Source organism: Nelumbo nucifera, chromosome 4 (genome assembly GCF_055504915.1).
Source record: "Nelumbo nucifera cultivar China Antique chromosome 4, China Antique-T2T, whole genome shotgun sequence".
Classification (NCBI taxonomy): Eukaryota; Viridiplantae; Streptophyta; class Magnoliopsida; order Proteales; family Nelumbonaceae; genus Nelumbo; species Nelumbo nucifera.
In genome coordinates, this window is record NC_142652.1 from 49077073 (window position 1) to 49149161 (window position 72089).

A 72089-nucleotide genomic window follows, 5' to 3' on the forward strand; every position below is an offset into this window, starting at 1 on the left:
TATAGCTTCTGTATTGTATTTGTATGTATGTTGGATGCGGATTCAGAATCACACAAACAACATTGCACTACTTTGATCTCTTCCATTCAATATATCTAAATTTTATATGGCTGTAGTGTTTTCTGCTAGAGAATCTCGATTCCGAAATCTGAACTGGACTATAGAAAAAATAAAATGTCAAATTTAACCTCTATTATTTCTCAAAATTTCAGTCGGAATATCTGGTGTTTTTCTCCGGTGATTCGATCGTTTTACTTCTAAGTTTTGTAGCGATTTGAAATCTAAATCGATTTATTTTTTCGCTGCAATCAGGGAGCTCACATTGGTCACAGCAACAGAGACGAGGGTATCTATGTCTATCCCACATGGTTTCTGTTTGGATAAAAAAACTTGGCATCCATGGAGGTGTTGAATTCAACAACCAGAACTCTAGCACCCAACTTCCCCAATCCCAGGGAGAGCCCAAACGAGGTTCCGTCTAAGAATTGGGAGATGGAGAAAGAGAAACAAGTAGAGAAAGACAACAAGCTTAATGGATTGCTTGTACATGTTTACGGAAGAACCACCATTAACAACCTCGACATCACCGAAGAGAGTTGACAGATGAGGTTTGCCATAAGATGGCAATGTTCTCTTTTGTATTCGACGTTAGACCATCACCAAAACCTCCGAAATCTGTTATCGACTTCACAACATTTCTCGGTGGTCCTTCTCGGAAAAACCCAGAACAGCTCCATGGGTCCTCCCAAAAACCGATTTTCTCCGAACCCAAAATCATCCGTATTGGTAAGACAGATTTTGTGGTTATCTGAAGCCAAAAAACCACTTTAACTGTCGTTACCAATAGCAAATCTGGCCATGAAGGCCTCCTAAAACCACCCTAATTGTTCAGAAACGAGGGTTTTTTCTACATTCATCATTGTGGGTGTACATGCCAAAATTTGGGAAGATGGGGACGTGAATGGAGGCATGAGTGGGTTCTTTCTCTACAAGAAAAAGAGAACATTGTTATTTTCTTCAATGGCCTTTATCAGCCCGTAAGTAGATTGACAGAAGAAGCTCAACAGAGTAAGCCGGGAAATTTTCTCCATACACGGAAATTTTCTCCATTAACAGCTAGTGCGGGAGCTTAGCCTGCTTGTCTGTTATGGTGGGGGCTAATGTCTTCTAGCTAGGATTCTTGAGAGATGGAATAGAGGGTTTTTTCTTTTATTCTTTGCCGGGAAATTTTCTCCATTAACAGCTAGTGCGGGAGCTTAGCCTGCTTGTCTGTTATGGTGGGGGCTAATGTCTTCTAGCTAGGGTTCTTGAGAGATGGAATAGAGGGGTTTTTCTTTTATTCTTTTAGGGTTGCGAGGTGGGAGAAGAGGGAAAAAAATAAAGAAACAGAAGGTTGAGGCTGGAGGTGGTATTAGCTTGAAGGACGTGAAAAATTGGCAACGTTTTGAAAGGATGCAAATGGAGTGTAAATCCTAGGGTAAATTTGCACTCTGGTTCACTTTTGCCTGTCTGTGTTTGGCAACATTGCATTTTTTTTTCTCTCTAAAATAGGTTCATTGAAAACATCAAGGGAACATTTGGGTCCCTTTTCTACAATTGTCCAAAAAACCTTGAGCTAGGTTCATCGAGCTGTAAGTACTATTCACAAAAGAGTTTCTATGTCTAGCTCGATTTGCCAGATCATGGACTGTCTTTACCAAGTCCCCGTTTACATACAAAATTTTAATATTATCAAAAAGTAAGAGAAGTTCAGATATGTGATGATATAAATCCTGCAAATCCCACGTAATGTTCTTGTTTGTTCCTTTCAGCTTCATTAGAACCTCCTTGGCATTCGATAGCAAAAAACTTGCTTTAACACCCATACAAAAAAACTTGCGTAAGCCTCTAATTACTGCCTACAGCTCAGCTGCTGCTGGTGATCTTGCCAAGCATGGTTGTCCTTCTGCAATGATAAGAAACCTGTGAGAGAACATATATATGCCAGTGAATGCAGTTTGTGTGGTGGCACACCATGAACTGTCCACTAAGATGATTAGGAGGTTTGTGAGAAGAGCCTGATGTAAGTCCCAATTTGATTGCAGATGTGGTGAATTTGAGATTTTGAGCTCGGTTTCTTTATAGTTGCAGTAACTTTCAGCCTTTCGCAGAATTTGAAGAGGGTCTGGTTTCACTTTGTTAAAAATTTGATAGTTTCTTGCATCCCATATACTCCTGAAGATGGCACATATCTTTGCAATATAGTTATACTTTAAAACTTTGTTCTACAAGTGAGAGTTATGTTGCTACCACCATTGAATCAGATCCTCTTGTCCAGAGATTAGAAATGTCTCTGGAACAAGACCAACCGGAGCGTGCATCCAAACAACCCTTGAGAGAGGGCATTCCAAGAAGAGGTGCTCTTGGGTCTCTAAAGATTCCTTACAGAAGGTACACCAAGTGTCTTCTCTTTTTCTGCAGATCCATATTTCTTTTTTTGTTCGAACAACTTTATAAAGGAACTTCCACATGAAGATTTGACATCTATGGGAGCATGGGCTTTTCCAGATTTTGGGCCAACTCACTATACTTGATCGAGTTTGAAATGGGGTTTCTAGGAGTGAGTGGTAGGCTGAATTCACTATGAATTCCCCATTGCTCGTGTCTTTCCAGAGGAGCCTATGAGTCTGCTGCAGAGTCCTTAAGGGAATACTTAGAATTGCTTCAACACTTCTATCTTCAAAAAAATTGTTGAGAAGATCAACATTCCAAGTCTGATGATCTGTGATTAAATCACACACTTTTAAGTGTAGAGGTTCTGGACTCTCGGTTATTTTAGTCGGGATGTTGCTTTCTAGCTGGGGCACCCATGGGTCCATGAATGTTAATATAGATCTACCATCTCCAAGCTTCCAGAAAAAAAAGAGCTTTTAGTTCATTTTTTAATTTAATAATACATTTCCACCAAGTCGAGTTTGTGGCTTTTGCTTTCAAGTCAAAGAAACACTGCCTTTTGATATATTTTGCTTCTAGTTGCTGGGCCCACAAGCTGTTCCTGAGGTTTATGAGTCTCCAAATTGATTTTAGCATTAGAGCTTTGTTCATCAAAGAGAACCTTCTTATCCCCAGTCCCCCCAAGGATTTTGGAGAATAGATTGCAATCCATTTCATGTTGCAATTTTTTGCTGTGTTAGATTTCCTAACCCACCAAAAGTTTTTTTGCAACCTATCTAGGTTTCTACATTGAAGGAGACTTGTTTGCATGGTGTACACAGGGATGCTTTGGGTGACTGCTTTGATGAGAGTAGTACGGCCTGCTTGGGAGAGAGTTTTTGCTTGCTAGTGCTCTATCTTCTGAAAGATACAGTTAGCAAGATTTTTTTGGTGTGATTGGACCCATTTTCTCCTTCTGCTAATCAAGTTCCAAGGTATTTAGAACTGTACATTTATGCATTGACAAATGACATACAAATGCATATTTACGTTGATAATAAGATGTAAAAGTGCATCAATAAAAAAATAAGTAAATTTGCATTCAAGTGGGCTTTTGATAAAAAAAAAAGCATATGCTTTATTGAAAATCATGTTTGCATCCATTACAGCTAAAAGTCTGTTTGGTAAGAAAGTAAATTTTTCCGTGCAAAACTAACCCAATTTTGCAATTTATATAAACTATTTTATACTCTACATATTTTCATTTACACTTATTTGCATAATTTCCAAACGCAATCCAAGGGAAAATTCACTATTAATACCTTGTACTTTGGGCCTAGTGCCACTTTGGTCCGCAAACTTTAAAATGCGACAATTCAGTATCCAAACTTTCAAAACATGACAATCAGTACCTATTGTTAACTAGTTGTTAACCAGGCATTAAGTAGCATTTAAAAAAGACATAAATGCCCTTTGGGTGTCATCTAATTTTCTTTATCAACCATCCAAACATTGACAAAAAATTAATAGTCTCAAATCCTTGCCTCTTCTATTCAAGAAAGTTGGGTCATCAGAATGCCCACTCAAACGTGACTTCAACTTTCTTGAATGGAAAAGACAGATTTACCATGATTAAATTTTTGTCAACGTTTAGATGGTTGATAAAGAAAATTAAATAACACTTGAAGGGCATTTGTGTCTTTTTCAAATGCCACTTAACAGTTGGTCAATAACTAGTTAACGACAAGTACTAGATTGTCATATTTTAAAATTCTAGGTATTAAATTGTCGCATTTTAAAGTTCGGAGACCAAAGTGGCACTAAGCCCAAAGTACAGGGTACTAATCGCAAATTTTCATAATCGATTAAACTTGAATTTCTCAAACGAACCAAGTATTTGCCTACTTTGCAAATCCATGAACAACACACTACATTGAAATATTGAAATAATGAAATAATTTAAAAAGAATAGAGAAACTTCTCACCTTTTTTTGCTCTAGTGCTTTGTATGTTGTGTAAAAATCCCTCTTCAAGAAATGCTATTTGTAGAAGTCGTGTGTAAAACTTTTAATTACAGAAGATATTTATTAGGTGCATCACGTTCTTAGAGATGAACTGTACGTAGAAGGCAGCAAATACATGCACACTCAGAGAAAAAATATTAATCCAACGTTTCCACACCATCGTGGTTTGGTTATGAAGATTGATAGACAGAGGAGGACCATCGTGGTTTGGTTATGAACACGAAACAACACACGAGATTACTCTAGTAGACTGAGAAGAGCAAAAAAATAAGAAACATTTGAACAATAAATTCACTTGGATTCAAAATTTAATTTTTGGGGGGAAGTAACCCAAACTTCTACTTGCTCCAAGGTTCAAAGTATTGACACGTATTGGCCCGTATCAGGCAATACGTATCATTCTGGGAACTCCCCGATATGCCCCTATAGTGGGTGTATTGGCGTTCTGACCAGTTTAGGGGGTGGAGGAGCCTTAAACCGGCCCCCCTAAATCAATTTGAAAAAAAATACAAAAAAAGTATAAAAAGTAGTATCAATATCGCCTGATACACCCTTACCAGCGTATCGGACATATCGATGTTTTGAACCTTGACTTGCTCTTCCCCTTCCCCTCCAGGAGTTATTACTGAGCGACAGTGTTATCATTAGAAGACATATTTAATTGATTCTTTACAGGTACTTTAATTTCAGTAATCTGATTGAAAATCTTTTACTTGGTTTGATTGAGATGGAATCCTCTTCCCATTCTTAGGATGCTTCAATTTCAGTTACAACACAATCAACATAATCTGATTGAAAATCGTTTTACTTGATTTGATTGAGATGGAATGCTAGAATAAGTGACAACTAAAATGCTTGGTTTCCAGGGCATTTACTAATGAAAACTTCAGTCTTGCAGAGCATTTTCAGATACAACACGTATCCTGAACTAAATAGTTGTTCACAGGCGATTTAATTTCAATTGCATCTCGTACTGAAACTTAATAGTTGTTATTAATCAATTAGTTAAAACCAATCATACATGACCTTTTTGCCCCCATACACCATTCACAAAGAAATTAAATAGAGGGTCATAGTTTTCTGAAAAACACATCTTTTAAGCTCAATTAAGGAAATCATACATGACTTTTTTTCCCTCAATTTTATATCAATTAATTTAAACATGGAGAGTAAATTTTGTCCTCAGAAAATTCCAGAAATATTCTTTTTGTGCTTTTTTAAGTGTACTAGTGATTAAGTACGTGCGTGTACATATGGATATTTTTTCATATTAATTATTTTAATTTTAGATATATCATAGTTAGAATAGAAATTAAAAATTTATAAAAGTAACAATATGGTTAAAAATAAATTTAAATACTTGTATTAAATGTTCACCTACTAAAATTTTAAATTACAATAACAATTATTATTATTACTACTATTACTACTACTAGATTTTGTATTCCATTATATAACATTAGAAATGTTTCGAAATGTCTTTGACAACCTTTGTACCATTTAATAAGAAAATAGCTTTGCTTTCGGATCAGTTTTAAATTATATATTTCATCTACATAATATACATAATTTTTACTTATTATACTTAGTTTTTGTTTGACATAATTAATATATAATTTTTATATATTCTTTTGATTATTTGTACTTTTTCGTTATTTTTAAATATTTATTATTTAACTATTATATCATCGATTAATCCATTTGACCCAAACCACTAACCCACAACCCAAAAAGAAAAATAGTTTGACTTCTAGGTTGACATTAAATTTTGTATTACATTTTCATTGTTGATAAAATTATATCTTATGTATAATATTTATTTTTGTGATTCTTTGTATTTTCTATTTTTAAAAATTTTATTATTTGATAATGACATCATTTCATTTGTAGGCTGACTTTAATTTTGGCATTCCATTTTCATCATTTACAAAAATCCTTCTTATGTTTCATACTTGTTTTTGTTCAGTATAATGAATATACAATATTAATGACAAGCCCAGTTATTTTTTTTGTATTATATATTTTATTTATTTTAAATTTTATTATTTAATTATGGCATTATTTATTAACGGATTTGACCCCAAATGGTTGAATTGCTTAGCCACCACCGAGATGGAAGAAAATGGTTTTGTTTTCAAATTATTTTTCAAAATATTTATTTTTATATTATTAAAATTAATGTTGTGGATTTAATTAGTAGAATTTAATGATGAAAAAAATATATCTTAAATATAAAATTTAATAAGAGAATATACCTTAGATATGAGATTTAATGAGAGATAATGGGAAAATAGTTTTACTTCCAATTGGTTTTAAATTTTACATTTCATTTCCATCATTAATAAAAACATTTCTTATTTATAATTAATGTTTTCAACTTGTTGTTGACCTGCCCTATTGAACTGTTCGAACCATCACTTGGCCTTGATTCTAGGTTTGGTTTTGTTGAAACCCCCCTTTTGGTTAAAAACTGTCTAACTTGGGCAATTCATCCATTGACCTATTCGACCCAGTAATCAAGTTGCAGGTTACACACTTAATTATGTGCAAACTTTTGGAAGCCATAACTTTGCATTTCGATGTCTGATTGGGGTTATCATTTTTTATTTTGAGTAACTTTTCAAGATCTATATGTCCCAAGGGCATTATGCGCCTTGCCTTGCTATTTTTGCGAAAAAAAACTTTTTTGGCCCCAAATTGTAATTTTTAATATTTCTTATAAATAAAAATTTAAAACAAAATTAAAAAACATAAATAATTATAACATAATACATATATTATATGTAATATATGTAAAACATAACTATGATATATGTAAAACATAATTATACTATTTATTGATAAAATATGTATTTTTACACACACACACAGTGTTGACGTAGAGCAGTTTGACTCGTTTGACCTTGACAATCGAACTAGTGACATGTGACCCGAAGACAAAAGCGGGTCGGTTTTTAAAACATTGTTTACCATACTTATTATTGTTTAATATGTCAAATATATGATGTTAAAAACGTTCCCATTTTTTTAGTTTCTATATTATTTTTTTTTCATTTTATTATTTGATTGTGGCAACATGGATTGGTCCATTTGACCCAAATGGTTTAATTTCTTACCACTACCTAGATGAAAACACTATTTTTTTCTAGGTAGATTTTAAAAGTATAAGTTTTTATAATTGAAATTGTTAATTTATTATGTATGTATTTAACTATAGAATTTAATGATGAGAAGAAATAAAGAAGCCTTAAATATATGATTTAATGAAGGAGAATGCAAATTAATACTTAAATGTTGGATTTAATGAGAGATAATTGAATGCATTGAATATCTTAAAATTGATTCTTTTCAACTCATTTAATATTAATTAACTAATTACCCTATTTTCCCTCATTTTTTATCAATAAATTTAAATATAGAGGGACAAGTTTTGTCATTACAAAATTCCAGAAATATTCTTGAGGTTATTCATACTTTTTAAAGTAATATATATAATTATCTATGTATAATATATAATAGATTATATGTTATATATTTATTTATAAATATATATTATAAATATAAAAAACCAAGGAACCAGACTGGTAACCAAAACCGGTCAACTAGTTAACCAATTGGTTTGGTTCGTTTCAGTTCAGGGATTTTCAAAAACTGATACTCTGATAGTACTGATTTGGTTTCAATAAATACCCGAGTTTGGTTAACCGTGACAACCCCTACCTGTCGGGCTTGTCATACTAATGAAGAGATATGACCATCTCTTCTTTCGCTGTTCAGTGGTTCAGTCCATATGGATTTCATCTTTCATGGGCCTCTTTTGGTTGGATAATCAAAATGATGTTGATCTTGGTGGGTGGTTACATGGATGGCACCACATGGATACATCTCGTTCTTGTAACACGGGCATGCCAAATTTGCTATAACTCAATCTCTCCATGACCTGGTCTCACTCTCCTTAAGTCAAGGTTTTTGCCCTGTGACCCAACAGGTGTGGTTTGGCACAGAATTCTCAATCTGAATGTTGGTGATTACCCAATGGAATCAGCCATGGAGGATAGAGGATTTCTTTGCCTTCAAGTGCGCAAGTATCTGTTGGCACATCTGGAAAGAACGGAATAGATGCTCATTCGACCACACTCCCTTCAATCACCAAAGAGTGCTGTTCATTTCAAGTAGCTTGTGCCACTCCGATCTGCAGCAAGCATCACCTACAGCTACTACAGTTCTGATTCTCACCTTGCTTACCAGCTATCATGGTGCAGATCCCCCTAGGGTTTTCTTAAAATGTAGATGCCAACTTCATGGACAGAGGAGCAAGGTTCAAAATATCGATATGCCTGATACACCAGTAGAGGCATATTGGGCAGTATCGATAAATTTTTATTTTTTTAATTTTTTTTAGTTTTTCAAATCTTGTTCAGAGAGGCCGGTTAAGGTCCATCCACTCCCTGAACCGGTCAAAACCTCGATACGCCCTTACATGTCAGCCAATACGGCCCAATACATATCAATACTTTGAACCTTGCAGGGGAGGGGGTACCTCTTACTTGGACTGTACATCTTCTTTTCATCTTTTACACTAAGCTCCAAACAGGGGAGGGGCTTCAAAAAACATGTGAAGATAAAGAAACAAACCTCTTATTTTTACGTATTACAAGGAGCAAGTCTTCATACACCACATCTATAAAAGGAAAAAAAGCCTTCATACACCACCAAACCCCAAATGGTAATCTTGCCAAAGTGGCAGCTTTAAGAGAATGTTGTTAAAAATAAATTACGGAATTATATAAAAGAGAGACAAAAAAAACGGAATCATAAGACATTCCATGCAGTGCTAATTACACAAAGAATCAAGCCAGCACTAGAAAGATTCACAAATCCTCACGTTTACTAACGTACTGTTGCACAATACCAAGCTAAGAAAAAAAAGGAAAAGAAAACAAGAAAAGGCAAAACACTTTTTCCCCTACATTAATTACTTACAACACACATTCCTACTCGCCTCTAAAAGAAATGTTGAGAGAATGCACCCCGGAAAGGGGTAGTACAAGATTTATACCTCAAGGAAGCAATTTAAATCAATTTCCAGGGGCTCCTGAATGGTTTTCTGATCTACGGATAGCTCACCAACCATGACATGAATGAAGCCCTCAATGTCAACATAAAGAACATGGAGTATTCAGTTAATGTGGCATCGTGATACTTGCACAGATCACATGGAATCAAATAAGCAATGCCTTAATGTTGTTCCTTCTTTGTGCCAAAGCTTCTGCTTTCGTTGACCCCAGAGTTCATTGCCAGAATATCAGGTGAGATCTCCCAGCTTCCACTCCTCCTACCCCAACTGGAGTGGCGTGCCTCTGGTCGAGCAGCTGGCACTTGTGAATCCGAACCCAAAACAAAGTCAGCCTCTGAGGAATCATGGTGTTCATTACTACCTCTACTGTGTATGTCTTCAACTTCTTCAAAGTTACGCCGCTGGGAGATCTTTAACAGATCTCCACCAATCTCTAAATCATCTTCCACCTTTGCACGTTGGTCTCCACTTGATTCATCTACTTCTGGTTCTCGAGCACGGACCATGGGAGGCCTAGGTACCTCCTCTTGTACAAAAGCACGGAAATTGTTCCTTGATGGTTTTGTTTTTGTGCAAAATACTTCTAGGAAGTTACTTAAACAACCCCGGTTGTACACATTGGGCCTGCTGTCAGCTCTGTAACGGAAATTTTCGTATGTGGTCTGCAAAAATTAGAGAAACAACTAAGAAGATGCTTGCAAGGAAAAAAAATCATGGTTTTTTGACAAGTACTAAGAAGAGAGGATGGTACACACTTGACCAAAACTAGGGTTTCCAGCCAGTAACTGAGATAGTAACTATAGTTTGATGAAGAATTTACTCTTTTAACCAATCAAAAAAGAAATTATGCCTTCAAGATTAGGATGTGATTTTCTCTAAACAGTACATACACAGTAATGATACCCAGATACCTGTACAAGGGTGCCATACCATGTTGGATACCTTGAATTTTTAATGTAAGTTTTATATCTTGATACCATATCCAGCCATGTCATCGTGGTATCCAGGTAACATAGGTGCATAGAAGAAATAGCCATCAATGCATCTCTATTAGGGTATCATGAGATGAGCCTCAGCCCACATCATGATAAATTTCTCACGTCAAGCTAGGCAATGCATCAGAATTATTTTTTAAACCAGTCCATATTCTGTTTGGGTATCATGAGCTGGGCCTCAGCCCACACCCTGATGACTCTCATGTCAAGCTAGGCAATGTGCCACAATTCGTTTTTAAACCAGTCCATATTCTGCCCCTAAAACCTTACAAAAGCATGATGGTCCATTCCCTCCAAAATCCGTACCATGTTAACAAAAAAACCTGTGTCGAAAAAGAGAAACCATTTCATAAATCTCAAAGAAAAACTTCCTTTCTTACTGCCCCATAGTTTTCAAACATGAATATTCCTTGGTGAAGTTGAGGATGCAAGCAGAAATGAAATAAAATGAATAAGCTCAAAAGGAAGAATACACGATGATAAACCAAACGGATGATAGAACCATCAAGGCAGTAAATTTTCTCATCTTAAGATTCAGTTCACCATGTAAGGCGTGAAAATAACTCTGTTCCTTTTAGTTATACATTTTCTTCTAAGTCAATCTTCAGTGAGAACTATGACGTTTATGACAGGAGGACATGGTATCTGACATGGTTTGCGTTCCTTACAGTCAGTAGACGATGCTAAGAACCATGAGGTTAAAAAGCGCAGGAAAATAATAAAGGGATTGTCAGGAAAGATAGAAGAGCAGGATTCTAGTCTCAATCCCAATAATAAAGGAACAGATTAAAAATACAAAAAAATCATGAAAAGTCTGGAAAATAAAAACAAGCTTGTGATATTGGAATTTTTTATTGGTATTGCCAATTTTGGACTTCTGAAAAAAATCAATAAAATTGGAGAAGACACAACTGTCCAAATCAAAGGGATAAGAAAAATAAAAGAAAGCAAACATAGCAGAGAAAGCTGGATAAGAAAAAACGATAAACTCAGATTGCTGGTAAAAGACTGGGAAAACAATGCTGACAAATAGACAGTAATGATAAAAGCCAAGGACAAAAATATTCAAAATAGAAGGAACTGACAAAACGTAATGAGGATGAAATCATGCAAGCAGGCAACTACCATGCTGCCATTACACCATCAATTAATCAGGAGAATTGCTCAATCATGTCTTGGTTTCTCACTATCACGCCACCATCGATTAAGCAAAACTTTATGTGGGCAGGTACAGCCCATGAGATTTGGGAACGAGCAAACTCCACGTATTCTGAATAAAGGCATTACCAGTTGCAAGCAAAATCCTCTACATTCAAGCAGAGAGAAACTGAGAAAGTAATCTGTTTACTTACTACTCTGCCCTCTCATCCATCTGGAAGGAACTAGACCACTCTCAGAGCATTGAATGGGACAGCAATAAGGACGATAAAGCCTATAAAAGGCCCTAGCCTCTCAACATGTTGTTTCCTTTTTACTTGGGCTGAATCCAATGTATGAGCCTATCTGAGTCCAAATCTTTGGTAGCAAGGACCTTCTATCAATGAAGTGTATGCTTTGATCTAATATGAGGAAGTAGAAATGCAATGAATACTTCTGAGTGGGAGCAAATAGATTTGGTTGCAAGGGCTGTTGTGAATGCTACTAAGAAAGGTGATTTCCAAAAGAAAAGAGATGAGAAAGATAAGTTGCGGTAAACTCATTGTTAGTGTCCTAGACATACACATGAAAGTTGTTGGGACCTACTTGGCAAACCAAAGTGGGCTCAAGATTTGAATAGGAAATCAACATCAGAATAGAACAAAAAACCAGGCCCCCAGTATTAGGATCGTTCTTTAGGTTGGAAGAAGTATACCTCTACCAAATATTCCCCTTGAGACTGAGCCTGAGCTTGCCATTTCTTCTAATGATAATGTTCCTATACCTAACACTATTGTTGCAGCTGATTTCATTGACCTTGATCTTCCCATTGCTCTTCGCAAAGGAAAGAGAAAGTATACAACCCATTGCATTTCACACCATCTTTCCTATAGTGCCTTATCACCCTCCTACCGAGCTTTCCTTTCTTCCCTGGATTCTGTGTCTATATCAAGGAATGTTATTGAAGCTCTTTCTAAACCTGAGTGGAAAATAACAATGCAAGAAGAAATGGAAGCCTTGGTTAAGAACCGAACTTGGGAAATAGTTGATCTTCCTCCAGACAAGGAAATAGTTGGATGTAGATGGGTGTTCACTGTGAAGTATAGGGCTGATGGCAGGATAGAGAGGTACAAGGCAAGGTTGGTAGCAAAAGGGTATACTTAGACATATGGCATTGATTATCTGGAAACTTTTGCACTAATAGCCAACATGAGTTCAGTTCGTATTCTATTGTCTCTAGCAGCAACCAATTCATGGCCTCTGTTTCAGCTTGATGTTAAAAATGCATTCCTCAACGGTGATTTACAGGAGGTATATATGGACATTCTAGTAGGTTTTTATGAAAATATTGGTAGAGGAAAGGTGTGCAAACTTAGAAAATCATTGTACGGCTTGAAACAATAACCTAGGGCTTGGTTTGACAGGTTCAGAGGGGCCCTTATCCGTTTTGGGTACACAAACCCAGTCTGATCACACCCTCTTTGTGAAGAGGAGAGACACTCTTGTGTCAATTCTGATTGTATATGTGGATGATATAGTGGTTACAGGAAATGATATGGAGGAGATTGATGCTTTCAAAAGGTTATTGCAACAAGAATTTGAGATCAAAGACCTTGGTGAGCTCAAATACTTCCTGGGGATTGAGGTTGCAAGATCCAAGCATGGGATTTTCATTTCTTAGAGAAAGTATGTTCTTGACCTACTAAAGGAGATTAGGAAGTTGGGAACCAAACCAGCTGATACTCCTATTGATCCAAACCATAGAATTAATGTTGTAGATGGTGAGTTGGTAAAAGATGTGGGGAGAAATCAGAGAATGGTTGGCCGACTGCTGTATTTGTGTATGACACGACCGAATATTTCCTATGTCGTTAGTGGTGTGAGTCAGTACATGCATGCACCTCGGGTTCAGCATTGGGAAGCTATTGGAGAATACTTGCATACTTGAAGAAGCACCCTGGCAGAGGCATTCTTTTCTCAAACCATGGAAATCTAAAATTGGAATCCTGCATAGATGCAGACTGGGCAGGGTGTTTAGATGACAAGAGATCTACATCAGGAGTATGCACCTTCGTAGGTGGAAACTTGATCTCATGGAAAAGTAAGAAGCAATCAGTTGTGGCTAGGTCAAGTGCAGTATAGATCCATGGTCCATGGTGTCTCAAAACTACTTTGGGTTAGATCCTTATTGAGTGAGATTGGGGTGAAAGCAAAGGAGCCTATGATGTTGTACTATGACAATCAGGCTGCAATCAACATTGCCCATAATCCAATCCAGCATGACAGAGCAAAACACGTTGAAGTTGATAGGCACTTCATAAGGGAGAGGGTAACCACCGGAGAAGTTTGCTTACCTTATGTCTCTTCATAGTTGTAGTTGGCTAATGTTCTCACTAAAGGGGTTGCAAAGAACAAACTCGAACATGATCTACGCAAGTTGGGAATGTGTGACATCTACTCCCAACTTGAGGGGGAGTGTTGAAGTTTGGTCGATTTTTTGTGATTGTTTTAGAATAGTTGTGTTATGTTAGAAATTAGATAGGTAGTGGGGACCACAACAGTTATGTGAGTCCAAATTTTATTATGATTTTGAGTCCTATACATACTATTTTATGCTTTGCTGCCCTATAAGGGCATAGTAGTCTTTGTATTCTTATATTTTTATTATAATAACAAGTGAAAGGGGTGGCCAGAATACAACTCTCCTACTTCTCAAGATTTCTTCTTCTCTTTCTCTCTCTTCCCTCTTCAAGAAAACACCTTTTCCTTTTATATTTTTTATATTTTTTAATTCCAACAGATTTCTACTGAATACAAGGCCCCCTTTGTTGCAACTTCTTCCTCTTGAAAAAGCATGTCTATGTTCAGGAGATTCTCTTGTCCATCATACAAATCCTCCTCTCCATCACTGTCACCAATTGTAGCATCCTCTATATCAGATTCTTGATCCTCCATCTCTCTGCAATCCTCCCATCCAGTATCATCAACTTCTGTACCCTCTAGATGATGTCGAGCGATCAATAGTATTTTTACTTCAAAGCTACATTTTCACCTCCTACCTTTGCACCCATTGCATTGTAGACCTTGATTTCAAACTCGAGTTTGAGCTTCCATGGTCTTCAACTTGGGATGATGATAGATTATTCTTACGGTCCCAAGTCTATTGCTTCTTAGATAAACTCACATGACTATTAAGCTTATCACATGAGCCGCTAGTATCCAACTCGCAAAAATTCTTTAGCGAGTTACCAATGCCAAGTTCAGTTATAGTCTTACATTTACCCCACCCCAAATGAACCTTAGATGGGCCCCACAAAGGCTCAGCCTTTGTCTCTCTTTAAACTGCTTCAACATAAGTGGTATCACCCACCCCCTTCAAATTGATAACAAATTTATTTGAAAAACTTTCCATCCCTATGCTTCCCTCAACTCACACCCCATTGGCCGGTTGTTCACCTTAAGTCCACAAAATATTTTCTCCATCCTCATTTCGCCATGTAATCCACCCTGCACCAGCTTAGCATCATCTTCATCAACCTCTCGACTCTCTCCCCAATGTGACGCTTCATGTTCAATTGCAATCCACACCTCTGTCCAAACCCAATCCAAAAAAAACATCAACAGATCTACAAACTTCCCCCCGGTTTCACTCTGGTGATAGCCGTTGCAGCTTGAAGATTGGAGATAACAAAAGAAATGAGGACACCTCCAATCACCATCACTATATTCTCCAGGGAGGATTTCTTCCAGAGGTTGAATGGAAGTACAACCAATTTAATAACAAAGGCCCCATAGCTCCTTACTGTTGCAGGAGACTGTCCAACTTTGGACTAGTATTATGCCCTGCTCTGTTTTCACACTATAGAAATCCACCACTGTCTTCTTTTTTTTATCAGCAAAAGATAATTTTATTTGAAATTAGGGTTAAAATAAGGTTTTACAGCTTTGTGTATGGGATTAAAGCTCCCACACTATTACAAATTTCTGTCCCACTTTACATTGCAGCCCAAAACAATTGTTGCCTCAAAGCCCCTTGTTTAGCAAGATAATCAGCTAGCCCATTTGCACTCCTTCTAACCCATTTGAATTCAGCCTCTACCTCCCTTGCAACCTTTTCCATTTCCTTTATCACTTGTTTGAAGGTTCACGGAATACTTCTATTGTTTTTAGCTCAAGAAATGATCACCTTGGAATCCCCTTTAACCTCAATGTTCCTCATTCCCAGTTGCTTAGCTATCTTCAGCCCTTGTAGCAATGCCATTAACTCAGCTTTTAGAGAGTTGCCCATGCCAATCGGTTTAGAGAACAAAGCTAATATTCTCCTTTCAGAATTTCTGATTACTTCCCCAAAACCTGACAGTCCCGGATTTCCAAAAGAGCTTCCGTCAAAATTCAGTTTAAACCTGTTACCATCTGGAGGTTTCCATTCCATCCTTACTTTCTCTTTTACTCTTGAGGATTGTGCTACTTCTGTCCAAGATCTTATAATGTCTATGATTGAGAAATCTTGAAAGATATGTATAGATCTTACCCAGTGAGCTACTTTAACTTTGGTGGTGTCGATTACCTCCTCCATTGTTCTACTTCTATCCAAAAATATTCTGTTATTCCTTTCTTCTCAAATCACCCAACAAATAACTGTTTTTGTAGCTTTCCACATAACCTTCCCTCTTTTCTTTAGTTGACTCAAAAAGTCTCGGTTGAAGAGAGTCCTGCCACATCTTGAGGGGAACCCACTTGCAACCAAAGAGAGTACAAAAAAATTCCCAAATGTGATGCACAAAGGAGCAAGATAATAATAGGTGTGCTAGGAACTCACCACTATCCATACAAAGGGAGCATACGAGGAGAAAGGCATACATAAGGCCTTCTTCTCTGCAGCATATCACAAGTATTTACCTTGCCAAGGAAGATTTCCCAATAGAAAGCTTGAATTTTTGGGGGAATAGGTTTACTCAATATTTCTTTCACAGGGAAATCCCCAACTGGGATGCTAGGTGAAGCAAGAACACTAAAGAAGGAAGAACAAGAGAAGAGGCCATCGAGGAGCCTTTCCATATTCTGGAGTTTTCCAAGGATGGGTCCAAATGAACTTGTCCTATTAGGTCCAACAATTTAACTAAAGAGTCGCATTCATTTTCCCCGAGGCCCCTTCTGAAACCCAGATTCCAATTAACCCATTTGGACTAGGATTTCCAAAATTTCTTATTGTTTCCCCTTTGAAATTTGACAAAGTGTAGTGGTTAGGAAAAAGGTCCTTAAGTGGACTATCTCCCATCCAAAGGTCTTCCCATAAATGAATTTTATTACCCTGGCCCAAATCAAATCGAATGTAATTAAGGAATGTCAGGTAAATTTCATAAATTGCTTTACAAGGAGAAGATGAAGAAACATGAGGGGCAATTTTTGCATCCTAACCATTTCCATCCAAACCATGAATACTCTCAATGACTTCGTGTCATAGCCTGTCTTTCTCAAAAGGGAATCTCCACAACCATTTTCCTAACAGAGTTGAGTTCTTGAGTGAAATATTTCCTATTCCCAGACCCCCTTGATCCTTGGGCTTTCTAACTTGGTCCCAATTAATCAAGTGAACTTTCCTCTCCTCTCCTGGGTCCCACAAGAAATCTCTCATGTATTTCTCTAAAATCCTTGCTACTCTACAGGGTATTCTAAAGTTTGAAAGGAAATAAATAGGAAGGTTTGTCAAAGTGGCTCTAATCAAGGTTATCCTTCCACCTAGAGAGATATAATTCCTCTTCCATAGAGCTAGCTTCCTAGCAAATCTTTCAATGACTGACTTCTAGAAACCTTCTGACCTAGGATTGCCTCCTAAAGGTAACCCCAAGTAGCTCATTGGCCAACTTCTAATCTCGCACCCCAAAATCTCTGCAAATCTATGGAGTTCCCCTTCCTCCAGATTAACCCCTACAATGCATGTTTTAGTCCAATTTATCCTTAAACTTGTCACCCCCACAAAGTTATCCAATAGTAATTTTAGGCTTACCACTCCTTCCTCATTCCCACCCTCACAAAAGAATATTGTGTCATCTGCAGATTGGAGGTGGGTAACAACCACTTGATTTCTACCTATCCTCCACCCTCTGAATAGTCATTGGGAATCAACTTTCACCACCATTCTGCTTAACACCTCAGCAACTATAGTGAAGAGAAAAGGGGATAAAGGGTCTCCTTGCCTAAGTCCTCTCTCAGCCGGAAAGAAATCCTTCGCTACACCATTAATAAGAATTGAGTAATGAACAGAACTTAGGCATCCTCTAATCCAAGATCTCCATTTGGTTCCAAAGCCCAACCTTTCTAACATTTGAAGAAGAACTTCCCAGTTAACCATATCATAGGTTTTCTCTAGGTCCACTTTACACACCAACCCTTTTCCTCTACCCTTTCTTTTTTCTGCAACACACTCATTGGCCACGAGAATTTGATCCACAATCTACCTTTCCTTCCACAAAGGCACCTTGGAAAGGTGAGATGATTGATGGTAGCACTTTCTTGATTCTTTCTAAGAGAACCTTTGCAATAATTTTATATAAACTCCCAATAAGACTAATTGGCCTATAATCTTTATGGGTTTTGGCCTCTCTCTTCTTCTGGATTAAAGTGATAAAAGTGGCATTCACCCCTCGAGGCACCTCTCCTTTGAGAAAGAATTCATTGAACACTTCCAGAATATTAGTTTTCATCCAGTCCCAGTATTCTTGATAGAAGGCCATTGAAAATCCATCCAGTCCAGGGGCTTTTGATCTTTCCATGGAGAAGATTGCATCCTTGATTTCTTCCAAAGTAAAATTCCTTTCCAAAAACAAGGATTGCTCTTCTGAGATCCTATCCCCTTCCATTTGTGGTAGCTCTATTGTCACCTTGCTTGAACTTGTGAAAATTTCTTTGAAATGGTTTACAAAGATCCTTGTGATCTCCTGGCTTTCTCTTGCTTCCTGACCCCCTCCTCCACACTAAAGATTAAGTTTTTCTTTCTTCTTTCGTTTGCAATTGCATGGAAAAACTTAGTGTTACCATCTCCTTCAAAAATCCAATGATACCTTGACTTCTGTCTCCAACATATTTCCTCCTTTCTTTAATATCTCTTCCAATTCTTGCTTGATTTTCCATCGATCCTCTCTCTCTCTTCTTCTGATAACATTCTGATAGCCTCTTTCTTGTCTAGCTCCTCAATCTTCCTCACTATGTTATCTTTTATTTCCTCTACCCTCCCAAAATGCTCTTTATTCCACTCTTTTATTTTCCCTTTTATCCTCTTTAATTTCCATGCAAAGCTTAACATTTTCATACTCCCCAAAGGTCTAAGTTCCTGCCACCATTCCTTCAATCTGGTTTTAAATGAGTGATCCTCAAACCACATATTTTCAAACCTGAATGGAGTAGGGCCCCCTCCTGGACTTTCCTTCTCAATGGAAATGGGGCAATGGTCTAAAGTAACCCTAGGTAGCCCTTTCACTACTATTGAGCCCCACAATTCTTCCTAGTCCGGAATAATGAGAAACCTATCCAATTTGGAACAGGTTGGGGGGATTGAAAATTTGACCAAGTATAGTCCACCCTTAGCATCGGAGGTTCACTCAATTCAAAGGAATCAATTAAGTTATTAAACTTCCTCATGTTGATAGTGATTCCTTGGTTCGGATTGTTTGTTTCTCCCAAAAATTTGATGACATTGAAATCACCTCCCACACACCATGGTCCCTCCCAGATTCCCCTAATAGCACATAATTCCTCTCAAAAAGCCTCCCTGTCTCTATAGGAGTTAGCACCATATACATTTGTTACCACCCATTCCCTCTCATCCGATAGTCTTCTAATTTTTAAGGAGGCTGAATATCTACCAATCAATTCCTCCACACATTCCATTTCCTCATTTCTCCAAATGGTCAAAATCCCTCCTGAGGCTCCCCACGATGGGCATACGACCAGCTTAGACCCCTACTCCCCAAATGCTTCTTATCCACCTTCTATTTGGCTATGAAATTTTGGTTTCTTGAATCAATATCATATCTGGTCTTTCTTTTCTGAAAGTATTCCTGATTATCCTCCTCTTTTTGGCACTTCCTAGGCCTCTTACATTCCAGCTAACTATCTTCATTTCGACCTGTTTATAACCCCTTATCAATGGCTGCCTAATATTCCCCTCTTTTCCTTTTCAGGCTCCCCTCTTCCTTCTTCTCATAATTTATTCCACACTTAAGCTTCTCTAACTCGCTTCGCTTTCTTCTTCTTTGCTTTCCTTTTATCCTCAAGTATACCTTACTTCATTCTTCCTTCCCACTCTTCTCTTACCTTCTGACTCTTCTTTCTCCTCCTAATTCAGCATCCAAGCACCCACAAGGTGGTTTACTCTATTTTCATTATTCTCCAAAACTAGGGTCGGGTCAATTAGGTTTTCCAGGATTAAGGACCAAATTCTAGCTCTCTCTTGTTCTAGGCTATTGTCCGGTAGGTTCTCAGAATCTTGGGCTGTAGCACTTTTCATTGAGAGATTCCTAGGAGGAATGGCATTGGTTGTACTTGTGCAAACACATGAAAATAATTTAGAGGGGTCTAAACAAAGACTCACAGGCTGAAAAGGTAAACACGAAAAAGAGGGGTTAGGGACTCCCTGTGCCAGCATTCCTGATTCCTTCCCTTTATCCATACCCACTAATTCGAAAACCTTGACAGGAAACTCTGATATAATATCGATGTTATGTTCCTCTTGTGCTTCTTTGTTTGGGTTAGTACCAAGATCCGACACTCCTTTATTAATATCTTGACGTCATGCCTCCCCTAGGAGTTCTCCATCTTCCCTTCTGATTGAAATTGAGTTCACCACTAAGACTGGGGCAGGACCATCATCGAATTCTTCTCTTGGAGCCACGCTGGCATATGTAGAAGGGTCTTCGAACAACAACTCTGTTCCCAGCATTTCATCGTCCCACAAGATGCACGTTTTAGCAGCGTTGACACTTCCAATACTATCTTCTAGCTCCGATTGATACACCTTCTCTTGCCTTAGGTCTTCCCAATCGCTTTGTCTTCAACCATCTTACATCCCCTACCCCTTTTCCCTTCTGGAAAATAGACTAGTTGTTTCTTGTTAGAACCAAAGAACTTTGAGACTGCCATGAACCATCCCTTGTGATTTTCTCCCAATTCGCCCTGATATTTCCTTCTTTGCAATTCCAAGGAGCTTTTACAACCCACCTTCTTGACAGAATATAGAGCCCCATCGATGAATCCTTTCAGCCATTGCATCGCTCCACCAATCAAGAAAACTGTAGATTTTCATTCTTCTCTAACTTTCAAAGAGATTTGTCCTCTACCTTTTCCATCTTCCATCAGCATCTTCTTTGCTTCAATCACTAGTTCTTTCCATCTTGTGGCGGGAAAGAAGAACCCTTTGTCCCTTCACTCTTCTCTCTTCTCTTCTCTTCTCTCCATTCCATATCAATGATTGTGTGTGATTAATTGCATACCCAACTCAATGTGACCTTTTTCAGTACCTTGGTTCAATAATTCATAACAAGGAAGGGATAACAAGGAAGGGAGAGACTGGGGAGGATGTCACCACAGAATTAGAACAAGATTGGAAAAATGGAGGGTGCACTTGGAGTTTTATATGATAGGCAAATACCACTTCGATTAAAAGAAAATTTCTACAAAACAGTTGTAAGGCCAGCTAGAAGCTATGTTGTATGGAGTGGAGTGTTGGGCAGTCAAGAAACATGTCCGAAAAATGAGTGTCAGAAATGTGTATGCTGACGTGTTATGTTTATGTGTTTGATTTTATTTTTTAAATATGTTTTGCATGTTATGTTTATGTGTTTTAATTTTTTTGATCAATAACTGCATAATTTATTAAAGAAAGGTAGAAAGGATTTACATAGTATAGAAATACAAACTGTAAAAAGTAAAATAAGTCATTGAGAGACAAATTCTCTTATCTCTCCCCACAACAAATCCCCTTACAACTGTGCCCAAAACAAAGTCTCCCTTCCCACCCCTTGTTTGGCTAAAGCATTGGCTAAGAAATTAGTACATCGCTTAATCCAACTGAAAGACACTTCCATATCTCTTGTCAACCATCTGAATTTCTTCTTTTCATTGATGTAGATCCATAGCTTCAATTCTTCACTTTGTCTTCAGCTCACTACCATTTTCAAATCACCCTCAATAATCAATTTCCTAATGCTTAATTCTTTATCCCTCTGTACACTTTCTACCAAAGCCAATACTTCTGCTCTAAGAATCTCCCTCCCCAACTGGTCCTGAGTATAGGGTGATTATCATGCCCTCCTCATCTCCAAACACTCCACTAATACCTGAGATTCCTAGGTTTCCCATACTACTACTGTCAAAGTTAAGTTTGATTAACCCTCTTTCCAGTGGAGATCATCGGTAACTAGAGAGTCTTAGTTGAGAAAGATTCAGCCACTTCCTTCCACTTTCTGAGTATATCATCCATTGATACATTTGAAAAAAGTTTCCATGGATTTCAGCCAATGTGCCACTCTAATATTTATTATTTCCATTATATCTTGTTTCTATCCTCTAGAAAAATTCTAGAATTTCTTTCTTCCCAAATTGTCCAAATTGTTGCCACTATTAAACATCTCCACATGAGTCTTCCCCTTTTCTTTGGCCATGAAAAGGTAGTCGGAGTAAAAAGGCATGAAAACCCGCCAGATGATTCCACCTACAACCAAACAAGAAGAAAAACCATTCCCAAATAGAAGCAATGAAAGAATGAGATAAGTGATAGCAACTCTCACCATTAGCCTTACACGAGGTACACCAATGAGGGGATAAGCACCACTTTGGTCGTTTTCTTTGAAGTAAATCAAAAGTACTAAATCTTTTAATGGACAACTTCCTAACAAAAAGAACCAATTCTAGGAGGAATAGGCTTATACCATACCTCCTTAATTGGAAAAGAAGGCAAAGAGCTAAAGAAGGGTTGTGATATGGCTTTGAAAAAAGAAGCACAAGAAAAAGAACTAGGAGTACATGTCCAAATGCAGTTATCAGACTTAAAAGGATCAAGAAAAACTTCTTCCAACAGTTTAAGTAGTGCAAATACATTCTAGAGTTTGAAGTCTCTTATACCCCTCCAAAAGCCCAAATCCCAATTAAAGCCATTACTTGAATTTGAAGGAACCAGAAATTTAGAAACATGCTCATTTTTAAAACTAGTGAGTGCAAAAAGTGAGGGAAATTGTTCCTTCAAAGGGGAAGACCCCAACCAAACATGTTCCCAAAATTTAATACAATTACCACTACAAAGATTGTGTCTTGTAAAAGGAATGAAAAAGCGGTAGTACTGTATTGATGACATTCCAAGGAGAAGCTCGATTTGTCCTAGCCAATGCTCCAGCATCCCAACCGTTGTCTGAAAGTCCATGAAAACTCACTATCACCTTTGCCCATTATTTGTCCTCATTTTGTGGCGTTCTCCATAGCTATTTCCCCAACCCCTCTATATTTTTATCTCTACTGACCACCTCCCAGCCAATCCTATGATCCCTCTTTCCTTCCCTTGGGTCCCAAAGAAAATCTCTCATCATCTTCTCTAACTTCCTGCTCACACCTACCACCTTGAAGCTCATTAAGTCTCTAAAATTCTGGCTAAACTGCATAATCCCTTTCCAGACACTTACTCCATAAGAATTTGAGACCTCCCTCGTCACCCACCCAAACCTCACCACCCTTCTCTAATGCTATGTTTGGTTTGAAGGAAAAAGTAGGGAAAGGAAGGGAAAGGTAGGGAAACCTATAGAAACCTTGTATAGGTTTCCCTACCTTTCCCTACTTTTTCCTTCAAACCATCCTTCTCAGACGCAAACCTCCACAACCCAGTCCACCTATTTCTCAGACCCAAGAGATCCTTGTTAAATATTCTTGTTTTCCTAAAACCCAGTCCTGGGACCCCCCACCCCTCCCCATAGAAAATTTTATTTGATCGATCTTCCCATAGAAAATCCCTCTACAATTTCTCAATTTTCTCAGACACCCTTAGCTGGAATTTTCAATAATGATAGGTAGTACGTCGGCAAACTCGAGAAAACAATTCTAATGAGGGTAATCCTGCCCCCAAAAGAAGATATTTCTCCTTTCACCACTGCAGCCTCTTTTCCACCCTTTCCACAATTGGCCTCCAACTTTCAGCTGCAAGAACCTTGCTCCCACCAGTAAACCCAAGTAAAGGAAAGGTAAATGCCCAATCTTGCAATCAAAAACAGTAGCCAAATGCTCCAACTCTTCCTTTCCTACTTCCTCCACACCAATCAGCTGACTTTTTTTTTCAGATTAACTTCAAGCCTGTCAACATTTCAAAGCTAGTTGGTAAGGCCCTTAAACTCAGCACCTGTTCCACCGAAGCATCAAAGAATACGAGGGTATCATCCACATACTGGAGATGTGTGATACAGGAACCTTCAGCACCCACTTTAAAACCTTCAATCCAACCCAACCGTGCACCCTTCCCCATGAGCAAATTCAGCACTTCCATGACTAAATCAAATAACAAAGAGGAAATTGGATCCCCTTCCCGCAAACCCTAGAGGCTTGGAAAAACTCTGTAGAGACTCCATTGAGGACTAAAGAGAATGAAACGGATGAAGCACATTAAAACATCTGGCTCCTCCACTTTTCCCCAAAACCCATCAATCTTTTCACCTCCTCCAAAAAGCCCCACTCCACATGATCATATGCTTTTTCAACCAGTCTCCCACTCCTCAACCTCAAGTTAATACACTTGTTAACCACCAGCACCCCATCCAAAATCTGCCTCCCCTCCACAAAGGCCATTTGAGTTTCTCCCACCACCTCCTGAAACACTCCCTTTAACCTCCTGGACAGCACCTTAGCCAGTAGCTTATATGGGCTGCCGATTAGACTTATGGGTCTAAAACCTTTAATGTTCACTGCCCCATCCTTCATTTTCGAATCGAAAAGGTTTAGCCTCATTCACAGCGACAAAGTTCCTTAAAAATACAGGTTGTTTATGGTCCGACATGCTCACTGTCAATGCCTCTTGTACTAATTCTTCCACATACTCCGCCAAGTCCCCTGTGAAAAGAAATCTGTCTAGTCTTCTGACAACTGCCGGTACCTGACCATTTGTCCAGGTAGAGCTTGAATTTAAGATTCTCTTAGAACAAGGAAGATTGTGAGAACTATGACATTGTGGCCTGTTTATATTTAAGGATGTAACTTTGGGCTACACCATTCATAGGAGCCTCAGTACCATACATCATTAGATGGGCTACAGACCTACAGTTGCCAGATCCATAAACAAACTTGTTTCTTTTTTGTGTTTTTTGTCTTTTACTTAAGTGGGGGTATATCTGTAATTTGTCTTTTTTATTTATAACAAAGAGTGGACGGATGTTAGAGAATGAACACACAGAAGAACTCTAACAACCGAACCCCTTTTCTCTCTTCTCTTCTATTCTCTTCTCCTATTCCATCCTTTTTTTCTTAGTTTTCCATTGTTTTTCGTGGTTGATCACACTCATTATTTTGGGCCAAGGGGCCTCTATTGACTTTCTATGTTTACTCATAAATGAATACCCTTTTACCTGTTACTGAATAAACAAAAATGGGAAAATCTCTTATCCAAGTTGAAAAGCAATTAAAGAGGGGGAAATATTGGAAAGGAAAAGAAACCAAGGTTACTGTGCAAATATGAGAAAAACAAACCTGATTTGTGCCTATAAGGTATAAATGAAAACCAGTGAGACCACCAACAAACCATAGAGAAATGAAACAATAGGCCATGAGCACCACTGATGCAGGTGATTCTTTCATTGCCTTCCAAACTGTTCCATGATAATCACCCATGAGGATCTTAATGTACAAAGCTGACATGGCAAACACATAGATGCAAAGAATAGTTGAAGAAGAAACAAACAGGAAGAAGTAACGGTAATTGCGCTGCACATAAACAAAAGTAGTTAGATTTCTATCATGGTGATCGTAATACAAGTGAAGGAGACAGCCCAGAGCACTAGACATTGTGGCAGATCAGAAAAGTTTCAATGTATACATTTAACAGCTTACCATTCCAATGCATTGGCCCACCCAAGGGCAATGGTGATCAAACCGCTCCACACAGTTATTACAAATGGAGCAATGGGAGCAACGGGGCGGCCGATAAAGCATACATGTATCACAATATTTCACCTTCACAGGCATGCCATTAACCATAACTTCTTTGGTCCGAGGGAATTGTAAGCTTGGTGTCTGCCTTCCACCAGCTTCAACTGAAGCAGAAGATTCATAACAGAACTCTTCCTCAGGTGGATGTGAAGCACGTGGAATAATACCTGGGTCCCGGGCTGATGTAATAAAAAGTAGCCCCAATACCTGTTGAAAACAGTTTATGGATTTAAATGAACACCACCTACAACACTCGGAAAGTATAGAAGAAGAATTCATCACAGGGATAAATGGTGCAGGTATAGGAACGACCACACAAACAACAAAATGTCAAGAACAAAATCTGAAAGGAATAGAAGATTTTGAAAACGTTCTCCGTACAGAAAAATAGTGCAGTCATAGCCACCACAATGATTCATTAGAGAGAAAATACTCATTGACCAATAACTGTATAAATATAAAAAACAAACAGAAATTCATAGTAGATGATGTTCTAAGCAGTCATTTGATGAGCTCACATACATATAAATACCAACTTAAAGGTACATAAAGAGGCTGTTTGAATAGCATACTAGAACCTATATTTTGATAACAATACAATTCCAGCAATGACTGTCCAATGTCTCAATAAGACTAAGCGTTCATTTTGGAAACCACCACAAGAAACAGCTAGATTTTACAAAACCATAAAAGGCTGTTTCCAGGGGTTATAAAACACCGATTCACTTCATCTCTGGCTCTACCCCTTCTCTTCTTATTCTTCCCCTTCATCTCCTTATCTACTCTCTAGCCTATTCATATTATGCTTTAATGTGTATTAATGTACTATGCAATCTATAAAACACAGTTTCAAATGAATATGTTAGAATATGTTATATGTGCACCTACTGGTTCTGATCTAAATAATATTTTTGATCTGGTTTACATTTGAATAGCTCTTACACTGCCAGTCCCAAGCCTGAATAAAGGAAGAGGATTGTGTCAGGTTGGCAGAAAGCACTAAAACTTTTTGCAAGGTCCTTATGGTCATTTAAGCGACACTATAGTTGAGACAAAACCTAGATGATGATTTGGAATACCTACCCTAAGATTTTGAGGATTTGAAATACTGAAATATTATAAAAGAGTATTCTTTTTGATGTTTTGAAGAAAGAAGATATTGTGGGGGTACATCTAGAAGTAGCACAAGTACCAAGGAGCAAAAGAGAAATTACAACTACAGAAGGCAGGAGCAGAAAGGTGTTAGTTTTAAGGATGGATAAAGAGGAAGGTTTTGATGCTTTTTAACCACCTACATGTGTAGAGATGTAGTATGGTGTCTTTCCAGGTGTTGGCAAATTCCATGTGAGTTGGATTCATTTCATTTTTCCTTTCCCCTTTTCTTCTTCTTCGCTCATAAATTGACTAGCAAACCTCCTGTATAGACCTCTATCCATAATCACAAGCATCACAGTCTTTAGTTCCGATCCTACATTTAATGGTGTAAACTTAAGAACCCAAATGACCTAAAAGCCTTTCTACAAAAAAAGGAGAGTAAGATTAAAAGAAGAAAAATGAGTGAAGTTGAGAGGTTAAGGAGAGATATTGAGGAGGATAAGAAGTTTGGGGTGAGAGGGGAGAGAAGGAAAGGGATTAAATAAATCTCGGGTGAGTTAGGGTTGAAGCCTAAATTTGAAATGCGGATCCTAAGCTGGAATGTAAGGGGGATGGGTAGTGCGAGGAAGAGAGCAACTATCAAAGAGGTGATTAAGAAGTTTGACCTGGATGTGGTGTTAATTCAAGAATCTAAGAGATCTGATTTTGACAATAGATGGGCAAGAGGTGTGTGGAGATCAAGGGGGATAAGGTGGGCGACTGCTCCATCATGGGGAGCTTCAGGTTGGATTGTAACTTTGTGAAAAGATGATGTGGTTGTAGGGGTCGGGGAATTAATAGGAGATCACTCAGTATCTGTGAAATTCAGGCAGGTGGCAGATGGTTTTGATTGGGTCTTAACAAATGTATATGGCCCCAACGACTACAGATAGAGAAAGAAACTGTGGGAAGAGTTGAGTGATATTAGGGGCCTCTGGGAAGGACCTTGGTGCGTGGGAGGGGATTTTAATTTGGTGAGGTTCAAAGAGGAAACTAATAATCCAAGTCAGAGGGTGACTACAAGCATGAGGAATTTCAATCAGTTTGTGGACACCTTTGAGCTTAAAGAAATCCCTCTTCTAAATCACAATTTCACCTGGTCCAACCTACAATCTAGGCCGTTTTGCTCCAAGCTAGATAGATTCCTGTTTTCAACAGATTGGGAAGAGCATTGGATGAATCTAACTTCTAGGGCACTCCCTAGACTTGCCTCAGACCACTGGCCCATAGTGATGTGTAAAGAGGAATTAAGAGGAGATGGACCTACCCCCTTTAGGTTTGAGAACATGTGGCTGGCTCATCCGGGATTCATTGAGAAAATCAGAGACTGGTGAGAGCAATGTAATCTATCAGTAGAGTGGGGAGGGTATGAAAATCCACAAGAAGCTTCAATTTCTAAAATCCAAGATAAAGGAGTGGAACCGGCTGGAGTTTGGAAGATTGGAGGAAAGAAAACAGACTTTGCTAGAACAATTAGAGGACTTGGATTTGAAGGAAGTAAGGGGTCCCTTTGGAGAGGAAGACTGAGAGTTGAAATGGAGTGTGAGGAGGCAGATGGAAGACCTTTTGCTCCAGGAGGAAATAAGTTGGAGACAAAAATCTAGGTGAAAATGGTTAAAGGAGGGAGACAAAAACACATGGTTTTTCCATTCTTTGGCAAATAGCAGAAGAAGGAAGAACTTCTTTCAAAATTGGAAGTCGAAGGTGAAGTAATTTCCCACCAAGCAGAAATAGCAAAGGCCTTTGTAAATCATTTTAAATCTATTTTCAGAAGGCCGGTAAATGTGAGGGTTTGACTGGAAGGGCTGGATTGGCGTACTCTAAGTGTAGCGGATAGGGAGGGGTTCGAGAAGGTTTTTGATATAGAGGAGATCAAGGAGGCAGTGTTTATGATGGATAGGACAAAAGTTCCAGGCCCAGATGGATTCACAATGGCTTTTTATCAGGATTGCTGGAATATTGTGAAGCAGGATATTATGCGGGTCTTTGAGGAATTTCATAGGAGGGGAATAATCAATCGGAGCTTAAAGTCCACTTTTATTGCTTTGATCTCGAAGAAGAAAGAGGCTTCACACCCTAAGGATTTTAGACCTATCAGTTTGGTGCATAGTCTGTATAAGGTAATTGCAAAAGTGTTGTCTCTAAGAATAAAGAAAGTTCTTCCTTCTACTATTGCACCCAATCAAGGAGCGTTTGTGAAGGGGAGGCAGATCACTGATCAAATCTTGATTGCAAATGAGAGTTTGGAAAGTTTCAAGAAGTCCAAGAAGAAGGGTGTGGTCTGCAAACTAGATTTAGAGAAGGCCTATGACCTAGTTGATTGGTCTTTCCTGGTGGAGGTGATGAGGAGTTTTGGGTTTGGAAACAGATGGTGTAAATGGATTTGGGGTTGTGTTAAGAATTGCCACTATTCAATCTTGGTGAATGGAGCTGTAAGGGATTTCTTTCCTGCCTCGAGGGAACAAGACAAGGAGACCCACTCTCCCCCTTCCTATTCACTCTGGTTGTAGATGTTTTGGGCAGACTGATTCATAGAGCTGATGCGAGGAACTTAGTAAAAGGGTGGAGAATAGGAAGGGAGCAAGTACCACTAACACACTTGCAGTTCGCAGATGACACAGATCTTTTTTGTGAAGGTGGGGACATAAATTGGATAGGGAACCTGAAATTGGCCATACAATTATTTGAGCAGATGTCTAATCTAAAAGTGAACTTTGATAAGAGCTGTTTGGTGGGAGTGAATTTGAAGGAGAGAGAGGTAAGTGAATATGTAGGGTTATTAGGGTGTGCAATTTCGGATTGGCCATTGACTTATTTGGGTCTCCCCTTAGGAGATAATCCCATGAAGGACAGCTTCAGGAACCCGGTTCTGGAAAGACTTGAGAAAAGGCTTGCCTCATGGAGGAAAAATTATCTTTCTCTAGGGGGGAGAATCACTTTAATTAGGTCTACCCTAGCTAACCTTCCTGTTTACTTTCTGTCAGTGTTTAACATTCCCACAAAGGTCTCAAGTAGAATGGAAAAGTTAATGAGGGATTTCTTGTGGGAAACAGGAGAGGAGAAGAAAGACCATAGGGTGAGTTGGGAGGTGGTAATTAGAAGCAAGCAGTTAGGAGGGCTTGGGATTAGGAATATCAAGAAAAGAAACTTGGCATTGTTGGGGAAATGGTTATGGAGGTTTCTAATGGAAAGGGACAAACTCTGGACGAAGATTGTGGCTAGTATACATGGGCTAGAAGACAATCGCTGGGATCCAGGAATCTTGGCAAGGACTACAGTTGTTTCTCCTTGGAAAGCCATTCATGATTTGCTTCCGGTTTTCTCCCCTTGGATAAGGTATGATCTGAACTCTGGTAATCTCATAAAATTCTAGGAGCAGCCTTAGGTTGGGGACTCATCTCTGATGGACCAATTTCCCTCCTTATATGCGTTGTCAGACCTAAAGAATGAACCCATTTCTTCTTTCTTAGTTCCTTCTGATTCTAATTCCGGTTTTGGATGGAATCTAGTGTTGAGGAGAACAATAAGGGATACGGATTTGGGCTGCCTGTCATCTCTACTAGCCACCCTTGAAAATGTTTTCTTGGACCCGAGTAAGGATGACTCCAGAATTTGGACCCCATCCTCCAATGGTTCCTTCTCTTGTGTGTCGTTTTTTGAGACCTTGGTCCATCCTCCTGCTCCCTCTAGCCTTTCCTTCCCTGTTAATGAGATTTGGAGTAAACCCATTCCTCCTCGGGTTGGTAGTTTTTGCTAGGAAACTTTACTGGACAGAATAAACACAACCGACTTGCTTCAAAGAAAGAGACCTAATTCTTGCTTACTTCCCAATAGGTGTGTTCTTTGTAAAGCTAATGGGGAAACGGCTTATCACCTTATGGTTACTTGTCCGGTTACTAAGATTATTTGGAAATGGGCTTCATCCTTGTTTGGATGCACTTGGAATCCCCCCGTGAGTTTGCAAAGCTTGTTCTCTCCCTCGTTCTCTAGATGGCCTAAGAAAAGAGGGAAGATCATGTGGAGAAGCATTAGAGCAGCTGTGTGCTGGTCCGTATGGGAAGAGAGGAACTCTAGACTTTTTTTAGACAAGGAAAGATCTATGGAGAATTTAACTGAATCGATACACTTAAGGGTCAATCATTGGCTGAAATCTTTGGAGCTTTTCTCAGAGTTCTCCATGGCTGATCTTTTGAGAAAGTGGAAAGAAGTTGCTACCTCGGCTCAGTGCAAAAGGGCCTCTAGACCTTCTTGGTCCCCCCTCCTTCAGGATTCATGAAACTAAATTTTGATGGTTGTAGTTTAAGGAATCCTAGGCCTTCTGGGATTGGGGGAGTTTTCAAAAATGAGGCTGGGATTATTTTTGCTATGTTCTCTGGCCCTATTGGTGAGGGTGACTCTCTTAGGGCAGAGATTTTAGCAGCTTTGGAAGGAATCAAAAGAGCAAGAGAATTAAACATTCGGTGCTTGATCATTGAAGGGGACTCGGAGGCGGTAATTAGGTGGTTGAAGGAAGACAGCAATGGTTTGTGGAGCTACAGAAATGAAAAGAAAAAATTTAAATGGCTGAGTAGGGATATTGAGGTGAAGTACAGCTGGGTGAAGAGAAGTGCTAATTCCATGGCTGATGGGTTAGCCAAGCAAGGGGTGCTTAAGGATTCTTTGTTTTGGGCCACTTTTTAGCTTTCCTTCTTGTTCTCCGTTGTGGGGAGTTAAGATATTTTACCTCCCCTCTCTTGTACTCAAAGTTTCACATTTTTTATAATCTAATAAAACATTCTGTTATTGATAAAAAAAAAATGTTAAGTGAAATTCTTCTTAACATGCCATTCCAATGCACTACTAAAGCATGACATGAAGATTATATTACTGTCGAGTTACAACACAACTTTCCTAGGGCGTAAAGTCAATTTAGCAACTAAAGTTCTTTAAACATCCCACCAATGTAATGTTCCTAATAATTACAAGCAATTGTTTCTAATAGATCAATTGGGCTCCTTTTGGATGCTTAAACAAGTAGCTAAAATAAAATATGATTGATAAAAAGTATATAAAATAAGTTGGTGATATAAAGCCCACAGCCACTCTTTCTTATTCTGGTTACTACAATGAGAATGGTTTAAGAGATACTAGTCCATGACCAGGATGCTGTTGAGGCATTATGGCCTTTGAATTTCAAATGTTGAGATTTGAAACTATTTAGACCCAGAAAAAATAAATGATTCATAATAAGCCATAAAACCATTCCCATTTGATGCAGAAATGGATGTCATTTATGGTGGAACCATTGCCAATTAAAAGACAATGTGATAGGGATCTCTTAAATATTTAAGTGATAATAACTAAATTCAAAGAGTACTCAAGAAAATGAGCAGCAGTTGCACTCCTAAGAAAATGTAGCCTCAGACTTTGTATCAACCATTTCGACTGTCTAAACATGGAATCAAAATTCTTCTCCTTTAATTCTTCTTCCTAGAATGTATAGCTTGAATGGTAATTTTAATTTCAAAATTTTTTTATTATGTATTTGCATTCATAAGGTCTTGCAAATGACTTTATATATGGACACAACCTATGCTATTGACTGTAAAGGCTTCTATTATACACTAGAATGTGGTTATAGAATTACCAAAAAAGAAAAGAAAAGAAATAATAATATCAGCCAAACATGATAACGATATTCTAGATTCCAAAATCAAAACCCAGCTATAGTTATCCAAACAAAATTCTAAATTCTATAATCCAATTTTCAGGATTTGATTCTAAAATTGTTTGAAGAATCTACACTTGTCAAAAAAAATTGTTTGAAGAATCTAGAATCCAGAATGCTATCAAATGGGACCAAGGTGTCAGAAGAACTAACATAGATGGTGAACACAATTGCTACCACCAGAATTGCATATCCTGCATTATATGCTGGAAATTCATGGCGCAGATGCCTTGCAACAAGTGTGCAGAAGATGGTGATAGGAACAACAATAAGCAAAACAGTGACAATAACTGATCTTGCATCTGGTCCAAATATTAGCCTCCCACCAAATAAGAATTTCTGCAGAAAACAGACAAAAAAGGAAATTAGATGCAGGAGAGCATAAAATATACTGCTTAGAAACTTAGCTTCAGTAAAGTGCATAAAAATTGAAGCACAATCAACAAGGAGATTTCTGGAAACATGTAAGAGATCATGGATCATGCATCCAAAATTTTTAGCACGGTACTTCATACAAACTACTGATCCCTTTTCTTTTTTGTCCTGATTAGTAACAAAGAAATTCATGTAGATTAGTTAAAGGTCAGTGTAAACACCACAGCCCAGAAAGCAGATAAAAAAAGGACATCCAATCCCAAAAGAAAGAAATACCCCACCTTGTGCAAGATATACAAAATCTAACTTCTAGCCCAGCAAAAGGACCACAGAAACTTGTTGAATCACCCCGTCTGGATGGCTATTGGTTGCCAAATTAGCAGATCAAGATCCCACAAAATAAGAGGTTCAATCTACACACTAAGACCATGTCTCTCTAATGAAATTTCATAGGCCCCATATGCCAAAAGTGTGATCCCTGATTACACCATAGATTGGATATTATATTCCCTCTACTCTTTGTTTTGGCAGTGAAGATCACAAGTGTGATGCTGAAGAAAGCAATGTTTTAAAATGCGGAGGCGTGATGCAAGGCGTTCCACTACCTAGAAGCGTGAGGCGTAGTTCACAATGCAAGAGGCATAAGCCTCCTTAAGAGGAGGGGGGTTAGGAGGAGGATGAAGAGGAAGGGAGGATCTCATTTTTTCTTTATTTTTAATAAAAATCTTTTATGTTAAGAAGAATAAAGATGCATAACATTAGTTCAAAGGGGGGGTCATGTCGAAGCAGAGGCAAAGCCCCCCAGCCGAAGGGGCAAGGGGCAAACCACTTTCTTTCTCCTTATCTTTTCTTCTCTTCCCTTTCCTTTCCTTTTCTCTTTTTTTTTTCTTCTTTTTCTTTTTCTTTCCCTTCCCTTTCTTTTCCTTTCCTTTCCTTTCCTTTTTTTTTTCTTTTCCCTTTTTTTTTCTGTCTTTTTATATCAGATGTGCATGAGGCGTACGCCTCTAGCACGCCTCATGAAAAAAGTGCAAGAGGTGTACGCCTCTTACACCTGAGGCGTACACCTCTGAGGTGTCAGTGCCTCTGGCATACGCCTCAGGGCGTTTTGGGAGTGCCTCCAGGTGTACGCCTCCCACGCCTTTTAAAACACAGGAAGAAAGGAATTGAGGATCCACCTTGGAAGTTCAGATGTTTGGTTGAGGAGGCTAAAATTTTAGGGAACAGATTGAATTGCTCATTCAAATGAGTTCACAGATTGGCTAATACCATTGTTGACAATTTAGCTAAGGGGCAGCAAGTCAAGGGTATTATTGGGGTGTTCCAGGGCCAGGTTCTGAATTTTCATACACTTTTTTATATTTTTTATTTTTGTCAGCTGGTTAGCTGGCCTTGGTTGTATTTATCCCTCCTTTTCCATTGGACTTTTTTTTTAGAAAATTTAACCAGAATTTATTAAGAAAAAGAGGGGGAACAAGGGGAGATTTACAAAGCAGGGGGGGAATAAAAGAGGGGCATTCCGAGAATCGAACTCGGGACCTCTCGCACCCAAAGCGAGAATCATACCACTAGACCAAATGCCCATCTGGCGCATTGGACATTTTTTTGAAGGTAAAAGAAAATAATTTATTGAAACAAAAAGAAGATACAAGGAAGGTGATAAGCAATCACTCAAAAGAAAGCCCAACCCAAACAGAACCCTGATGAGACAAAAACAAACCCAGATCAACAAAATCCAGAATCAAACTAAAATAAGTCCTGACTAACGAAAGCCCCTTACCCATAGTGTTTTAAAAGGCATGGGAGGCATGCCTCCAGGCGAGGTGCCCCCAAAACGCCCCGAGGCATATGCTAGAGGCATTGACACCTCTGAGGCGTACGCTTCATATGTTCTTTTCATGAGGCGTGCTAGAGGCATACACCTCATGCACACCTCATGTAAAAAGACAGGGAAAAAAAAAAAAAGGAAAGGAAGGGAAAGGAAAGGAAAAGAAAGAGAAGAAAAAAAAAGGAGAAAAAGAAAGAAAAAAAAGGAAAGGGAAGGGAAGATAAGGGAAAAGACCCCCCACAGCCCCCCTTTTCAATGCAGCCCCAATTTGGTTCTTTTGTGCTAGGGGGGTCTTGCTTCACTTTGCTTGCTCGCCTCCGCTTTGACAAGACCCCCCCTTTCAACTAGTGCCATGCATCATCATTTTTCTTAATATAAAAGATTTTTATTAAAAATAAAGAAAAATGAGATTTTTCTTCCTCTTCTTCCTCCTCATCCCCCCCCCCCTCTTAAGCCTCCTTGTGTTCGGGAGGCTTACGCCTCTTACATTCTGAACTACGCCTCACGCCTCTAGGTAGTGGAATGCCTCGCATCATGCCTCCACGTTTTAAATGGCCCATAACAATACAATACAAGACAAAAGGACAAAAGAAACCAGAACATCAAACCAGCCCAATGCCCAACAAATACCCAAACCCAAAATGCAAATTCAAGCATCTTTCTCAGTTTTTTTAGTGCAATTTTGTTGTCATTTTTTTACTATGCCTTTGGGTTTTTTGACGAGCTTGTTAGGTCCCATTCCGAATAGACCACCTTTTAACCTCGTGAAAACCTCAGTGTTTTCTTCTTTTATGATTGAATGAATACATGTGGTTAACTCATTAAAAAAATAAAGGAATTGAGATGGGCTTGATTGGTGGATTGCTCAGCATCCCTAATGGACCATTGATCTCTTTTCTAGAATATGCAGATGACACGTTAAATCTTATAGAAATTCTAAAGAGCTTTAAAGTGTTGTTGGGCTCGAATTAATTTATCAAAAACTGTATGTTGGAAACATGATTTTTTTTTATCAATAACAAAGGATTCATTAATTAATAAAAAAGTGTACAAAGGGAGGAGATAACCTCTCTTATATCCCTGAAGCAAGAAAAAAACAGAAAAAGTTACATGTGAGCCCAAAACAAGTTCTCCCTATTCACCCCTTGCTTTGCAAGCCCATCGAATCATTAGCCAAAAAAATCAAATGATTCCGTTGATACATTCGAGTAATGACCCGTTTCACAATTAGTGAACTGGATTTATTGTCATAACCTAAATTTTCCGCGGGTTCATAAAAAACTGATCTATTTAAACTATGATCGTGAGCAAATACATAAATATACTCTTGAAAGAGAAGTGGATATAGAAAGTCTTGTTGCCGAGATCTATCTATTTCTAAATATCTTTGTAATTCCTCCATTCATTGGAAACATGATTTTTTTTTATCAATAACAAAGGATTCATTAATTAATAAAAAAGTGTACAAAGGGAGGAGATAACCTCTCTTATATCCCTGAAGCAAGAAAAAAACAGAAAAAGTTACATGTGAGCCCAAAACAAGTTCTCCCTATTCACCCCTTGCTTTGCAAGCCCATCTGCAAGGAAGTTAGCACATCTCTTAACCCAAACTACTTTAACTTCCATGTCTTTTGTCAGCCATTGGAATTTCTTCTTCTCATTGCTGTACAGCCACAAACCATTTTTATCTCCTTTCAGCCATTCTACCACCAACTTGGAGTCTCCTTCGATGATCAACTTCCTCAACTTTAAGTCCTTGGCTCTCTGATCTGAACACCTTCTAGAGCCACCAAAATCTCAGCTCTAGGAGAGTTACCCTCTTCAATTGGGCCTGAGAACAAGGCAATTATAATCCCATTCTCATCCCTTAAAACACCCCCAACACCTTCTTCAATTGGAAACATGATTTCCTTGTGCTCATTTAAAGCTAGATTATCATTGTACTTGTTTTTCATTCAATAAAAATAGACTTTGATATCTGAAGCCTTTATATGAAGTAATGCTTACGTGTGACTGGAAAGTTAAGTCATTGGGTGGTAAATGGAACTTCTGAATGACCCAATTCCTCATAGACTTGTTATTGATTAAAAAAAAAAATCCTCATAGACCTAAAGCATCCCAACTAAGATGAGCCTAGTCTATGGTCAGAACATGAACGGTTACCATAAGATGGTGTAGTGATATCTTGACCACTGGGGTGAGAGTCCATATTATCATGTGGCATGTGGATTTCTTTAATTGTTGGTAGCATGAATCACTCAAGTGCAGAGACTTTTTCGTCCTTAGACCTGGGGATTTTTCAGGGTTATAGAGTCATGACCAGTTACTTTGGTATGTCATGGGTGGGGCTACTAAAGTCACTAACATATTTCACATGTTGGGTAGCTGGAAGTGACCTTAGAACTTTGGGAATGTCCAATAAGAAAGCTACACCCTCAAGAAGAGAGTGTTACTGCCAAGACTTTTAAAGACTACAAGAGGTAAGGGTTAAGGTGAGTGAGACTTGTCTTGTAACAGAAATAATCAGAAATTAATCTAAGAATTAATGAATTAAAGAGAAAAAAAGTGGTAAGAATAGATAGAAGAAAAACACAAAGGAAGAATGAAAGAAGTACTCAATCCTATGTTAGCAAGTCAAAAAGTTATGTTAATAGGTCAGAGTCATAGTCCTATGTCTACATAGGATTTCTCATAGTCTTAATCCTATGTCAATTAGGAATTTTGTTTGAGTCCTAAATCAAAGTCTCAGTCCTAAAGCTAACTGTCAATTTTAAATGGGTGAGGAGAACTGCTAATGGGATGGTGGATACTCTAGCTAAATAAGGGGCTTTTAGGCATCAATTGTTTTGGGCAAAATTGTAATTTTTGTTTGCTCAGGGTGGAGTTTTTCCACCTTGATGTATCCTTATAATCTCCTTAATAAAATCTCCTTTTGCTGATCCAAAAAAACAGGTCTCAGTTCTAAAACCTAGGATTTCTCCTATTCCTACTTCCTAGTTAGAGTTTTAGTAGTATTCCTTAGTTGGTTCTAGAGTAGGAAAACAAGGGAAAGGGTTCACTGACACCAACATCTGGCTTTTTCTTACCCCAGAGATTTCAAGCCTGTTAGTTTGCTGGTTGACTATAAATGATCATTGCTAAAGTTGATTTCCTTAGGATTAAGTTGGTCCTTCCATTATTTCACACTTCCGAGCAGTGATTGTTCAGGATAGACAGATTAGAGATCAAATCCTTATTTCCAATAAGTTGCTCAGGACGCTAGAAGAAGAGGGAAGAAGGGATGGTTATGCAAACTGGATATGGAAAAAGCATGCAATATGATGGATAGATCACTACTCAATCCTAATTAATGGGTTGGCAAAAGATTGTTTTCCTAGGCTCCCAGCCAAGAGGGGTCTTCAACAAGGGGACCCCCTTCCCCATTCCTTTTTACTCTTGTCGTTGATGTGTTGAGTCAGTTAATCGTAAGAGAGAACCATTGGGGTTTACTGAAAGGATTGAGGTAGGAAGGGATGAAGTAGTGGTCTCTCTCTCATCTGCAATTTGCAGATGGCATTATCATTTTATGTGCAGACACGAGGGAATAGGCACTCTGACCTAAAGCTTTTTACACAAGTGCTGGACAGGTTTTCAAATCTGAAAATAAGCTTGGGTAAAAGCAATTCCATTAGTATTAATCTGAGCAGGGCGATAGAAAAGAAGTATGCTAATGCTTTTGGGTGCATAGTATCATCAATTCATCATGGCCTTTAACTTAGTTGGGGCTACCATTAGGGAGGAAATCCTAGGTCTCATAATTTCTAGAATCTGATATCTGATAGATTCTCTAAGAAGCAAGCCACATGGAAGAGGAACTATATTTCTTTGAGGGGGAGGATAACTCTAATAAAATCCACTCTTTCTAGATTATTGGTGTATTATCTTTCTGTTTTAAAGTACCGGTTAAAGTGGTAAGAGGTCAGAATTTAGAAATGGCAGCCAGGTGATTATAAAATAACTCACCTCATCAATTGGGATCAGCATATAAAAGGAAAAAGGAAGAGGACTTGGTGAGAGAGGCTTGTTGAAGAGGAATTGCACTTTTTTAGGGAAATGTTGTGGAGGTATCTGCTGGACACTGATTTATTTTGGTATAAATCGATTAATAGCACTTATGGCTCTGATAAGAATGGTTGGGACGTGGGTATTGCTCCCAATATGACCCTATCCTCCCCCTAGAAATCCATTCATGGTCTTTATAACTTTCTTGCCCTTCATTCGTTATAGGCCTCATTAGAAACAAAATAAGATTCTAGGAAGATTTACAGTGGGGGGATATGCCTTTAAGAGATAAATACCCTTCCATCTATTCCATCTCCACTTTTAAGAATAAATCTATTGCTCATTGTGTCTCCATATCATCTTACTCGAATGTAGGGCTGAGAAGAGGTTTGAGGAATTCTGAACTATCTATTGCACAAAACATAATTTCCTTTCTTGAGGGAATTTTCCTTGATCCTTTCTCCCCTCATAGGAGAGTTTGGGTTCTTGATCCATCTGCTTCATACTTGTGTGCCTCTTTTTTCAAAGTCCTCTCTTCTTCCTCTCCAGGTGGTACTTTTCCAATGAAAGCAATTTGGTGTAAGCCAATCCCACTTAAGGTTAGGGCATTTTGTTGGGAGGTTATCATTTAAGAATCAATATGTGAGAAATTCTTCAAAGGAGGAGACCCAACTAGTGTTTATCTCCCCATGTTTCCTTAATGCATATGACAACTAGTGAAACCATACACCACTAACTAACTTCCTGCAATTTTATCCCAAGCATTTGGGAACATTTTTGTTCTCTCTTTGGATAGAAGTAGGATCTGCCAAGGTATTTGAGATGCTTATTTCAAATCTCCTTCTCCCCTCCAAAAGAAAGAAGATTTTGTGGAGAAAAACTAGGGATGCCATGCTTTGGACAGTTTAGGAAGAGAGAAATACAAGAATCTTCAAGAAGAAGGTTTCACCTAGAAAGGTTTTAGTCGAGAATATCAAAATAAAGCTTGTCCATTAGGTTAAAACCTTGCCCATTATTAAGCCCTTTATGGATAATTTGATTAAAGAGTGACAAAAATTGCCTATTCCTCTACATCACCCCTTGCGCCAATTCATCAACCATGCCCCCCCCCAACTAGAGGTCACATTAAACTCAACTTTGATGGATACCACTATGGTAACCCTAGGCAGTAGGCACTCTAGAATTGTTTTTATTTTCTTTTTTTTTTTTTTTGGATCAGCAACAAGAGGTTTCATTAATTAAAAGATGGGGAGTTTTTAGACACCACAATGGCACAACAGAAGCCTCATTCTCAAGACCTATTGGTGTTGGAGACACGGTAAAAGCAGAATTACCGGCAACCCTTCAAGGATTAAAAATAGGAAGGGATCAATATTTGAAACCACTAGTAGTAGGGGGGATTCAAGGATTATTGTGGGTTGGCTTAAAGTATAGGCACATAATGAGAGAACCAAGCACCTTCTTAGAGAACAGGGAGCAACATTCAGCCGGATTCAAAGATCAAGCAACTATATGGCTGATGGACTAGCTACTTAGGCGACTAGCAGAGCTCAAATGTACTTAGGAGTTAGGAATCATTACTGAGTTGGATGATTGAGTTGTATTAGGAATTGAGTTGAGGGTTAGGTAGCAATGCTAGCCTAAATTATGGGCATAAAGCTTGTACTGCACATAATGCACTATCTTATCCTTTGCGGCTTTCTGGTCCTAACTTCACCCTCCCCAACCCCATCAATCTTATCCTTAGCTTGCGGCTTAATGGCTTCCTGTGGACTTGGAGGACAAGGTTCAAGCATAGAAAAGACATTAGTGTCCAAAACTGAATTGACAACTATACCTGACACAATTGGGGGGCAAGAAACAACCAGAATAAGTACACTTGGAGCCTCTCCATGAGCAAGCATTTGGATCTCGCCATTCACCCCACATGGGGCTGCTGCTCGGGAGCTAACTGAAGATGCATAAGACCTCTGACCACTTCCACCGGATTCCCCTTGCTTGGCCTCAAGTAAACCTCTACTACATCCCTATGGACACCCTGCCTTGCATTAGAATTTGGTTCTAGTGTTCCCTTGTTGAGATTTAGGCTTTCCACACCACCAGCCTCTTTGTACTCCATTGTGTCTACAACTCCACCATTTGTCATTGGACCTGAAGAGAAGATCTTCATCTCTTCCTCAATATCAGCAAACAGCCATCCTGTGTCTAGAATGTTAATTTGTTCCTCGTCCTCAACTTCCTCCTCTCCCACTCTACCAACCAAAGACTCAACCTCCAAACCTGACTCTTCATCATCAAACTGATCACAATGCACCTAGCCAACATCCACCTCATCATTATCATCTGTATAGCTTCTGGCATACCTAGGATTAGGACATTCCATTACTGCTCCAACCAGAGCTGTTTGAGCTACCTCAGGCCTTGAAACCCACTGTAGAGACGACCCCGAGCACACACTTGCTATAGTTCTAACAAGCACCTCGGCTTGGGACAATGATAGATCCAATCTATCGTCCAGATTCAAAGGCCCTTTACTATTCTTTGTTTTGTTGCTCGCATAATACACTGAATGTCTCAACTCGCTGTGAGAATTGAGAAAGTAGATAACATGATCCCCATCCTGGCGAGTTGGAACATTGTATCTCGCTGAGTTCATCAAAACCTGACCACGCCTTGGGCTCCACTGATTTAATTCAATTACTTGGCGGTTTCCCAAAGTTTCACTTAAATCTTGTGCTCCACGTGAACCTCCAAGATTAGAACTTGATCTTAACACCCGTGCATAGGTCATCTTCTGGGCTGTTGGATTGAATTCAAAAACATTTGCAAAATCAGCTTTTAATGGAAAGAAGCTCATTCTACAAATTCCATCCGATCCTTAAGTTTCTAGGACTTTATTCTCATGTTGACCTTGTGGGCGGTCCACCCAACTCCTTCCACATGGCATCCAAACGCCCAAGTCATCTTCTTCTTCCTTCATCCCTGAAGACTAGAATTTCGCTTCAATCACTGATGCCACCTAAATTGTCCTCCATCAATCTTCAATGAAGATTTCCACTATTTGAGGGATTTTTTTCTGGTTTCACCCCCACAAACTTGATATTAGCTACTCGGAGATCTTGCAGAAAATGGGCTTCCAAGACTCCACCCCAAAGTACTACTATTTTGTGAAGAATCTGTTCCTGCCAGAGGTTAAATGGCAGTCCAAAAAGCTTAATAATCACCATATTTGTGTGAGGAGCAACTCAAAGTGAGTCTTCTCTATAATTGCTTCTAGTATCCTCTTCCAATCTTTTACTTCAGTTTTTGCTTTCACCACCTTCCTCTTCCCCCAATCAGTTCTCTTTCCTTGCCACGTTAATTTTGAGCTGGACACCAGAACAATCATTGATGCATTCTCTCTTTTTTTGTTGCTTGTCTCTGTATCTTCCAATTTAGGATCTGAGTCTCCAACCTTTGTACCTGTTTTCAGTTTTCTCTTTTGCTCCAAAGTTTGTTTTTATTTCTGTTCTCACTGGCTTTTATTCCTTTCCTTTAATGTAATCTCTTCTAGCATTGCAGCTAGCATCAACCACTCCTGTCTTGCTCTTCCCTCCGGTAAGCAAATCATTTCTGTCTTTCCTTTTCCAAACTCTGTTAGTGCAATGAAACAGCGATTCTTATTACTTTTGTTTTCAAACATGAATTTCTTTTCGCCTTTGACCATTTCACTCCTCCAACCTGGTGTCTTCAGTGCAAAGATTAAGCTGTCCACAAATCCCTTAAACCAGTGTAGAGCCTCCATGTCTAGAAGGACTGTACCACCCTTTGGTTCCTTTTCTTGTGCCCCCTTTTAGATCCTTGGTTCAACCTTCTGACAATCTTGGGTTTCCTTTTCCTATTAAGGAAGTGTGGGGTAAACCAGTTCCACCAAGAATTGGGGCCTTTTGTTGGGAAGTCATTTTGAGGAAGATTAAAACTTGTGACCTACTTCAAAGAAAAAGATTTTCGCAGTGCTTGTCGCCCAACTGGTGCATACTTTGTAAGACTAGTGGTGACACTTGCTACCGCTTATTAAATCTCCTACCATTTTGTTATATCTATTTGGGATTGGTTTCTCTCTTTGTTTGGTTCTAGGTGGACTCCTCCACCAGATATACAAAGCCTATTTGATTCTTCCACAGATTAGTGGGATAAAGAAGATGGGGAAAGTTCTATGAGATGCACTAGAGCTGCTATTTGCTGGACAGTTTGGGAAGAAAGGAATCAAAGGACTTTCCTTGACAAGGAGAGTAGAAGTACTATTGTTGAATTCATCACTACTAGGGTGGTTCAGTGGGTGAAATCTTTGAAAATCTTTGAGGATATATCCACAGGAGCCTTGCTTAATAACTGGGAAGAAATGGCTAAATCAACCCCATATAAAGCTGTAATCAATCCCATTTGGTCTCCACCAGCTGGTGGGTTTACAAAGCTAAACTTTGAGGGGAGTAGTGAAGGCAACCCTAGTCCTTTAGGCATTGGAGGATTCTTTAGGAATGAGGAAGGAAAACTTATCGCATTATTCTCAGAATCAATTGGTGTAGGAGATTCTCTCAAAGCTAAAGTCCTGGCTGTCTTGGAAGGTGCAAAAAGTGCAAAAGAGTTAAATATTCACAAATTGGTTATTGAAGGTAGTTCTAAGCTAGAAATTGGATAGTTAGAAAAAAAGGATAATGGGCTGTGGGAATTTGTGAAGGAAAGAAAGAAATTTAAGTGGTTGACCCGGGGTATGGAAGTGAGACTGCAGTTGGTTAAAAGGAGTGCTAATTCCTTTGCTGATGCATTAGCCAAACAGGGGGTGGGAAGGGTTCATCTTTTTGGCCTTCCTTGTAATTTTTTGCTTTTCTTTTGGGGAGGATTGAGAGAGCTTACCTCTCCCCTTGGCTTCTGTATTTGTTTCTCTTCTCTTTTCTATCCTTCAAAATAAAGTTTCTGTTATTGATCAAAAGAAAAAGGACGAAGCTCAAAGAAACCTCGAGACTGGCTCATGCCCAGTGGCCAATAGAGATGTTGGCCCATCTATGCGGATCAGACCCACCTATAGTAGTTTTAGTGTGGTTGCACATGATTTGAAAATTTTCGTTGGTGCAAAGTTTGGAAAGTGTCAAGCTTCTTCACCTGTACAAGCTGAGGTTTTTGCTGTCAAGAAAGGTGTCTTTTTTGCATCTAAGTTGGGTTGTTTAAATATTGATGTAGAATGTAATAACCTGTCTGTTGTTGCTTTTTTGTTAAATCAAAAGCTGGGATGTCCTTTGATGTTTGGTTTGTTATCCACAACATCCTCTCTTTTAGTAATAGTTTGGATCTTAAATTTAAGTTTGTCCATCATGGTGGCAACAGTGTAGCCCATATTGCTGCTAAGAAAGGTTTTAGTGAATCAGGTGAGGTGCTTAGTTGGCCTCCTTTTTGGTTGGCTCATGTGTTGGTTCTCGATAATAGTAGTCAAGTGCTTGGTGGTATTGAGTCTGGGTCAGTTTGGTTGTGTCAGTCTTGTCTGGGTTGTGTCTTGTTGCTTTGTATGTTTTTCTTAGTTCTTAATGAATTATCTTTTCTACCAAAAAAGATAATCATTTATCGATCAAAAAAAAAAAAAGATAATCATTTAGGTGTCTTTTTGGAATATCTTTTAAATGGTTTCCAAGAAAAGAAAACTGAAATTTTCTCTAAAATCAAGAAACTTAGTTTTAACAGGAAAGATCTCAACAACCAACTCAAAGTACTTATAGGTTGATCTGGCATATTAGAATTACTCCAAAGAAGAAGAAATAGAAAATGCTGAAACTAAGTGCCATATTTTTCTTACCATTTGTGATACAACAAGCATTTAAAACAAAATGAAACCTTAACCTACTCCAACAACTAAATGCAGCCAAATAGTGCCATCAAGTAGAAACAAGGCCATTCACAAAGAGGCAATAACCACTTTAAAGTCTGACAACTACTTAAAATGAAACAGAGACCTCCTTTACTTCAGTGCATGTCTCCAGGCAACTGCAATTTCCTTTTCTCAAAGCATTCCATGGCATTGAAAGCAAAGTAATTCAAATCTGGAAAGAAACACCAATTGGTACTTCCAGTCCTACCAATACTTTGTATCTATATCAAATTCGTTTACTAGAGATAATGCAACTCATCTCACCTCCCTAGTCCCTATTGCAAATAAAAGCAATAATGATACTTTTAAAAATAATTAAGTAAATCACCTTTACTACTAAAGGAACCACTGTGTTCAGGCACCACCTCTATAATATGTCATAATTTTTTACTCATTTGAAACCTTTCACAGACTATAATTCTTCTTAGTCCTTACATGCAGTAAACCACTGAAACCGAGGAAGCCGATCATATCTAGGTCCCTATTCACTAAGCATGGTTTTCTACCCACTAATTAACTTTCCAGAATAATATATCAGAAACAGTTTGACACCCTGATAGCTGAAATCAAAATCCAGGATAGGTACATGAAATAAACCAGAATTAAAAAAAAAAAAAAAACTACAACTCTATTGAACGTAGAATAAACTCCAAAATGGTGGACAATGAAGAAACGCTATGCACTCTTCCACCCTCCCTACTACTGCACTCGAGCATTGCTCAGTTTGTCAGAACATCGAGGAAAAACCAAGCAAATAGCATTGCAAAATAGAAGAAAATAAAATGTTCTTGCAGACTATGCTTACACAATAAAGACTACTGCCAGAACCTACATCAACTTTGAAATAAATTGAGGATTCCAAAAACTATTAGCCTGTCCCAGTGCCACTCTTAAAAACTTAGCCCAAAAAAAAAGCCCCTATATTGCTACTAACCCTAAGACTCCAGACTTATTTTCTTGAAAAACAATATGTTCAGACTCACCCACCCACCCCCAAGTTATTCCAGCATAGCCAAGCAGTGATTCCATGGAAAGAGCTTAACAGTATGTTCACCAATCTCGTTTTCTTCCAGTAATTTTACTGTAGACCTCTAGGGTAACATTTCATGTACATCAAAAGTCCCTCTTCAAGAAAACCATTTAAAGCCAATGTCAAACACAAACAACTGACATCCTCCTCCGGAACAAAGCCAAATATTAAACATGCAAGGTCGCTTAACTAAGACCCAATTCAAGTAATAAACAAAGAAGCCCTTCAGACAAACAAAACAACCTACTCTTCAACAAAAGGAGCGGAAATAAAAACCTATCCAAGTACTGAAATCCAGCAAAACCCCTAAATCCAACAAAACCCAATTCAAATACCACGAAAACAATCAAAACCCACCATTTCCCACTTCGATCCGTACATACCCAAGAGACAAAATCAAACAAGAACAACACTAAAAACAAAGAAAATTTGAAAAGACACTTACATTGCTTCCTTTCCAAACTTCGTACACTCGCTTTGCCATGAGAAATCCCTGTGACTACACCGGAAGAGAATCGAATATTTGGAACTTCTGGTTGTTCACTTCTCCACATCGAAATTTGCGAAAGGAAAAAAGAAGGGGGAAAAAAAAGAAAAAGAAACGCGGTTGGAGTTCAACAAAAACCAATACGCTCGATTGATTGGTGGTTTGTTGGGTTTTACTATGGTTTTTCGGGTTCCTTTAAATGCGAGATACAGCCTAGAGGAAAAAGAAGGGGAAATTATTTTCCTTCTCTTCCTCTTTTCCGATCCAACTGCAGTTTCGTTTGTGGAAAGCTACAGAAAAATTTTAGCTGATCATCCGGGGATGTAATTATCGAACAAAAAAAGATATAATCCGGGGATATAGGCTGGAAGAAAAAGCAAAAAAAGAAAAAAAAAAAAAAAAAAAAAAAAAAAACACTCCTTCCGCTTCTCCCATCTCATCTCTGTTCTCCATTAATTAAACCAAATGACCATTTTACCCTTGAAGGCATGGGAGTTGGGACGACTCCATTCTTTTCAGTTTTTCTTCCTTTCAAAACACTTCTGCAAAAGGTGTTGGGTTTCAGCTGTAGCTCTCTTCTCAATGGGCCTTTCTTTTAATTCTTTTCCCCTTTTGGAAGTCTGTTCCACAGTCTGAAAATCCTACTGATATGGATCTATGGGTGCTATTATTCATCGGGTTGGATTTGGTCGGACCGGATCCAAACTGGACCATTTGATTTGTATCCCATAATGTTGGTAGCAATTTAAAGGGTTAGATTAGACCATAGGTGTATGACTATGAGACCGTATCTGTTCCTACCATGTATTGAAAACATCTCTTAAGTTATTATTGACGGGAGATGTTCTCAATACACGGTAGATGAGTCTGTGAGGCACCCCACAGTTTGAAACCCAGAATTGTGGATGTGAGGTGCTGATGTCATCTCAACTACAATTTGAAAAATAGAAACCCAGAATTGGAGCCAAAGTTGACTGGTCATGAGTCAAATGATTAAGCCGACCTCTTGATCCCCATTCAAAGAGAGGGATTGAAAATTTTATAAAAGTCAGAATAGAACCATCACTCTCAAAATTAACAAGCGGACCGATCATTCAGGCTGGTCAGACCATCAGATTCAGACTGGGCTGGATGGTTGAACCGGTGACACTTGAACTTTCCAAGGAGTTGGGATCTCCTGCCAATAAAACGCGTTTCAACAGCCTACCAATAAGATCTGACGCCGCACATCTCACCATGAGAGTGGGACCCACCATAAAAGTGAGACTTGTCATGTATGAAATGTGTCAGATCATGTTGGTGGGGTGTTGGAATGTATTTAGTTTGCAGGTGATCCAAACCAAACTCCTTCCCGAACATTGATTGTATGATGATTTCACGGGCTGAATGGTCTAACCGGGCTGGTTGAGCTTTCCGACTTCTATCCGGTCCGGATTTGACAACGTTGAATCACATGTCAGCCTGGATTTGGCAAAACAAGTTCTACAAAAATCTAAAATCCCAAAAAAGATGTTTCTCAGAGCTTCCACCCTTTTTGCAATCAAATGAGCTCAGAAAGTAGTGCAAGCCAATGAACTAAGAATTTTTTATGAGATGAATGAATCATAGTCTATTTAAAAACAAAACTTTAATGCCAAACAGTCTGTTATCATTTTGCTTTCTTGCAAGGGAACTATTGGACTCAAAATAAATTAATATGGACGTGGGGTTGCATTGACATTTTTATATATATATTAGAACAAGTTATGCAAGTTTTCAGAATCATTGGTTTGTGTTTGTCTTGTTATAGATTAAATATAGAATCTTAATAGGATCATCCAATTTGTGTCATCAGAGTCTAACTGTATTCCCATAAAAGAAATCTCCATCCTTGGAAGTTTTAGAAGCATATCCCATTTCCCAAGATTGGGATTATAATACAAATTGGATGCTTTTAAGATTCTATATTTAATTCTTCTTCCATTTGATGATTTTCTTGGAGTTTATTATCATGAGCATGTGCAGCTCCTTGCTTGGGAGATGGGAACAGTGTCTCTGTGCACATGCAGTCATTGTTTTAGAAACTGAACATCTCCTTTTATAGCACTTGAAATGGCTGAATTATACAGACCCTCATAATATTTTATTATATAAGTATTTTATCTATAATAGTAAGTCATTCAATTCAGCTATTTAGCTGTTATCAAACAGCTACTGTTTACTTTTTTTTTTTTTTTACCAAAACCACTACTTTGTGGTTTGTTTTATAGTCTATGCTTCAATTGGCAGGGCATTCTTTTTTCTTATTTTTAGTAAATTACACAGAACCCCACTAACAAAAGAAATCTACATAGAACCCATTAACCCAAGCTGCATTGGGATTTTGGCATTAATTGGTTGATGCCCTCCTGGTTACACTGTAACCACTCAAAGTTCACTTGACAATTATGGTTCAGCTCCATCTGTGTCAATTGACTATAATATTTTTTTTTTTGGAAATCATAATTGACTATAATAATTCAATTAAAAACATGTCGTACAAATACATACATTCTTTTTAAATACAAATTTTGCCTACAAATGAGAGTCATCAAATAAAGGGGTTTTGACGTGACAAAATTAAAAAAAAAAACAAACAAACAAAGAATAAGGAGGCATTGTTTTGAAGTACTTAGGGTCATCAAAAAAATGGGTTTTGACGTGACAAAAGAAAGAGTAAGGAGGCATTGTTTTTAAGTACTTGGGGTAATCAACAAATGGGTTTTGACGTGACAAAAGAAAGAGTAAGGAGGCATTGTTTTGAAGTACTTAGGGTCAGTTTAGTTCATAGTCAGAATTAGAATGATCTACTTTTATAGTCTGTTTGGTTCAGACAAGAATAGGAATGGAAATTAGAATTGGCTGGAATGGGATTTCATTCATAAGGGAGGGGGAGGGATTGGTCATTCCTTCAAATGGGGGATTGTCGTTCCAGAAGGAATGGGAATGGGAATCCAATTCCACCCAACCAAATAGTTGGAATCAAAATGACCCATTCCAATTCCAAACCTCTATTCCAGCAAACCAAACAGGCCCTTAATAATCTTGAATAGACTTCCAAAGTTCCCCTCTCCTATCACCAAAGAAAAAAAAAACAAAATAAAAATGAAGAAGACTTCCAAAGTTACTACTCTACAATCTCCCTTAGATGAACGGGTCACCAATGTTTCAAATACCCAACCCAATGGTATACTCGTATGTATAGGGTGTTTCAATACAACAAAACAACTTTCCAAATTCCCAACTCCCTTAGAGCCTCACACATCTATACTATATATAAAAGCGTGAATGTAGTGTGAATTTTTTTTGGATTAAAATTACTCTTTATTTCTTTGTTTGAGAAAGGGTATAAAAGTCATTTTATTATAATTTTAGTGTCAGCTTTAATGGCTACTATAATAACCATATTTGTGTATTTAATCCATCTCTAATTGTAAGGGTTAAAAATGTAAGTTCAATTATTACTTTCCACCTCATTTAATTCCCTTTCATTGAGTCTTATACTTAAGATATTAAATCCATTTTTCTCTTATTAATCCCTATATTTTAAGTTATTTTTCACTAATAAATGCTACTAATTAGATCTATGTCAATATTTTAACAATATAAACCCATATATTTTAAAACAGACTCAAAAACAAAATCATTCTTTATTCAAGTGGTGGCTAAGAAATTCAACCATCTGAATCAAATTGGTCAACCTATAAAGTCATAGTTAGGTAATAAAATTTTTAAAATAGAAATAAATATAGAAAATTACAAAAATGTAGAAAAAATATAAACATTAATAATATTTTATTAATCAATTAAAAAAAATAAGTGTAATAAACAAGAATTATTTTTATTGATAATGAAAATGAAATACATAATTTAGAACCGACCAAAAATGAAATATAAAAATTAATAATATATAGTTCAACTTTTGGGTTAAATGTGTTAACCTTTAATGTCATAAATAAATAATAAAAATTAATAAAATATAAAAATACATAAATTTTGAAAAAAAAAATTAGGCACATGTATAATATCATGTATTTAACATTTTAAACATAAGTGTGCCATATTAGAATTATTTTTATACACAAAAACACTAAAAAAATTATAGAAATTTTTTAACACATCTATAATCTTATATATACACTACTATTAAAAATATAAATAAGATTGTGAAACTTTCTTTTGACTAAAATCAAGGTTTTAAAAATTGATTCAAAAACAGAACCACTTTGGCTTTTGTTTTGAGTCAATAGTTCAATAATCCAATTTGAGTGGGTCAAACCAGTAAAATGTAAAATATAATGTAACTTTTTATTTTGACCATTAGGTTATGATTAGGTTAAACTCCACCACATATATATACATTATTATGAGAGGGGAGTATGAGACTTTGATAATAAGTAGGAGTGATCATGGGTCGGGCCGAGTTGGGCCAAGTTTACACTTATGATAAGGGCTATAGCTTAGGCATGAGCCTGAAACAAAAGCCCTAGCCTAGGTATATATGGGCTTGAGCAGAGTCGGACCTATGTCTTTCATATATAAAACGTTACATATATATAATATTTTATATTAAATGACATATAACATGCATATAAACTTATTTTATACATTATATAATATTAAATATTATATAATATAAATTATACATGTTACATTATAATATTTATATATAAAATATATAAAATAATGTAAAGTAATGTGTACATATATATACACATTATACACAATGTGTATGTTTAAATATATACAGGTCGGGTCGGGCTTGAACAAAACCCTGTCCCAAGCCTAGAATTTTCAGGCCGAGACGAGCTAAAATGATCACCCTTAAGAAGGAAGCTCCTAGTTAAAGTTCAGAAGTGAGAAAAAAGAAAGAGAAGAAGAAGAAGAAGAAGAAGAGAAGGAAGCATCGTTGGAGGTGGTTGTCACCATGTTCATCGAGCATTGTTGCAGAACTTTTTGTCCTAAGAAGAAGAAGAAGGAATCGGCAGCGACGGCTATCTCCTTGTTCATTATCATTGTGGCTACAACACCACTTGCCCTCTTCTTAATATCTTTAAATCTCTCTCAAATCCTAGATCATTTGATTCATTGAAGTATTTCGGATTTTAATATAAGATCAATGTTTAATCTCTCATCTCTTGTATTAATTTTTCAATTTCTTCATTGGAGTTGCAATTTTTTTTTGTTGTTACAACTTAAAAAGAATCATAGAAATAAGAAAACTCAAAATCAAAATGTAATAACTACAAACCATAACTAATTTTGGCTATTAGGAATAATCGAACAAGATTTTGAGATATGAAAATTTCTTTTACCATTTTTTTACTTTCTAATTTTTATTTTAAAATAAATAAAAATTTAGAATTAGTTTGAATGCAACTCGAGAGTTGTTAACTGTGTCGAACATTTTAACGGTTAAACCGTTCGAATCAGTAGTTCCCTAACCATTTCAATGGTTTTTTGTAAAATAGTGGTTTAAGGCCAAAACGAAACTGATGACTTGACCATTTCCTGAGCCAAATGGTTCGGTCGTCTAGTCTGCTCCGATTTTTAAAACATTGACTAAAATACTCATTTTTTAATTTAGTCCATTGTAAGGCTTAAACTGTCAATTGAACTACTACTTTTCACCTCATTCAAATCCCTCTATTTAAATGTTACATTTTTTTTGATAAATAAAAAAAAAAGATCTATATCTATATTATATATAAAAGTGTGGATGTAGAGTGGAATTTTTTTGGACTAAAATTACCCTCTATTTCTTTGATGGCTATTAAAATGCAATAATTGTCTATTCATTACATTTGTAATTGTAAGGGTTGAAAATGTAACTTCAATTATTACTTTCCACCCCATTTAATCCCCTTTCATTAAGTCTTATACTTAAAGGTATTAACTCTCATTTTCTCTTTTTAAATCTTATATTTAAGTTATTTTTCACCAATAAGTTATTTAAGTTATATCAATATTTTTAACAATATGAATCCATAAATTTTAAAACTGACTCAAAAATAAAACCATTCTTTATCCAAGTGGTGTCTAAGCAATTCAACCATCCAAATCAAATGGATAAATCTATACAATCATACTTAGGTAAAAGAATTTTTAAAATAGAAATAAATATAACAAATTACAAAAATGTAAAAAAAAGATTAGACACATTAATGATATTTTATTAATCAAATTAAAAAATAAGTGTAAAAACCAAGAATTATTTTTATTGATAATGAAAAAGATATACATACTTTAGAACCGGCCAAAAATAAAATTATTTTACTATTTGGCAATTAAAGATCAATAGTTCAAATTTTGGGTCAAATGTGTTAACATTTAATGTCATAAATAAATAATAAGAACTAATAAAATATAAAAAATACAAAAATGAAAAAATACATAAATGTTGCAAAAAACATTCAAGCACATGCATAATATTAATTAGTTATCATATTAAACAAAAAGTAAGTGTGACATATCAAAATTATTTTTACATAGAAATATAAAAAAATTGAACACATCTATAATTATATATTTACACTATTATTAAAAATATAAATTAGATTGTGGAACTTTCTTTTGACTAAAATACTCATTTTTTATCTTAGTCCCTATTTAATTGTGATGTTTAAATTGTAAATTGAACTACTACTTTTCACCTCATTCAATTTCCTCTATTAAAATCTTACATTTCTTTGATAAATGAATAGAAAAACACCAAAAAATAAAATGTTATAAAAAGAAGAATTTAGCCAAGTAGGTAGACCTATAACGATACTTAAAATCATGTCTAGATTTTGCAATATGCATCTGATTAATAATAGGGAAAATTCTAGATTAATACCCTATACTTTAGGTCTAGTGCCACTTTGGTCCCTGAACTTTAAAATGTGACAATTTAGTACCTAAACTTTCAAAACGTGCCAATTTAGCACCTGCCATTAACCAACCTGTTAACTAGCCGTTATGTGCCATTTGAAAAAACACAAATACCCTTTGAGTGTCATCTAATTCTCTTTATCAAGCATCCAAATGTTGATTAAAAATGAACAGTCCCAAATCCTTGCCCCTTCTGTTCAAGAAAATTTGGGTCACTAGAATGCCCATTGAGACGTAACCCCAAATTTCTTGAATAGAAGAGGAAAGGATTTGAGACTTCTCATTCCCTATCAACATGTGGATGGTTGATAAAGAAAATTAGATGACACTCAAAGGACATTTGTGTCTTTTCAAGTGTCACTTAATAGCTGGTTAACGGATTAGTTAACGATTGGTACTGGGTTGACACATTTTGAAAGTTTGGGTACTGAATTGTCGCGTTTTAAATTTCGGGGACCAAAGTGGCACTAGGCCCAAAGTATAGGGTACTAATCAAGAATTTTCCCTTGATAATAAAAAGAAAAAATCATATAAAAATAAAAAATGCATATTTATAGAAATTCCTGTACGAGTGCTCAATTTTTTAGCTGCCCACTTTGCTTGGCCCCTATTTCCACTTGATGTCAAAAATGTCTTTCTCCATGGTGATCTTCAAGAGGAGGTATATATGGAGCAATCTCTTAGGTATGTTGCCCAAGGGGAGTTAGGAAATGTGTGTCGATTGAAGAAGGCTATCTATGGGTTGAAGTAATCACTGCAGGCATGATTCGATCATGTTAGTAGTGTGGTGCAAGATTTCGGCTTGAAACAATGCAATGTTGATCACTTTATGTTTAGTAGAGACTCGTCATCTGGGAAGATCATTCTAGCAATGTATGTTGATGATACTGTTCTCACTGGAAATGATACACATGGAATTGATGAGTTGAAACAGTTCCTACAACAACACTTTCAAACTAAAGATCTAGAAACCTTGAAGTACTTTCTTAGAATTGAGGTAGCTCGATCGAAGTGGGGAATCTCTCTATCCAAAGAAAGTATGTTTTAGATATGTTGGATGAAACTAGGTTGTTAGGATCCAAGCCAGTTGAAACTCCCATGAATCCCAATGTGAAGATGACTGTAGTCAAGGAGAGCCATTAGAAGACCCTACAAGGTATCGGAGACTAGTAGGTAAGTTGACCTACCTTACCATCATCACTAGGCCTGACATCTCCTTTAGTGTTGGAGCCCTCAGTCAATTAATGCAGAATCCAATAACTACTCATTGGGATGGTGTTATGAGGGTGCTGAAATACCTAAAGGGTGCTCCTGGTTGAGGGCTTTTGTATAAGAAAGGGGGAGATATGTCTCTGGTAGGGTACTTAAATGTAGATTGGGCAGGGTCTCCATTGGACAAGAAGTCTACTACAGATTATTGTACCTTCTTGTGTAGAAATCTCATTACTTGGAAGAGCATCAAATAGAACGTAGTTGCTAGGAGTAGCGTTGAAGATGAATACAAGGCAATGGCCCATGCTACCTGTGAGCTAGTTTGGTTGAAGCATTTTCTTCGGGAGATGAATATCACAATTTGTCAACCCATTAAATTGTTTTGTGACAACCAAGCTGCAACACATGTTGCCTCTAATCCAGTGTTTTATGAAAGGACTAAACACATTGAAGTTGATTGTCATTTCATGAGAGAGAAAGTGACAAGTGGAGAGATTGTTACTCCCTATGTTAAATCTAAAGACCAAGTAGTTGATATTTTTACTAAAAGTGTGGGTCACTCAAGGATGGACTATATTTGTAACAAGCTGAAACTTTATGATATATATGCTTTAACTTGAGGGGGAGTGTCAGAATTGTTAGAAATAGTTAACAGGGGCAGTATTGTCTTGTTCATGTTATTCTTTCTCTCTTATATCTACTGTAATTTTTCCTAAGGGTATTGATAGTCATTTCAGCCTCAATAGAATGTTAATACAACCTGGGTTGATAGTAAGGAGATGTGAATAGATTTCTCCTTTCTAGTCTTCCCTCTTTTCTTCTCCTTCTTTTCTCTTTCCCTTCCCTATCTCTTCCTATCTTCTTCTCTTTCTTTCTTTTATCATTTTCTTCACTTTTTCCTTACTTAATTAAAGTTGGAATAGTTGAAAACCTACCAACCATTGCTTTGTGATGGTTGACTGAATCTCTAATATGGAAAAAGTAGAAGGAAAGCTTGAACCACTAATCAAAGATTGAAGAAAATAAAGACAATGATTTGGAAGAGGTCTTTACAGATTGAAGCAAAAAGCCTGACCCTAGAAGATTGTAGGTGTAAGGATCGAAGATTTCTTAAATTAAAAGAGGAGAGGAAAGCAACAATTTATCTAACCGAAGAAACAATACAGTGGTTGAAGGGCTTCGTGGATGGTGTGTTGTTCTTTGTTGAAACGATAGGTTGGAGAAGCTCCCTGGAATCAATAGATAGATGGTTTGAGGCAATATTGCGGTGGAATAGGAAAGGATGGTATATAATAGTAATTGAATTCCTTGAAGGAGATTGCTAGCAGATGGTCTATCTGCCAGAAGGAAAAGGAAGTAGGGGTTGGAAGATGATTTTTGAAGAATTGTAGAAGTTTCTCTATTTCACCTTTTCGGATTCTCAGAGAGAGAAGTTGTTTGAAAAGTGTGCAGAAGATGATCAACTTGTTGAAACGGTGGAGTTTGTAAAATTTAATAGGAATGCAACAAGTATGAATAATGATCAAAAGAACTTGCAGGGGACTGTTATAATTGCTAGCTCGTTTAATGTGCCTAAATTGTTGATGGAGGTGGAAAAAGGTGAATGGGATAAGAGGTATGTTATTTTGACAAAGGAGGAAGTGAGAGATTGGAATCTAGTCTTGAAATGGTTGATGGAAGAATTGAAGATTAAGAGAAGTTTTGTTTGTTTACCTTTTAGCTTTAATAAGGCTATTTTCGACACAAGAGATGAAGTATTGGAAGCTTCACTAGTTGGAACTGATGCAAAGTTGGTGTTGATTGAAAAATGGAAGGCACCCTGCAATGAGAAAGATTTTACAGAGGATTGTGTTACTGTTATATTGATAGGATTGTCGTTTAACCTATGGAACGTGGATTCAATTAAGAAATTTGCAAATGTGATAGGTGGATCGCTGAAGGATTACTGCTTCGACAATTTGTATGCAATGAAGATCATATTAACTGAAGTGAAATTGAAGTGTATCCCTCGCTCCTGTGACCTGTGCATTGAAGATCAATGGAGGAAGGTTTGGGTTGTTGCGGAAGGTGAAGCAGCATTGTGGAATAGCTACTCCAAGGTTGAAGATGATGAGATGGATTAAAGGGGTTTACAGGTGGCAAAAAGAGAACGAGAGGGAAAAGAAGACGAAAGGAAGTGTCTGTCTTGGAATATGAGTAGTCTTTTACCTTGGGTCAAGAAAAGAGCTCATAAAAATTGGAAAACAATTTGATGACTTTTAAAGAGGCAAACAATGGGGCACTTCTTCCTAGGGACAACGAGGTATTTTTGAGAGACAAAGTTAAAAAATGGATAAAGGTTAAATAGCTGCATTCTTTCGGTGATAAAAATGGGCTAGATGGGCTAGTAGCCTAAAGAGCTAGTTGGGTTGGATGGGGAAGATAGATCAAAAGGTATTGGGCCCAAGTCGGTCTGTTTTCTTGATGGGCCTCTCGGTCACGTGTTGCTAAAGAATAGGAAGATTATGGACAACAACTTATGTCTATCTTCGTCCCTGGTAAGTTTTAAGCAATCCCCTTCATAATTCATTCAAGACAACAAAGAAGTGAGGCTGGGGTTGTTTCGAGTAAAAGAAGTTGGGGAAGGGCTTTTAAGTTCATATGATTGAAGGCAAAGAAATCAGCAAGCTTTAAAAGTCAAGCTTCAAAAATTCCTTGGAGTGTTGGAAAGTCAAAGAAAGAGGTTTGGGAGTGGGTGACTACAAGGTTTATTTGTTCCAATGAGGCAAGTTCACCAAAATGTACGAGAAACTCAAAGTCTGAATTAGGATCAAATGAGTGTTTGGGTGAGTTCCAAGTGCCTTTTTTGGATCCACCAAAAAGTTTTGTAAAGCATGGTCTCGAAATAGGGGAGAATCATAGGGACTCGATGACGGTTAAGACCTTAGATCTTGTAGGATTTGAAGGGGATGGTGCAAATGGTCTTGACAATGTGTCGAAGAGCAATGTAACCCCAAGAACATTTAATAGTAGGGAGTTTGATCAGATGTCCAGGAAAGAAATAATTGCAGTGGAATTGGATAAGATGTATGAGGAGGAAGGTGAAAGAAAATCGGTGGTAGTGGATAAATTAAGGGTTAATCTGGGTAGGAGAAGGATTGGAGAAACCTCGAGTATTCCTGTTAATGACACACTTAAGACAGGGAGCACAAGAAATCCAAAGGGTATGGAAACAGGTAGCTGGTTCATGTGACCAATGTTTTTCACAAGCTTAAGGAAGGGCTGGTAGGGGACAACCCTTATGGAAGATTCAAGAGAATCTATAAAAGAAAAGGAGCGAAAACGAAAGTTAAGTAGTCATCTTCGAAAGACAAAGACATGGTTTTTCCAATGGAGTTAGACCCGACTAACGCAATGCAAGTTTCTTTTCTATCATCTCAATAAAATGAGGATTCCTCAAGGGAGAAGTTGGAAAGAAATGATTTAGAGGGCATCAATGAGAAGATCGAGAAGGAGAACATAATTGAAAAGGAGGATAATGAAAAGGTGGAAGAAGAGGGAGAAGGGAAGGATGAAAGAAAGGAAGTGGAGGATAATAGGGTATCTGTAGATTTACAAATTGAGGAACAAAATGATAGGAAAGAGGGGGGAAGGAAATTAGGGGGAGGTGGATTCGAAGAGTCTTCTAAGGAAGGTATCCCCCCCCTAAGAAGGAAAAAGTGGGCATTGATAGACTAGTTGACGAACAGGTGGAAATCAGGAAGTCTCTTGGATTATGGGGGTGGGAAGCGGTGGTCAGGAAAAGCAATTGAATAGTTCAAAAGAAATTGAAGGGAAGAGTTGAACAACTCGAGGGGTATAAGGGAAGGGGTGAGGCCTAAGAAAAAGGTGAAGGGGGAGAGAAAGGAATAGTGAATGAAGAATAAGGGGTTGTTCACTAAGTAACAGTTGAGGAAGGAGGTTCTGTTTGAGGATGTAGAAGGCTCAGGTCATACTAGTGTTTTAAAAGCGCAAGGTGCAAAAAAGGCATAGGGGCCAATTTGCACGGCGTGAGGCGAGGCATACGCCTTTTTGAAACAAGGCACAAAAATAAAAAAAAAAGTCAAGAAAATAAAATATGCCAAAAAATAAAAAATGTAATAAAAATAAAAAATATTAAACATAATTTTAATAAAAATATAAACTTAAATTTTAAAATAAATGTTTTAAAAAATCTATTATCTAAAATTAAAATACATAAACATAACATGTAAAGCGTATTCAAATGAGAATTAAAAAATAAAATCAAACATATAAAACATTCTCCTTAATTGCATTACTTCAAGTAACTGATGTGATGTAAAACATATTATATTCCTGATTTTATGAGTCATCTTTGTGCCATGCCCCTCGAGGTAAGCCCAAACAAATCCATGTTAGGTCTTAAATTCTTAGTTTCCACAGAAAAATAATGATTTTATAATTTTAATTGCTTTTTAAGAAGATATTCTATTAGGATAAATGAATGAACAACATTACCAAATAGGGGGTTTGATCTCCACTAAGTGGGGGATGGATGAAACTTAACGTCGACGGAAGTAGTTTTGACAATCCGAGTCCTTCCAGAATTGGAGGAGTGATTAGAGATGGGAGTAGGAACATACGTAGCTTGTTTTCAGGGCCTATTGAACAGGGTGATTCAGTGAGAGCAAAATTCATTGTGGTTATTGTTGGGGTGCAAAAAGCTAAGGAAATATAAACCACAAGGCTGATAGTAGAAGGGGCTCAAAAGTATGTTGAAAGGGTTAGGATCCATTATATGGATGGTTGAACCATGGTAGATGGTTTGGCTAAATTTCAAAAATTTCCTAATCCTTCTAGGAGTTAAATTCCTTATGTTTTAAAAAACTACACTTTTCAGAATCGGTCTTGCACTGAACTAGACCAGATTTGAAACCAATCAAGAGGGAGATTTATACCTAATACGAATACAACAAATGCAAATCCCAAGGTGGAAGTTCACGCCCAAATCAGTCCTAAAACCAGCCTCCACTAAAGATGGTGTAGTGTGTAGTTGAAGCTGATTCAACAACATAGTTTTCAACAAAACTGCAACCCAACTACTTGGATCGAACTGGGGAAGGTGAGCTTGAAGTTCCACTGATTTTTTCTTGAAAAGATAAAAAAACTAATATCTATCAGTCCTTGAATGCCTAGGTTGTGATTCGGTTTTTTTGGAAGCCAAAAGAGAAGAAGAGAGAACAAGAAAGAGTGGTGTTCTAGTATTCTTCGCCATTTTCTTCTTTTATCTCTTTATAGAGCATTTTTCCTAATCAAATTAGGAGATTATCCAAATCTAATTTGGATCTAGACTATATTAAGAGGTAAGCATTATCCTCTTAAGAGAATGGGTGCTCTAGACCGATTTAAAACCCAGATTCGACCTAAAGAACATGACAACTTACTTAATCTTATTAATTATGGGCCTTAGGCCCATTTGCTTCAAAAGCTCCCAACCCAAGGTGTTGCATGGCTAACTTAGGCCTGATTTGTATGATGTGAAACCCTACAATGACCTCACATAAATCCACATGGGTTCGGCCCAACATTTGTGAAAAGGCCTGGCTGAATTCACAGGTAAACGCAATAAACCCTTGAGCACATCACCATGGGTTTAATATGGGCCCAACATTTATACTTAAATGATCATTGAATTCAACCATCTTATGAAGACCCAATGATAATGGCCTTAAGTAAGATAAAGCCCATCAGGTAATCAACTCTTAATGGTCTCTTACACTTAAACTCTTGGCCCATAATGATCAAACACTACCCGACATGGAATGACCTCTCCCTAGGCTGCAAAGTACAGTGTCACACTCTCTGCTTGAATGGATCCTAGGAATTAAAACCTTTTTGCAAACATTTTGCAAAACCAAATCTCAAACACAGTTGAAATCTATTGTCGGTAATTTATGTTTCCATCAGAGAGAGTGTAAGCCCTATCATTGAGTTTGTTTGACAAAGGGGTCGATCCTATCACTATGATTACCCACCCAGATGAATTCTCAGACTGCCCCACCTTAGCAGGATAAACTCCCCAAGTCTATCCAATGGCTGAAAACATTTTAAACAAACATGAGTTTCATAAGTGTCCAATTTAAGAGGTAATTTCACAGAAACATACAAATATCAAAATGAAACAGTAATGTACTTTTATTCATTTACAATAAATGTACATTTACATAAATATGATTGGAGCTAAAGGCATACACTGTCTAACAACTCTCATTTGCATTTAGGTGCAATCAGGTACAAGCCTCCGTCCCGTACTGTCCATGTGTTTCTCAAACACTTTCTATGTTAGTGGCTTAGTTAATGGGTCTGCCACATTCTCTACTAATGCTTCCTTTTAAATATGGATGTCCCCTTTACTAATAATCTCTCATAGATCAAGTGTTGTTGCATAATAGTTGAATGGGTGATATTATAGGATTTCAAATTCCAGGATGAATTTCTTCATCCATGCTACTTATTTGGTAGCCTTACTTACAGCAATGTGCTTGGCCTTAATCCTGTCTTGGGTAAGAATGGAAGTTAACATCAGTATAATCAACCATCTGTAGTAAAATACCACCGAAGATAAGACAATAATATTTAGTCTTCCATAGGTACTTTAGTATGTTTTCATAGCAGTCCAATGCTCTTTTCTTGGGTAAGATTGGTATCTATTTACAGCACTAACGGCCTAAGCAATATTTGATCGAATATACAACATAACATAAATGATGCTCCCTATGGCTGAGGTACAAGGAATCATTCTCATGTCCTCTATCTCCTTAGGGGTCTTAGGTGACATTCCTTTAGAGAGAGTGACTCCACCTCTGAAAGGAATGAATCCCTTCTTAGAGTTCTACATGTTGTATCTATTAACGATCTTGTCAACATAAGTAGATTGGAATAATCCAATTATCTTCTTCGATTGGAATAATCCTAAGACATAAGAGGCTTCTCCAATATTTTTCATAGAGAATTCTACGAAAGCCACACCTTCATCATAGTCAACATTCCTACATTATTTCCAATGATGTAAACATTGGGTTCATTCAAATTCTGTTCAAAATCAAATTATTTGACTATTGAATCAAATCAGATGTTCCAACTTCTAGAAGCATGGCCATATGCGAAAAGACTTCTTCGTAGTTGACTCCTTCTTTCTAAGTGTACCATTTCGCTATAGGACGAGCTTTATAGGTCTCATCCTTTATATCAGGGCCATTCTTCCTCTTGTAGATCTATTTGCAATCGATTGCTTTCACTTTAGAGATGGGTCTACAAGAGTCTAGACTCCGTTGGTTTTCATTGAGTCCATCTCAACTTTCATAGCATCTACCCACTTTAGGGAGTCTATGTCCAACATAACTTCCATATAAGTCACAAGATCTTCCTTATTGTTAGTAGCTTCCATAAAGTAACTTTTTTTATCATAGTCGTAACAAATTAGAGGTTTATAAACCCGAATAGATTTTTTAAGCTGGATATTATTATTTGGAATCTGTAAGTTATCTCCCACTACTTCTAAGTCCATTTCATCAAGAACAACTTTTTGATGATAATTGTTTCAGGATGTAGTCCTCCTTCAAGAAGTAGGCTTTTTAACTAACAAACAATTTTTATTCTAATAGGTCATAGAAAGATACCCTACGGAGTCCTTGGGGTAACCTACAAATAAATAGCGGTTAGTTTTGGATTTTAATTTGTTCGCACTTGTCTTTTTGAGGTGTGTTAGACAATCTCATATTTTCGAGTGTCTTACAGTTGGTTTCTTATTGGTCCATAGTTCATAAAGAGTCTTACAAACCAACTTGGTTAAAACTCGGTTCAACACGTAAATTGCAACCTCCAATGTGTGCCCCTAAAAGGATATGGGTAACTTTGAATGGTTGAGGAGTGATCAGATCATATCTGATAGAGTTTGATTCCTTCTTTTTGACACATCATTTATTTGTGGTGTAGTAGGAGAAGATAATTGTGATATAATCATATTGTCTTTTAAGTAATCATTGAATTTGTTAGAGAGATATCCACCTCCTCGATCTAATTGAAGGATTTTGATGTTTCCCCAACTATTTCTCGACTGATTGTCAAAACTCTTTGAACTTTTTGAATGATTCAATCTTATGTCTCATTAGGTATACATAACCATACCAAGAATAATAATCGATGAAAGTTATGAAATAATAGTGTTGGTTCTGTATCCTAACATTCGTGGGATCACATACATCAGTATGTATAAGGTTATGCGCGCCTAAAATTCTTTGATGCTTACCTGTAAATGGCTTTTCTACCATCTTGCCTTGGAGCCAAGGTTCACAAGTTGGTAGATGTTCCACTGTGAACAAATTTAGAAGACCATCCTTCACCAATTTTGTGATATGCTCTATATCAATATGACCAAGTTGGTAATGCCACAGGCATGTGGGATTAACTGTATCACGTGTTCTTTTCTTGGGGATGTGTTCTTATACAATTTCAGTCACATTTGTTTCTAGAGAAAGATAGAAAACATAAAGACCATTCTCAAGTTCTTCGTGATTAATGAATTTGTTATTTAATTTAATTGTAATATTATTACTAAACCAAATAGAATAACCATCCTTACACAACTTAGAAATTGAAATAAGATTTTTTCTAAGTAAAGGTACATAAAGACAATTTTTTAATTTAACAATTCTTTCTCTAAAAATTAAATATACTATTCCTATAGCAATAGTAGTTGTAACAGTTGTAGTCGTCCCCAAGTAAAGAACAACTTTGTAATCAATTAACCTTCTGCTTTCCTTGAACCCTTGTAATGTATTACATGCATGAGTGGAAGCCACAAAATCAACACACCATGATGCAAAAGTGACCAACATATTGTCTCTATGAAAAGAGATTTGAAATTACAATTTTTGTTCTTGCGGGATTTCAAATACTGAGGACAATTCCTCTTCCAATGCCCTGTCTGTTTACAGAAGTAACACCATTAAATGACTTGTTGCTCTTTTGTTGCTTCAGTTTGTTTCCCTATTTCTGAGGCCTCTTCTTATCATTCATTTTCTTCTTGCCAAATTTTCCACCTTCAACAAGCATGGCTACCGGTTTGTCCTTCCTAATCAGTTCTTCGACTCTTTGCAACATATTATTGAGCTCCTACAAGCTAACTTTTATCTTGTTCATATTGTAGTTCATGACAAACTGATTGAAGGATGAGGGTAGAGAGTTCAAGACGACATCAGTCTTGGTGTCATCGTCAAGTTGGGAGCCAGAGCCTCTAATTCATTTATATAACCTATCATCCGCATGACATGGTCATGAATTGGTTGGCTTTCGGTCATCCTCGCGGTCATCAACAGTTTGAGGACCTTTTATCTTGTAGAATGATTATGCCCTCATACATGGTTTTTAAACTATGTAGAATATCTTTGCAAATATCAATTTTGTTAAATTGTCTTTGGATAGAATTATCCAAGGAAGCTATGACATAACATCGAGCAAGATAATTTTTTCTTCTCATTCCTGATATTCCCTCTTTTTTTTGCCTCAGAAGCCCTATCACCTAGACGTTTTGGTGTTGGGTTCTTGGCAACCTTGTCTAATTTCTTGGATGTGAGCATTAGGTTTAGGTTATGAAACCAGTCTACATAGTTGGGTCCTTTCAACTTATTGTCGTCTAATGGTTTAGCAAACTGTCTGTGTGCCATTTCTGATAAAAGGTTCAATAAATTAGTCAACGACCTTAATATTGTTTCATATTATTTTTTATAGAATATACTTTTATCTATGTTCTATCTCCATTTGTTCATCTCTGAGATTTTCCTCCTATCTCACTTACGAGGACACAGTTCATGTCCTTGGAAATGTGGGAAATCACATAGGTGCATGGGCTAACTGTTTCAGTTGCATAACCCCATCATTTTTTGTGAAGGATTGCATATCCACCCACCCAATGAGCTTTCCCTTTGGCCTCCATCAAACAAGGTTCATTGTCATTTTAGGTTAAACCTTTCTAAATAGTCAGTGCAAACCCGTCATATATCGGGAGCCCCAAGGTACCATGGAAGAGTCTTCCATTTTAGGATAGGCCCCTTCAATTAGTCTATGACACTCCTATCATCTCATGAAGCAATTCCACTGACTGTCTCAGTGAAATGGATATCCCAATTTTATGGTGCGTCTCTACCCACCCATTCAGCCCGTTTTCATGCTAATGACAGAAGACCTTTATTGATATCATCTTATGATATTCTCTATCTCATTGCACTTATATTAATCATGAGGGAACGTATATATCAGTCCCTAGGTCAGATTTAGGTTATACCATAGTAGCTCCCCCTGACTTTCATAAAGTTAGATTCAAATGGGCCTTTAATGGGCTAGGGTTCCTACGAGGTTCTTCTTGGGGAGAAAACTATTGAGGGGGCCCATTAGGAAAAAAGAGATCATGTTATGATCCATGGGCATCATGGCAATAATGTGCATTCAGCCATGATGTTCGTAAAGAGCCACATAAGTCAATACATGGCCTAAGCACTTATGGCCCATGAACGAATCACATCCATTCAGCACACCACATACACATACATAATTGATCTATATCAATTTAAAACTTGTAAAACCCATATCCATTTAGATTAATACATGATTAACCCATCAATGGTCCAAATTATCTAATAATTTTATCTTGGTAAATGGGCTAAACTGCAAAAGGCAGTTTGACCCATATAGTATGGGTTAGTCTTGCTTTAATCAAACATAAGGGGTTTTCAAGTATGGGATGAATTGGTCCATACAATGGGTCATCAAACCCCTGGCCTAAAATCGATTTTGAGTCATTTAAACAATGATCCAAGGGGATGTGATAAGACCCCAAAGAACCATAGGTTCAGCCCAACAAGATTGGACCAAAACTAGATTAGATCGGCCTAGGGTTTGGTGTCTAAAACATGCATCAATTCATGTAGGTAATGATATGAAATTCTCAGTTATGATTTACAATCGTATCAACAAACAAATAGCAAATAAGCAAAAATAAATGGTTAGGGTTGATAGTGTGATGGTTCGAATCCAATCCGGACAAAAACTGCATTCCTACGAAATTGCAATATATAGATCGATCTCCATCTACAATCTATGTCTTCTCTACAAGCTCCAACGATTTCTCCGATGTACAAAAATAGAAAACTCTTAATTTCTATTGCTTACATCAGAAAAACATAATACACTCTTTCTAGAAAAGAAAAAATAATTAATTACAAACCAAATAATCATATTAATAAATTTGGTGTGCATTGATCTTGCCACCATCAAGAGTTAGATCATTGGCCAAATCTGAGAACCGAATTCTTAGAATTTTTCTGCTAACTACTCAAATCAGTTAGACTAGTTTTTGCCGATTTGAGTTTTGATTCAAATCCGGTTTGGTTCAGTCCAAGTGCTGAACCTAGTGCTTTGGTACCAATATTGGAAGGGTTAGGATCCATCATATGGATGGCCGAACTATGCTAGATGGCTGGGTAGAATTTCAAAAATTTCCTACTCCTTTTGTGAATTGAATTCCCTATGTTTTTAAAAATTACATTTTTAAGGATTAGTCTTGCATTGAACCGAACCAGATTTGAAACCAATCAAAAAGGGAGATTTATAGCTGATATGGATATCACAAATGTAAATCCCAAGGTAGATGTTCACACCCAAATCAGTCCTAAAACTAGCCTCCACTAAAAATGGCGCAGTGTGTAGGTGAAGCTGATTCAACAACACAATTTTTAACAAAATTGTAGCCCAACACTTGGATCGAAATGGGGAAGGTGAGCCTAAAGCTCATTTGAATTTTTCTCGCAAAAATTAGAAGAAAACTGATATCTATCAGTCATTGAAAGCTTAGGTCGTGATTGGGTTTCTCTGAAGACAAAAGAGAAGGAGAAAGAACAAGAAAGAGTGTTGTTTTAATTTGTTTCACTCTCTTCTTCTTTTATCTCTTTATAGAGCACTTCTCCTAATTTGGATATGGACTCTATTAAGAGATAAGCCTTATCCTCTTAAGAGGATGGGTGATTCATACCCATTTTCAAACCCAAATTTGACCCAGAGAACAGTTGTCATGTGACAAGTTACTTAATCTTATTAATTATGGGCCTTAGGCCCATTTGCTTCAAAGGCCCATGATTCAAGATATTGCATGGCCAATTTAGGCTTGATTTGTATGACGTGAGACCCCACAATTACTTCACATAAGTCCGCATGGGTTCGGCCTAGTCTCTATGAAAAGGCTTGGCCGAATTCATTGTTAAACGTAGTAAACCCATGAGAATATCAGTATGGCTCGATATGGGCCCAACATTTATACTTAAATGATCATTGAATTCAACTATCCTATGAGGACTCAAGGATAATGGAGTTAAGTAAGATAAAGTCCAGCAATTAATTTGCCCTTAATGGTCTCTTACACTTAACCTTTCGGCCCATAATGATCAAACACTACCTGACAGGGAAGGACCTCTCCCCAGGTTGCAAGGTATAGTGTCACACTCTCTGCTTGGATGAATCATGAGAATTAAAACCTTTTGCAAACATTTTTATAAAACATAATATATTATACGAATCCACTATTGCTAATTTAAGTTTCCATGAGAGAGAGTGTAAGCCCTATCATTCACTTTTTCCGACAACGAGACCGATCCTATCACTATGATCACCAACTCAGATGAATTCTCAGACTACCTCAACATATCTAGGTTTTGACCCTCAATAGATCTCATTGATTGACACATCAAAGACAGCCCAATTCAACACCTAGTGCAATACGATAATCAAGTCTAGGGGTTACATGTAACTTTCCAGTTTTACCCATCAATCTCCAAGGTCCAAGGCATATTTGGAAAATGGTCCGGGTTCAGTGTTTCATCCAAACATACACTGCATGTGCTTTGGGTTTAACCATAGTAGCTGAGTTAAGCTACCCCAACTTCTTTGGCAACACATTAGTGTTAAATTTGACAGGATAAACTCCCCAAGTCTATCCAACGACTAAGAACATCCTAAACTAATACGAGTCCCATAAATGTCTAGTCTAAGAGTTAATTTTACAGAAACATACCAATATCAACATGAAACAATAATGTACTTTTATTCATTTGCAATAAATGTATATATACATCAAATATGATTGGAGCTAAGGGCATACATTGTCTAGCAAAATAGTCATTGGCTAGCTTAAAAAAAGGAGAACATGTATTATGACACTTAAAAAATGAATTTATGCAGTTCAAGATGCTGTCAAGACATATACAAGTTCAGTTAAGATGGGTTAGGAGGTCTGCTAATGGTCTTGCGGATTGATTAGACAAACAAGGAATGAATAGACATCATTTGTTTTGGGATCAATGTTATTTGGGTGGTGGGAATCTTTGTTGTAATGGGTATTATTTCTAACTTCTTGTTGTATTCTTCTCATTTTAAGTTCTAAAAAATCCTTTGAGTTGCTGATGAAAAAAGGGCAGGTCTACAAAGTTACAAAAATTCTTCTCAAAGGGTGTATTTTGGTTGCCTTGCAAACAACAGGCACACAAATTAGAAAGACTTCCAGGTTATAGAATGGAAAGTTAAATCTGAAAATTGGAAAAAAAATATTCAATTGAAGCTCCCTACTTCAGGTCTTTTTTGGGCTTGAGGATTCAAACCTCTACTTCTACGACTTTCAAAAGCCCAACCATAGCCTAACCAAATAGTGCCTAAATTTTTCTAGGGTTTTCATAACCTTCCAAGAGAATCATCAATCAACTCTGCAGAATTTAGCCCGAAAAAAAGAACGCAACTTATTATTTTCAATCTAAGTTTAGAGTCTCGAAATTCACACATGTAAGCTCAAAAATGAATTTCTACAAAAATAAAATAACAAAAAACCAAAAATAAAGCTAAGAAAGGAAAGTAAACAGCAAAGAAAAAGAAGAAGAAGAAATTAAGGGAACGAGGAGCTTCAGAACGTACTCTCGGCTGGAGGTGTCGACCATCTGGCAGAAAGTAAGGGCAATCATAGATGTCTTCCCTGTACCAAACTGTGCCTGAGCAATGACATCACGGCCCTTGATAATGGGTAGCACCGCTCTCTGCTGTATCGTCGATGGATTCTCAAAATGAAGTGATTGCTTCCGCGCCTGCACTCGTACGTTTTGAATTCTATATTGTCGTCGACGGGTCCAGATCCATTTCTCTGGCCGTCCATGTTTGCAGGCATCGCTGAGGGGGTGGCAGCAGCCATGGCTTGAAAAATGCTGCCTGAGAGTTATTTCTTGGTAGATAAGTTACAGGAAAAGAGAGAGAGAAAGAGGGTGAGGCAATAAGAAGGAAAAAAAGGGATGGGAGTAATCACATAATTGAAGATGACGATGAAGAAACAGAAAAAGAAACAACGTACCTACACTGTTAACTAGGAGGATCCAAACCTTTTCAAAAACCCGGAACGGCTTTTACTGAAACCTTGATATATTGTTTGCACTGTCGTGTAATCTTGTGTCTTATGACTAGGTCCTTGCACTTTCCTATCACTAACATAACCGAATTTTGAATTTGTTATTTCTCCCGATGAATCTTATATCATATTTTTTTTGGTAGTTAGGGCCATGTAATCTTATATCTTAATTTTCAATTAGTATGCTACTTTGGGTCTAGTGCTAGTTTAATTCTCGAATTTGAACTTTAAAATGTGATAATTTAGTATTTGAACTTTCAAAATGTGCTAATTTGAAAGGAGTACAAATATAAATTTGTACAGTATAAATACAAGTAAAATAATACAAAATATAAGGTTTTGCACTTTACATAATTGCATTTGTACTCCTTCCAAACTGAGCCTTATGTATTTATTTGCGCTCTGTGTTGCAATCCAATAGTTGTTATAGATAGAATGGAAGTACACGACAAATGCAATATTGAAGTAGGTGCCACCGTCAGCCATCAAAACATGTAGGAAGGAAAGACTCGTAAGTCATAGCTCACCACTTGTTTCCATTTGAAAGCACACGATTTTAAAAACTTCGGCTATGTTTGGAAGGAGTACAAATACAAATTTGTAGAGTACAAAACCTTATATTTTGCATGCATTTGCACTGTACATATTTGTATTTATACTCCTTCCAAACTGAGCCTTATATACTTCAATGGGAACAGAGGGAATCGATTAAAAACTTAACAGGTTTAAGTCAACAAATGCATCGTGAGAAGGATCTAGCATAGTGGGCTCTCATGGTTTGGTTAGTACTCTCTAGGAGGGCGATTTGGCCATTTGGGTGATCTTCGTTGGGTATCTTTGATGTGTTGTATACTTTGTCTTTTATGTTCTTGGTTTGCTTGTTATTCTATAGAGTCAACAAGCATTTCTGCCATTACCAAGAATGGTGCAACTACTTACACACAATTCATTCTGGTTAAGAAATATCACAAGGAGTATGTGTCCTTCCAAAAACAGTTTTTAATTTCTTCCCCACAAATAAATCCGTGGTGGTGGTAGTTGTTTAAACTTCATGGAGTAAGGGCATTTTGAGAAGTGCCCCAACAAATGCTAAGCGTTCTGAATGATCCAGTGAGGTTTATGTGGGTGTGGTAGATAGAGAAAATGAGATGACAAATGAAGGGCATTTATGTCCTTTTGCATGCTACTTAGAGGCTAATTAATGAAAGGTACTGGATTGGCACATTTTGAAAGTTTGGGTAATAAAATGTTATGTTTTAAAGTTCAAGGAGCAAAGTGACACTCGACCCAAAGTATAGGGTACTAATCAAGAATTTTTCCATATATATATAATAGAAAGATATAACAGAAAGAGGAAAGAGGCAACGTGAGTAGTCCTATAACCACATAGTTGACATGTGTGTGTGTACGTGATTTTGCACGCGACAATTCTAGACGATGATAATGATACTAATAGTATATCCAAAATTTTTTATAAACTCTATGCATTTTTTCCTTTTTGTTTTATATTTTTATTATTAATCAAATGCATATTGCAAAATCCAAATCTAGTTACATAAACACCTCATCCAAATATGTGATAATTGGATCGAGTTGTGAAGTTTTATGTATCATTAATAGGCTTACTTGCTTGGCTAGACTCTTCTGTTTGTAATTTTTTAAATCTTTTTGGTGTATCTTTTTTTTGTTCATTTATTAAAAAAATGTAAGATTTAAATAGAGGAAACTGAACGAGATGAAGAGTAGTAGTTTAAACTACAATTTAAACCTTACAATTAAATATGGATTAAATTAAAAAATGAGTATTTTAGTCAAAATAATGTTTCACAATCTTATCCATATTTTTAATAGTACTAGTAAGTATGCACGTGCTTTGCACATGGGAATTCTAGGTCATGATAATGATAGTTATAATATATCAAAAAATTTCTATAAAATTCATGTATTTTTTATTTTTTATATTTTTTGTTTTTCACTATAAATCGGATGCAGATTGCAAAATCTGAATCTGATTATGTAAGCACCTCATATTGGGCTACAAAGTTTTAGGTATCATTGACAAGCTTTCTACCTGGCGGATTCTTCTTTTTGTAATGTTTTATTTTCTTACTGTGTTTCTATTGTTAATTTATCAAAAAAATGTAAGATTTAAAGAGAGGGAATTGAATAAAGTGAAAATTATAGTTCAAATTACATTTTAAACTTCACAATTAAATATGGATTAAATTTAAAAAAATGGGTATTTTGATTAAAAGAAAGCTCCACATTCTTATTCATATTTCTATATTTTTTTTCAAAAAATTTATGCATTTTTTTCATTTTTGTGTTTTTTATATTTTATTACTTCAGCATGGGAACACATAATATAATTAATTATGACATTTAATTATTAATTTTTCATTATAAACTATTAATCTCTACTAAATAAGAAAATAATTTCATTTTTGGTTAGTTTTAGATTATGTATTTTATTTTCATCATCGACAAAAATAATTCTTGTTTATTACACTTATCTTTTTAATTTGAATAATAAAAATATCATAAGTTTGTCTATTTTGCTTCTACATTTTGTAATTTTCTATATTTATTTTTGTTTAAAAAAATTTTATTATCAAACTATGGCTTCATGGATTGACCAATTTGATTTGGATGGTTGAATTGCTTAGTTTGGGTAAAGAATAGTTTTGTTGTTTGGTAAGTTATAAAATATGGGTTTGTATTGTTAAAAGCATTGGACATAGATCTAATTAGTAGCATTTATTAGTGAAAAATAACTTAAATATAGAATTTAATAAGAGAGAATGAGAGTTAAAACGTTAAATATAAGAGCTAATGGTAGGTGATTAAATGAAGTAGAAAGCATTAATTAAAATTGAATTTTCAACCTTCATATTTAGAGATGGACTAAATAACAAATGTGGGCATTTTAGCAAGAAAAGTTCCACACCCTCATTTGTGCCTAAGTGTTTTTTGTAAAAGTGTTTTTTGTACATGTGCCTAAGTGTTTTTTGTAAAATTTATGTATTTCTATATTTTATTAGCTTTTATTATTTATTTATGACATTAAATGTTAACACATTTAATCCAAAAGTTGAATTATTTATTATTAATTTTTATATTTCAATTTTTGGTCAGTTCTAAATTATGTATTTCATTTTCATTATCAATAAAAATAATTCTTGTTTGTTACACTTATTTTTTAAT

General features: G+C 37.0%; 1 protein-coding gene and 1 non-coding gene across 2 annotated transcripts; both read right to left on the reverse strand.

The window, feature by feature from the left end:
• Window positions 1–9247: 9247 nt before the first annotated feature.
• LOC104611771 (protein S-acyltransferase 8-like) lies at window positions 9248–46800 on the reverse strand. Its single transcript, XM_010278969.3, has 5 exons — window positions 46271–46800; window positions 32812–32997; window positions 25719–26024; window positions 25359–25592; window positions 9248–10175 (listed from the first exon to the last, which is right to left on the reverse strand). Exons 1-5 carry the CDS (start codon window positions 46307–46309, stop codon window positions 9675–9677), a joined length of 1266 nt encoding a protein of 421 aa, XP_010277271.1. The 5' UTR covers window positions 46310–46800; the 3' UTR covers window positions 9248–9674.
• Window positions 34542–34613, reverse strand: TRNAP-UGG (transfer RNA proline (anticodon UGG)). Its single transcript has one exon. It is a non-coding gene; the product is annotated as a tRNA-Pro (tRNA).
• Window positions 46801–72089: the final 25289 nt, after the last annotated feature.

What these genes read in the sequence shown, in the direction of transcription:
- LOC104611771 (XM_010278969.3), bottom strand. Translation starts at nt 46,309, where the DNA reads ATGGCAAAGCGAGTGTACGAAGTTTGGAAAGGAAGCAAT. An exon ending in CAATTGTGTTCACCATCTAT is followed by an intron (nt 26,025 to 32,811) that starts GTTAGTTCTTCT and finishes TGTTTTCAACAG; the next exon opens with GTATTGGGGCTACTTTTTAT. An exon ending in TGGGCCAATGCATTGGAATG is followed by an intron (nt 25,593 to 25,718) that starts GTAAGCTGTTAA and finishes GTTTATGTGCAG; the next exon opens with CGCAATTACCGTTACTTCTT.